At 41.8% G+C, this 72,089-nt stretch overlaps 1 pseudogene across 1 annotated transcript; it reads right to left on the reverse strand.

Moving 5' to 3' along the window:
* Positions 1-20,420: 20,420 nt before the first annotated feature.
* LOC311624806 (phosphorylated adapter RNA export protein-like) lies at positions 20,421-21,707 on the reverse strand (annotated as a pseudogene). The gene is made up of 4 exons: positions 21,549-21,707; positions 21,204-21,363; positions 20,864-21,135; positions 20,421-20,790 (listed from the first exon to the last, which is right to left on the reverse strand). The product of its transcript is annotated as a phosphorylated adapter RNA export protein-like (transcript).
* Positions 21,708-72,089: the final 50,382 nt, after the last annotated feature.

A 72,089-nucleotide genomic window follows, 5' to 3' on the forward strand; every position in this document is an offset into this window, starting at 1 on the left:
TGAAGAGGTAAGTGACCAGCACACAGTCCTGGGGAGGTTAGAGCACAGTCAAGAACAGAACAGAGATCTAAATTTCCCTCCCTGTTTCCTGCCATACTACACCTTTCTGGACATTTTTTTTATTTTTTTATGAGGAGTCAGATTTTATTTTAAGCCCTTGACTAGCATCTTGTTTTAATTATGCCGCTTGCTTACTGAATTTATTGTGGTTGCAATGAGGCAATTTGACCACTTAAGTAGCTCTGGAGGAAAACTCTGAAATTGGGCTTTTAATTGGATTGGCTAAAGTTAAATTGAGCATAACCACAAGTGAATTTTTAAAATGTTTCTATTGGGCAGTTAGAGCGCACTTTTACCCTGGCCAGTTATAGTTACTCATCGTCTCCTATTCCTGGTATCTTTTTTCATTCTTCCCTTTTCCTTTTGTTTGCCTGCTCCACCGGAAGGTCAATACTTTGTGAAGTGGAAACTTGGATTCTGGCGTTGATCTTATCATGCGAAAATGCTGGATTTACTTTATGTAGCACACATGAGCAGAGGATTTGCTCCTTTGCATCCTCCACTTTCCTATCCCCTGCCTACAGAGCCAAACTGGGACACAAGGTAAAGCTTTAGAGGGTCTGGCTTAAGAGCTGCATGGGTAGCCCAGCCCTGGCCCAGATGGGAGGATGAGAAAAAACCTCCAATGTTGAGTCCAAACTCTGAAATGTCCACAACTCTATGGAACACTTGGACTGAGGGAGACTACAAAGTCCCTCTCTTAATGAGATTATTATCAAACTAGAGTCCTGATGCATAAAGATTCATGCAAGAATGGGCCTTCCTTTCCCTTGCTGCTGGTACTGCCTTTTTGCTGTGGCCCAGAGCTGCCTTTCCGCCTTCCCATGCTGCCCAGAGGCCCAGAACAGCTGGGGTGGTGTGGAACGCCTGCATTATCACCATGGCAATGAGGCAAGTGTCCTGCCCCACCCCCGTCCACTTGGGGTCTGCATATGCAAATTAACACAACATCTTTATTGAGTTAATTTGCATACTCACTCCTGATTGGCTGGTGGGCATCTCAAAAGTATGGTCAATTTGCATTTTACTCTTTTATTAGTGTAGATGACCATTGCCAATTTGATCATGTTCTGCTGGTTATAAGTCTCCCCAAGATAATGTCAAGTGGAGGGAACTAACTGCTAGACCTGAGTCCTAGAGATGGATAGGGCAGCTCAGGGCCAGGAAGACACATTCTTAGCCCTGGAATTTGCCACAGGAATCAGACTTTAATTAAACCAAGCTGAAATAGCCTGGGCATTGCTAATTGCAATATTGCCAGCAGGCTAGGTGTAGATTAGTCACCCTTCTGCAACTTTAATGTCTCTATTAACAACCAGCCTCATTGCCTCTGGGTAAACCAGTGGGGCCATTGACTATGATTTAACTATCTACAGCCTTTCTGATTTAAGCAGGAAAAATTCCAAGAGCCATAGGTAAACTTTTGATACCATTAAAAAGGAAAGTTCTATGCAAGTATGAGTCAGGCTATTTCTTTATTATACTAGAAAACTTGGTATTCAGAAAGTTCTCAAAAACTCAAATACCAAGAAATAGTCTGTCAAATCAGGGTAGAAGCTCAAATGGTTAAGCTGATATTATTTCTTTGGGTCTAATTTGCCCCAAAACCTTTAATGAAATTAGCAAACAAGCTCTTCACTCTTTAAGTCAACTCAGGAAATATTTCTTAGCAAGCTACTCTGTATAGAGCATGGCATTCTGTGAAAAGAATTTCAGCAAAACTCTGCAGTAGGTGATGTAGGGCAGAGGGAGCCCAAACACGGCATTGGTATCTTTCCATTTGTGGTAGCTCCTTTCAGCTTGCCAAATCAGGGAGAAGCTGGAATTTGACACTTAAAAATGAAAACATGTTGAAACCTACCGTGACTTTCTCTGCAGTGCCCATTTCCTAAAATGCTGCAGCCCTGGTGGAACAAATTACACTCCCATTTAGCTTCTCTTGGTTCCTACTTCTTGACTGCTAACCACATTTGGAAGATCCATTTATTTGTCCAGTAGCTTAAAATCAAGTGGCCCAAAAGACTTCATACTGGTGGCTACTGGAAATATTCAACAGGAACAAGCTTAAATATTATAGTAGAAGAATTAATATAGTGATGTTTTCATTCAGCAAATGGACATTGAATAGAGCAAGTGTTTATGATGGAAAGATAATCGATCTACTAGGTAATTTCAGCATTGTGGAAGCATATTTAGCATTTCTCAATAATGGCTTCCCCCAACTCCCCCTCCCCCCCTCAAAAAAATTTACAAAGTTGGTAAGGATTGCTTTTAGGGACCTCAGCCCTCACCTCCACTCCAACCCTTACTTCCAGGTGCTCTGCTTTTGGATTAACAGAACACCGCCCTTGAATACGTGTCTGTCAAAAAGCTGCTCTGTAATTTGATGTGCATCTTCTGTGACTCACTACAGCCTACTGCTCCAAGTCCGACCAGTGGCTGAATATTTCCTTTTTTTTTTTTTTTTTTAGCTTAATTCCCCATGTGCTGCGAGACTTAGAGAACATTTTCCTGAAGATACTAGTGCTTTGAATTTTTTTTGAAAATTCTTTGCATCCCAGTAGATTGTCAACTTGGACAAATATTCCATGTATATTTAAAAAATACATGCATTCTACAGTAGTTGAATGCAGTGCTATGTTAAAATCTTCACTATCATTATGGGCTAGTCTAGTTCTCCTTTAGATATTTCGAATCTGTGTTATTGAATGCATGGAAATTTAGAATTGCTTTATATTCCTGGTGGTTGATTATTTTATCATTATAAAATATTAGAGGCCAAGTGCATGATTTCATGCACTGGTAGAGTCTCTAGTGGCTGCCGGCCAGGGCCTCCCTCCCTTTCCCTAGTCGGCCTGCCTCCTGGTGGGACTCCTGGAAGAACTCTTGGTCAAGGGGACAATTTGCATACTATGCTTTTATCATATAAGATTCTTCTTTATCTCTAGTCATTCTCTTGTGTTGAAAATCTACCTTGCAGGGTAATTACATACCCACATCCTCTAGCTTTTATTTAAGATATACATTATTACATTTAACATGCTTTTGGCCTTAATTCATCTTTATACTTAAGGTGTGATTCATGTAAGCAATAAATAGCTTTGGGGTTTTTTAATCTAGTCTCATAATCTTTGTCTTTTAATTGGAATATTACCTATCAACATTAATAAAAGAGAAAAATGCTAATTGACCATACCTTAGCCACGCCCACAGCCAATCAGAGTGAGTATGCAAACTAACCCAACAAAGATGGCAGTTTATTTGCATACGCTGAGGGAGGGAGGAGTGAAGACTAAAGACAGCATAGAAGAAAGAGGAAGGGAAAGTGGAAAGCAAGGTGGCTGCTGAAGGGAAAGTGCGGCCAGCATGTGTGGCTGCAGAGGCAGGAGGGCGGGGCAGGGCGTGCAGAGGTGGTGGTGGCACACGAGGCTTCAGCTGTGGGTTGGGGCATGCAGTGGTGGCAGAGGTGGAGGAGGCGGGAGGGAAGCCCGCTGGAAGTCTTGCAGGAATCTTCCTGCAATGGGCCCCTAGTATATTTATATTTAACATTATACTTAAGTTTAAATGTGCTGGCCTACAATTTATTTTCTATTTAGCTCACCTCTATTTGTTCCTTTTTCTACCTTTCTTGCCATTCTCTGATGACATTGAATTATTATTATTTTATTATAATAGTATTTTATTCCATTTCTTCCCTCTCCTTATTAGTTATGCCATCTTTGAATACTTTTTCATTGTTAACCTCAAAGTCACACTATTTATTTTTGACTTAGAAAATGTACATTAAAATGTACACTAAAATCTATCTAATGTACATTAGTATCTTACCACTCCTTGGACAATTCAAGGACCTTAGAACACTTTTAGTCTACTGCCCCTTCAGTATTCTATTTTATTTACTTGGTTTTCAAAAATATTTATATATTTTTTCATTTTTATTATTAATCTTTTTAGGATAACACTTTCTTTTATGTGCTTATATTTACTTTATATTTCAATTATTTGACTTATAAAGTAATTTTTTTCAAGGATTTTCTGACTGGTATATTTTCTGAGCCTCTCAATGCATAAAATTAAGTGTCTCTTACCTTCCTACATAAACAACAATTTCTCTAAATATAAAATGTGGCATTTACAAAGTTAGATCCTTAATAATAATATGGTTTTGTTTTTAATCATGACATTTAAAAAGAGTTTTTCTTGACTGTAGTTTATATACACTGAGTGGCCAGATTATTATGATCTCTGAATGCATAATAATCTGGCCACTCAGTGTATACCCTATATAATAAAAGCCTAATATGCAAATTGTCCCCTTGACCAGGAGTTTGACCAGCAGGCAGCCAGCCAACTGCCCATGTCCCCTCACCCTGGCCAGGCTGGCCAGACCCCACCCATGCATGAATTCATGCAGCAGGCCTCTAATATATATCCTATATAATAAAAGACTAATATGCAAATTGACCATCACTCCAACACACAAGATGGCTACCCCCATGTGGACACAAGATGGCTGCCACAAGATGGCTGTCAGGGGAGGGCAGTTGGGAGGTACCAGGCCTGCAAGGGAGGCAGTTGGGGACACCAGACCTGCAGGGGAGGCAGTTGGTGGGGAGGGACCAGGCCTGCAGGGGAGGGTAGTTAGGGGTAACCAGGTTTGCAGGGAGGGCAGTTAGAGGTTCAAGGCCTGTACGGGAGGGAAGTTGTGGGAAATCAGGCCAACAGGAGAGAGCAGTTGGTAAGGATCAGGCCTACAGGGGAGGCAGTTGGGGGGAACCAGGCCTGCAGGGGAGGGCAGTTAGGGATGACCAGGCCTGCAGGGGAGGGCAGTTAGGGGTGACCAGGCTGGAAAGGGAGGGCAGTTAGGGGGAACCAGGCCTGCAGGGGAGGGCAGTTAGGTATGACCAGTCCAGCAGGGGAGGGCAGTTAGGGGCAATCAGGCTAGCAAGGGAGGGCAGTTAAGGGTGACTGGGCCATCAGGGGAGGGCAGTTGGGGGCTATCAGGCCTTCAAGGGAGGATAGTGGGGGCAATTGGGCTGGCAGGGTAGCAGTTAGGCATCAATCAGGCTGGCAGGGGAGTGATTAGGGGGTGATCAGGCTGGCAGGTAGAAGCAATTAGGGGCGATCAGGCAGGCAGGCAAGTGGTTGAGAGCCACCAGTTCTGGATTCTGAGAGGAGTGTCCTATTGCCCTTGAGGGGTCCCAGACTAAAGAAGGTGCAGGCTGAGCTAAGGGACCCCTGCCCCAGTGCATGAATTTTTGTGCACCAGGCCTCTAGTGTGTGTGTGTGTGTGTGTGTGTGTGTGTGTGTGTGTGTGTGTACACAATGAGTGGCCTGATTATTATGTGTTCAGAGATCATAATAATCTGGCCACTCAGTGTATATTTGCCAGTTTTTTGTCTAGGTGGAGGTTTCTTTTTATTTATTTTAGCTGTTACAGTTCTCTATTTATTTGTTTGTTTGTGCCTTCTAAGTGACAAGCTCTAAGCCAAGGATGTAACAGTGGAAGATAAAATTACTGCTTTCAAGGAGTGTAAAGTAGTATACTTGGGGAAGAAACAAAATATTTACAGCAATTTAGTGGGTTAAGGACCATGATATGGGAAGATAGGGAAGTGTGGAATCACAGAAGGACACAAACTCCAGATGGGATTTTCTAAACCATAATAGTTTATGGACATGATTGTTAGCATTATTATTATTACTTATTAGAGACCTGATGCATGACATTTATGCACTGAAGGGGTCCCTCAGCCCAACCTGTGCCCTCTCACAGCCTCAGACCCCTCAGGAGAAGTCCGACTGCAGTCTTAGGCAGGCCATTCTACCTAAGCCTGCAGTGGGACATCTCTTGAGAGTCTTTAGTGCTGCCTTGAAGGCAGGAGAGGCTCCCGCCACTGCCGCTGCACTCGCCAGCCATGAGCCCAGCTTCGGGCTGAGTGGTGCTCTCCCTGTGGGAGCACACTGACCACCTAGGGGCAGCTCATGCATTGAGCATCTGCCCTGTGTGGTCAGTGCACGTCATAGTGACTGGTTGTCCTGCGTTAGGTCAATTTGCATATTAGAGTTTTATTATATAGGATAAATCTAGCTTCTGCCTCTCTCACAGGAACCATGATCATAATTGTGACAAACACGCCTTTGTGTTCATGGCTGACATCCCCAACCAGTTAACCCGAGAGAGCCTGTCTTCTCAACCGTTAGCCCAGGAGGAGGATCTCCAAGTTTTACCTGCAGGAGGAGTTGCAATTTAATATGATTTGTGGCTATTAGTGGCTGGGAGATTATTTTATAGTCTCAGTACTACCAGACTACTTTAGTGTCAGGGATTTTGAGCCGTGGAGTATCCCTTCCATGCTCCAAAGATTTGCTGAAACACATTTCTGCAGCTTGATCAAGCACAGAGTGACAAATGACTTGTATAACATCTCCAAACACTCTTGGAACCATCCAAGCGTGGCTTCTTAGCTTGCACATTTCTCATCTCTCCCCCCACAGCCATTCTTGTTTACAAAGATTGATGAGGCCTAAACAAATCATATAAAAAATATTGTTTGTCTTAATTTGGATTTTCTCAGAAGACAAGGTTTCAAGTACAAATGATGAGTTTAGAAGGTGCAAAGAATACCGGCAGGGGAATGGGGCAGTGAGATAGAAAAGGATGGCAGCCAATAAATGGGAGTTTATTGAGACAGCTATCTGAGTGGGCAGCTGGAGCTTCACCCCAACGAGGAACTCTGATAGCAAGAGTGGGGTACATGCCTAAGTTCTCTCATCTGAGGAGCATGACATCTGGGGTATTTATACAGTCATAGTTGAGGGCTGCCTCCAAGAGGGGCTGCACTTGCAGCTGGCTGGCAATGGGGGTGAGCAGAGGAGCCCCCAAGGGACCTGGAGAAAACCCTCACACAGAGGGATGCAAATCCTGGCAGCTGGAAGTGGGTGGCCTGATGGATATGGATCAGGCCAGTATCACTTTTGGCTCTTTACACTTTGCCCTTATGTTGGGCAAAGTGTAAAGAGCCAAAAGTGATACTGGCCTGATCCATATCAGTCCCCACAGAATAAGTTCTTTAAAAAATAAACACAAAAAAATAAGTTCAGTCCCCACAGAATAAGTTCTTTAAAAAATAAACACAAAAAAACCCCACCCCACTTTTTGAACCCTTGAGTAAAAAACATGTTTGAATTGCTCAAGCTACGTCATCTCTGCCCTCTCCCTGAACTGTACGGCAACTCAAGAGTAATTCAAGATGGTCCCTGGGGCCATCTTTACTTAGCCAGTCTGCTCTGCCCCTAAGCTAACTAATCTTACTGTCTTTGGCATGGCCCGTTTCCAACCAAACAGTCTGGGGGAAAAATTCATTATTTTCATGGAGGAAAACTATTGAGCCACTCCTCTATGCCAGGCACCAAATATTGCTGCCAGTAGGGTAGTCCAACCCAACACAGTTACATCTCTGTGTTATTTCACCATTTATAAGTGGCCATCTTGCTCCTGCAGGCTCACATCGCAACAAATCCATGGCCATGGCACTCATGCCATTACTGTTATGCCTAACTGTGGGTTCTACCCCTGGACTTTCCAACAGCTATTCCTCAAACTGTTATATTTGCCCTTCTAAAATACGGCATATGGCACAAATGATAAAATGAACAAATGATAAAATATGACTATTTCCAACTTTGTACTATAAAATAATGTTTCATAAAATATATTGTATTTGCATTGTAAAATATACCTTCTTCTAAGTGACCACAGAGTTTTTTAAAAAGTTAAAAATCAAAAATAGCCACAAGAAAAAGAAAGTATAATTAAAAAAGATGAGTATATGTATTCCATGATCTCAAACAAAAGTATAACATAACTAGAAACTAATAACAAAAGATAAAATAAAATTTACTGGTATACACACTCTTTTAAATAATTATTGAATTATGGAGGAAAGGAAGACAGCCAATTGAAAGATAGTGAGAATCAGAATAGTTCATAATAAAATTATGGGATATACATAAAGTTTTCTAATATATAAAGGGATCAATCTAACAAGAGTATATAACTCTTATAAACATTTATACACCCAACATAGGAGCACCTAAATATATTAAAGCAAATATTGATGTGCATAAAGAAAGAGATCAATAGTAATAGACTCATAGCAGAAGACCTTAACACATTGTCATCAATGGATAGATATTTCAGAAAGAAAATCAATAATGGAACAGTGGCATTAAATGACAAGTTAGAACAGATGGATTTAACTGATATTTTTAGAGCATTCTACCCCAAAGCAGAAGAATGTACATTCTTTTCAAGTGCACATGAAACCAGCATTATTCACAATAGCCAAGACATGGAAAGAATTTAAGTGACCATCAGTGGACAATTGAATAAAGATGTGGTACATGTATACAGTGAACTATGAGTTGAGCCACAAAAAAAGAATGCAATCTTATCATTTGTGACAACATGGATGGACCTAGAGGACATTATGTTAAAGTAAGTCAGACAGAGAAAGACAAATACCATGTGATTTCACCAATATGTGAATCTAAAGAATAAAACAAATAGACAAAATAGAAACAGACTCAGAGATACAGAGAACACACTGATGGTTGTTATATGAGAGGGGGTTGAGGGAGGGGGTAAAAAAGTGAAGAAATTAAGAAGAAAAATTGGCAGTTACAAAATAGTCAAAGGGGTACCAAGTACAGCATAGGGAAAATAGTCAATAATTCTGTAATGACTATGTATGGTGCCAGGTGGTTAATAAACTTATCAGGGAAGCACTTCATAAATTATATAAAAATCTAACCACAATGTTGTGTACCTGAAACTAATATAAAATAATATTGAATATCAACTGTAATTGAAAAATGAAAAAAAATAAAAAGATTATAGCCTCAAGCCCACACAAGCTCACTATTTATTAAACCATTATAAAGCAATAGCAATTAAAACAATTTGGTTCAGGGGAAGGAATACACAGATTGTGCCAACTAGAATGCTTTGCCAGAAAATAACAAGAAAACCTGCTTAAATTAAATGGACTAAACCGTAGTTGGCAAACTGCGGCTCGCGAGCCACATGCAGCTCTTTGGCCCCTTGAGTGTGGCTCTTCCACAAAATACCACAGCCTGGGTGAGTCTATTTTGAAGAATTGGCGTTAGAAGAAGTTTAAGTTTAAAAAATTTGGCTCTCAAAAGAAATTTCAATCTTTGTACTGTTGATATTTGGCTCTGTTGACTAATGAGTTTGCCAACCACTGGACTAAAACATTAAGGAAATTCACTGCCTTATATAACCAGGAGGTGGCTCCAGGCACAGTATAGTCAGTGCCTCAGGTGTCAGCAAGGAATCCAATTCTTACCAGGTCTCCCATTGGCATCCTCGCTGTGATGGCTTTGCCATAGTGTGGTTGCAAAGCAATGTCAGCAGGTTCATGCATTTAGTCATGACAAGATCTGGAGAAAGGAAGAGACTGCATCTGTCCTCTTCTGGTCTCCTTTTAAGGGCGAGAAACTGTTGCCCATACCAACAGATATTGTCTGATATCACCATGGCCAGCATTGGGATCGCACACCAGCAAGAGAGTGCATTGACATCACAGACATTGGATAGTCAATTATTCAATCAAATAGACAGATTCTTAGAGAATTCATGTCTATGTTGCATGTTTAATGAGCATTTTAAACTTTTCCTCATGTGAGTTTTACCTATTTCTTGTTAAATTTATATTTAGATGTTTATAGTTTCTGTTTATACTATGAATCATGTCTGTCATTACCTTTTCTAATTCATTGCTGTTGTTATGTATGAAAGCTATAGATTTCTACATATTTATTTTTATAGCCTACTAGAGGCCTGGTGCATGGATTCATGCACTGATGGGGTTCCCCAGCCTGGCCTGAACCATCTTGCAATCCAGGACCTCTCAGGGGATGTCGGACTGCCAGTTTTGCCTATCCCTGCAGGCCAGGCTGAGAGACCCCAGAGGTGCACAAATATGTGCACCTGGCCTCTAGTACCCTGTTTCCCCGAAAATAAGACAGTGTCTTATATTAATTTTTGCTCCCAAAGATGCGCTAGGTCTTTCAGGGGATGTCTTATTTTTCCATGAAGAAGAATATGGTACACATTTATTATTAAATGAAAATAAAGGAAATTTATTACCTGTATACAGTATGGTAGTACGGTAGTTGTCAACACAAACCAGACAAACTGTGAATCCTACAGTATCAAGAATTTACTCATTTATTCAATGACAATCATGTCATCATCTTCTGGAACATCATCATAACAATCCAATTCCTGAATTTCCTGGTGAATTTCTTGTGACTCCATTTCTTTCAGAATCAGTGGACCAAATCTCTCATGTTTAGCCTAGAAGGGGCCTTATTTTCAGAGGATGCCTTATATTTCACTCAGAAGGAAACCTGTAAGTAGGTCTTATTTTCAGAGGATGTCTTATTTTCGGGGAAACATGGTATGCATATAATATCTTTGGTTAATTTCTTCCCACCCTTCCCTTTTCTCCCTTCCCTCTGAGATTCAGCAGTTTATTCCATGTTTCTATGCCTGTACATTGAACGTCTGCCCCCTAATGGTCAGTGTGTGTCATAGCTACCTGTCGAATGGTCAAATGGTTGAACGGTTGAACAGGTATATATATATATATTGACTACAGCTTCTTTTTGTTCAGAGAGGTTTTAGCAAATTCACCTTGATTTTCCAGGCTAAAGTCCTACCATCTACAAAGAATGATAATTTATCTTCCTGTGGGGACCCTATTCAGAGTACTCAGGATTCTCAAGGCCAATTAGGGTACAAAGGACCTATTCAGAGTATGCTGGATTTCCAAAGCTACTCTGAGCATGGGAATCTTAATCAGAATTCAAGGCTAAGATACTATATGCAGCAATCTGCACTGCACAAGCATGCCCTTCTATAACTTTTGTCTAAGAAGTATAAAGTTTACTGACCAGCCAGTATGGGCCTGTACTTTAGGGGGCTGCTCCTATGTAAGACAGGTGTCGCTGCTTGGTGAAGCTGCTCCTCTGTAAGGCAGGCTGCCGCATTATAGGGAAGATGTTACTGACCAGCAGGCTGCTAATGTTAGTCTGTGGCTGCTTAGAGAAGCTATAGCTCTAAAGATGGCTCTTGTATAGCTCCTATGTTGGAGGCTACTATGTAGGAAAGGTGCATTACTACCCAGCCAGTGTGCAGCTACCTCCTGTATGGGACTTTACTTTGAAGAATTGTTTTGTCTAGTGGCTCCTTGTTAGCAATGGCTACATGTCACTGACTTCTACAAAAAAGATTTTCTTTCTCACCCACAACTTCTCATGGCTTCTCCGTCTACCACACAGTGTCCAAGAAGGCCCAGTCCCTGGCAGAGGGGCTCAGACTCGACAGTTGGTATAGTAGAGCAGAGGATAAAGGAGGACCTGAGTTCCCAACAATTAGTACAGTGAGCAGGTTTTAAGGAAGAACTTTCCATTACAATTGATGCTATGAGCAGGATTCAGATGTACGTGCAGGTTCAAAGAGGAAGTACATCCCATAGTTGGAGTATTCCCTACACCTTCTCTCTTCTACTGTTTTTTACTGGAAGTATTTTTCTTTTGTCCAATAGACGTGACTAATGCCACCAATACAATATTAAATGAAAGTGGGCATCCTTTCTTTCTTCCTAATTTTAGTATTTATTAATTTCTTTTTTAAAGTATTTTAAATTTAAAAGTGAGTTAAATGCCTTTTTAGTATCAATATGTTAAATTTTTTTATTCTAAAATCTATTAATCTATGAAAGTATTAAACCATCCTTGCATTTCTGGAATGAATTCTTCTTGATTATGCTACTATTCTCTTGTTGAACTGCTTGGTTCTAATTGCTGTCATTGCATATAAAACTTTAATGTGTATATTTATAAGTGAGATTAATGTGTAATTTTTATGTTCTTGTACAATTTATTCTATGTTTTGGTATCAGTGTTACATTCATTTTATAAAAATAATTTGAAATTTCTTTAACTCTTATGTCCTGGATAGGTTCAAACAGCATTATAATGATCAATCTCTGTAGGGTGAGTAGAATGTTTATATGAAACTATCCAGGCTGGTGTGTATGTTCTATGAGTTGATGGAGGCTTATTCTTCAAATTTTTTCTCTATTTCTTTAACAAAAATGATCTATTTGGTCCTTATGGTCTTTGTGTTTCTTGAGATGGGTTTTAGTGAATTTTTCCCCCCACAAATACTATTTATTTTATCCAGGTTTCACAATTTTTATTTGCATATTTGAATCTACTTGCATAGAATCATGCAAATAGTCTGGTTTTGAAAAAATGTATTCAGTTGCTGCGGTTATTATTTTTGTCCTTTCTTACTTTGTGTTTGTGTTTCCTCCCTTTTTGCTTGATTAACTTATCTACTTGTCAGTCTATTTTACTGTTTTTTTTCTTTTAAGAAAAACTGACTTTCATTTGTTAATTCTACTATTTTTCTAACTTATTAATTTCTGCTTTTACCAATATTAAGTTTTCTTTTACTTTGTTTTGTATTTTTCCCTAATTTTTTTGTCAAATATTTAATGCATTGATTTTTTTTCTTTGTTTGTTTGTTTTACTTAATACAAATATTTAAGGCTAAATTTTTTTCTGTTCTGCCCTGTTTTTGACCCATAGTTCTAGTGTTTATTTTAATTATCATTATTTTCTGGAAATTATGAGTGTCTTAGCTCAAGCTGCTATAACAAAATATCATAAACTGAGTGGCTTATCAACTACAGAACTATATTTCTCACAGTTTTGGAGTGTGGAAATTCGAGGCAAGGTTTGCAGATGGCTGGCCTCTCCTTGTATCCTTACATGGCAGAAAGAGGGTGGGCCAGCTCTCTGGCTTTGTCTTCTAAGGCACTAATCCCATTCATAAGGGGTCCACCTTCCTGGCCTAATTACCTCCCAAAGGCCTCACTTTCAAAAAACATTACATTGGGGATTAGATTTTAACATATGAATTCTGAGAGACCACAAACATTCAGTCCATAGCAACAAATAAACATGAATACCATTGCAACTCCTCTGGATATTTTGCCAAATGCAGACTCTGTCTTAGTAGATTAGGTGCATCTGAGATTCAGCATTTCTAACCAGCCCAAAGGGATGCAGATGCTTTTGTCTGCAGACTACCATTTTCTGCAGGAATCTGTGATTGTTTGATTAGTATGATACCTGAGTAGAGACAACCTTGCTCTGCTGATAAATCTCTTCCCGGTCTTCCCAGTGCTCCCGCAGGCAGGCTGCCAGCCTTATTCTCTTTGGAAGCTACCAAGAAGTATGGATGTTTTTAATCAGTTGACACTGAAATTCCACACTCCCTTCCCAAGCAACGTTCTTGGGCAATTATTTAGACGTTTATCTGAACTTCTCAGAAATTGTCCCCAGATTTAAAAGAAGCTGAGTCATTATCCTTAAAGAGTTGATTTATTCCTTAAAGCCAAGGTGGATTTTAACTAAGGGCCCCCAGTAAGAAAGTGTCAACGTGAGTGAAATGAAGAAAGTGACAGGACATGGCGAACCATACTACCAGCGTGGAATACAAGATGAAAATAACAAGAGGGCGTGGAACGCCCATAAAATATCAAGGAGTTGCTTAACAAGCCAAAGTTAGAGGCACTTTGCAATAAATACTGTTAAAATAAAGTGTGAGCTGGTCCTGCCCTCTGAAGTGCCCATGGAATGTGGAGTGGCTTGACCCCGCTAAAAGAATTCATGTACAGGCATTTGGAATGTGACCCACAATCACTCACTGGAGGATCAGGGGTGAAAGGCCATAGTTCTTCCCCTTCAAGAATGAAGAAACTAGAAGGAAAAACAGACAAGTTAGCACAGAAGACTGAATGAAACCAGTGCTATAAGAAAGGCGATCAGGGCAGACTTCACAGCAGAGGTGGCGCCTGAATTGAAAGATTAAGAATTAGTGAGATATGTACACATATAACACCTTAATAAAAAAATTAAAAATTAAAAAAATAAAATAAATAAAATCTATGGAGAAATATCAAAAATAAAATAAAATAAAATTGGATTGAAAAAAAAAAAGAATTAGTGAGAAAATGGAGCAAGAGGCATTCATAACTGAAGAAAACATTAGTCCAGCCCTAACCAGTTTGGCTGAGTGGATAGAGCATCAGCCTGCGGATTGAAGGGTCCCAGGTTCCATTCCGGTCAAGTAACTTCTTGTCATAGCTATTAAATATGAACAACTTAGCTGCGTAAAAAATTCCTGGGCCACAACTTTCAACCTCTGTGAGCTCCTTTGGTGTTGGTGGGCAGTAGGAAGGCAGCCTGGCATTTGCTTATTTGTGAGTAATCTGATATTTAGGCCTGGAAGTTACAGAATTTTTTTCTCTGAGAGTTAAAAGTGTTTGCCAATAAGTCTTTAATCTGGGTTATTTTCCATTCATATTCCTTAGAGCTCAAGTGAGCCCTTTCCATCTTCAATAATTGGATCTGTCTAAGTTGAGGAAATTTTTTCCCATTAACATATTTCTTTGATTCTAAGTTGATGTCAATTGAAAGGGTATATCGCTGACTAGTTTGGAGGGGTGTGAAATCGCAGGCAAATTATAAAATATAAGATGCATCTTAATTTCAGAAAAATTGCAATAGGGGGAAGAATGAACAACTGATTTTAGCTCTATCTGGTTTGGCCTTTCCTTTAGGATTTCCCTTGCTTGGCATTTCCCTTCACCATCCTTTGTTTCCATTTTTTCCTCTTCTGTTATTTTCACCTCACTGTCTCTTTTCTGTTTTCTAAGATTTTCACACTGTATCACTTAGTCATGTGTATCGTTAAGTAAGCTTTTACTACTTTTAAACATCATCTAAATTCGGCATTTGTAGACTTGTTTAATGAATTTAAATCCTTCTCAATCTTAAACATTTCCACTATTTCCTCCAGGTGTCTTTGCATAATTGTCTATCATCTCTTCATTATTTTTATTCCAATACTCAAAAGCCCGTCTTTATGCAGCTTAGAGAACACCACATAGTTTCCGGCATGTTCTTTAGGATACTGCCAGTGATCATTTTCAGAACTAGGCTTGTCCTCTGCCTCTTCTGGGTATGCTGTTCCTTTTACTCAGTTCTGCTCTACTTCTTTTCTCTATAGGCCTTTCTTTCCCGTTTTCCTGACTGCTTGATTCCATCTTTATTCACAGGCTATTTATTTATTTGCTAGTTCAGTCCTTTCTCAGAATCACAGCTGGGGCAAGATTGATATGTGGGCTCATGGTCAAATTCTCGGTTTTCAGTAGCTTTCTCTCCCACCCCCTGCAGGGCTCCCGCCCCCACAGCGTCTCACCCTCCTACTTCCATCATCTGGTCTCTGGACCTCTGAGGCGATATCTACAAACAATTTACATGCCTCAGAATGCACTGTGCTGGGGCACTTCCTCATTTTGTCAGAAGGGCTCCTACCAATGGACTCAAAGTGATTCCCCAGGAAGTAAAAAATGGCCCCAACAGCTGGCAGCGAGCAGCTAACAGCAAGGCTGAAGCAAAGTGTTCCCAAATGAACATAAACAACATTCAGAGAATATAAACAGAAATCAGGCAAGGCCACTCTGAGACCGTGCCTGAAGTAAGACAGAGACAAGGCTATACCACAACCACAGAAAGAAATATCTTTTTGTGTTTTTTTTCCCTTGCTGTTAGGATCATTGCTGTTTCTTTACCAGTGACAACTCTAACACTGTTTCAATCCTCACACCTATTAAATAAAAATCATCCACACGCCCAAGCATCAAATTGCCTGCACTTTTGGACGGGACTGGCTCCAGGCCTGCTCTCCTCCTCCTGAGATGCCCAATCCAAACGTGGCTCCCAACTTCCTTCGGCCTTCCTAAGAATCACTCAGTACAAATCCTAAAACTATAATAAGGCCTATTCACAAGACGTCCCATGGATCCCACTGTGTGCTCTCTCCCTCGTATCACAGCTAAATAAACCTCCCTCTGTTTGACCACAGGTGTGTTCCCAGTGGTCTTTGGCTGGCGAGCTCCAACAGCCTGAAAGAGAGTCACTTCTTCAGTTGTTAAAAGCAAGCTGGTGTGAGATTTTGAATATTTTGGGTTAATAAGGGCTAATTGCCAGTAATCAACCTCTCCGTAGTTTGGTGTGTTAGGAGAGTATGCCAAGGGTTCGCACATGGTGTTCTCCTCTGAGATGTGGCTCACACATTGGTCATTGCAGAGCTCTGCCCTGTGTGCTGAGAAGCACTCTTTGCTGTCTGTACAGCATCAGGATTGGGAGTGACTAAGAGCAAGGTGGCTCTGCTTTGGAGTCAGCTGGGTTGCCCCTTGGCTGGGGTGCCTCAGCGCTTCTGCTCCTCCTCCTCCCTCCGGTAGACTAGCCAGGCTTGTTCTCACGCCCTCTCTATTCTATTGGCCAAGCGAGTCACAAGACCAGCCCAGTATTCCAAATGGGCGGAGAAGACAATGTTACAGGCAAAAGCCGGGAACACAGGGCAGCCATTAATGGAGGTCATCAGTGCTGTTGTTTGATCTCAAAGTCTCTTCTCTGAAAAATAGAGAAAATAATACCCGCTTCAGAGTTTTGTGATGAGTTAATAGATACAAAATGTTAGGACTAGTGCCTGTAATGGGGGAATAAGGACACAGATGTAACACTGTAATCAAAAAAGAAATAATAATAATAAAAATTAAAAAAAGACTAGTGCCTGGAACCTAGAGGCACTTTACAAATGTTTGATGATTATTATTGTCTTGAATTGGTGGCAGTTTCCTATTAAGAGATTTCTAGCTTTATAGTCATGTATTTCCTTGGTTTTATTTCATTATCTATCTATTTTTGTGGTTGCTTGGTTAACCCAACAGTAGAGAGTGATGCATATTTTTATCAATAATGTTTTGGCCAACTATTTTTCTTAGAGCTTAAGATTAATACACATTTGGACTCATATAAAATCATCCATTTTCTCATTGATAAAAACAAATGTATGTGTAATTTCCCTTGAATTTTCTTGCTCAGTGTCACTGTGTTAGATGTGTTTCCCCTGAACTTGTATTATTTGAGTATCTTCTAACAAAATCTCAGATATGTGTAATAGAATTATTGGATTAAGTGCCTAAAACATACTTCCTATATAATAAAACCCTAATATGCAAATTGACCAAACTAAAGAACAACCAGTCACTATGATGCACACTGACCACCAGGGGGCAGATGCTCAATGCAGGAGCTGCCCTCTGGTGGTCAGTGTGCTCCCACAGGGGGAGTGCTGCTCAGCCAGAAGCTGGGCTCATGGCTGGTGAACGTAGCAGTAGTGGCAGGAGCCTCTCCCACCTCCACTGTAGGCAGGCTATAAGGAGCTAAGGGTCCCAGACTGCAAGGGCCCCAGACTGTGAGAGGGATGTCAGACATCCCCCAAGGGGTCCCAGACTGTAAGAGGGCACAGGTCAGGCTGAGGTGCACCCTCACACAAGTGCACAAATTTTGTGCACTGGGCCTCCAATAGTTTTATAATGTAAAATCTGATGTAAACATAAATGGCAACTCTGGATTTTTTCCTTCCTCTCTAATGCTTCGTGTTCTCTTCTCCACTGGCAAGTGGAATTGGGAGGAATAGATTGTCCAAGGGGTCTGTGAAAGACACCCCTTAAAATTGAACATTGCAAAACCGATGTGAGTATACAATAGCTCTGGGCCCATTAGTTGGTATAAATAAGTTTTGGTCAAAAAACATGAAAGCCCTGCATTAAGAGCAACCTCAAATGTAATGCTCACTGTGCCACACTGCCCATTTACTTGCTGTTTTTCATAATGTGCGGCAAATGCTGCTAGCACAGACTTTCATACAGAGTGCAAGCCAGCAATCATACAGAGACCCAAACACCTTTGAGATCTTTCGTCTGTCTCTGTGACTTGCTTGCATTTCACAGAGCTTTGTCAGCTCCTGCCTGCTTTTCCATACGCACCTCCTGTGATGCTCATCAGGGATGGCAGAGCTATCAACAGACACACCAGACAGAACGCCATGGCCAAGGTCAGGCAGTAGTACATTTTAGTACTCCAACTCAGACCCAGCCTCTAACTCCAGGCCTGCACAATGCCCATACATTCTATTCTCTCTTTTTTGAAAACTTAGAAAAGGAAGAAAAAGAAAAACAAGCAGAGCACGGACATCAACAGCAGACCGTTTTTAACGATAAAAACCACTATTTGAGGACTGTTGAGATGCAAATATTAAACCTCTTAAAACAAGCCACTTAGAATGACTATGTGGGAAGTAAAAAAAAAAAAAACTTTTAAATTGGGTTTCAAATAGAGTGTTTTTCTCCATCCTTATATAACTGCAAAAATGACTGGACACTTTGGACATTTTTTCAATCTTTCTCAAATGAAATCACCTTTGGTAGAGAACCAAGCATGGAAATTTTCAGCTCCAAAGAATGACTCTGTAAAAATCATGGAGGGATTTAGAAAAAGTGATGGGAAGAAAATATGCATGTAGCCAGAGGTAGCAGCACTGGTTGGTCTGAGGTGATTGGGGAAAGGGCTGTTTTAAACCAATACACTTCTATATTATGAAGCATAGTGCATTATTGTTTTGCCTGGAAATTCATCAACATTTTTATTGTTAACTTTTAAATAATGCAGTGCAAGTATGTTTAGGAGAATAGTTCAATTAATTTGAGAACCAACCACAATTTCATGTTTAATATTTTTGTCATTCAATGGAAAAGAAATATGAGTGGTAGAATTCCAGAGATCTGGCATTGTTTAAGAAATATTTTTAATATATCTGATAGAAATATTCAGGTCTACTTTATATTTCCTAAAATGATTAGCCGAGTTCTAAAAATTGAGTTTCTTTTAAAAAATTAAAAAATAGTGATAAAAATAGGAAATAAAAACTGCATATGGCCAACCACCAGAAATAACCAGTGTTACTATTTGCTTTTATCCTTAGTATCTGTGAGTGTGTGTGTGTGTTCAAATGTAAGTTTATTCTTACAAAAATGGAATTTACTTCACAAATTGCTTTATAACTTTCTTTTCACTTAATAATATGTTGCCTGTTTTAAGATTTTGGGTTCCAAATAAACCCAAGTCCCAACACTATGTAGTTTTCCCCACAACCATGGATGTCAACTTTTATACTCTTTGATGAACTCAATTGATCATGTTATTTGGCTACACTGATCTCTCTGTCTATCATTCCACCAGGAGCAAAGTACTTGAATTACTGAATTTTTAGGTTTATCTTAATTTTTAGAAAAAATAAAATCTTCATAAATCTTACTGTTTCTTGGCTATTCTTTTCTGATATTTTTCTAACAAACTTTTAGATCATTTTATTGAGGTCAAAAGAAAGTTTTTTTTTTTTATTGGAGAGATGTTAAATACAAGGGGATTTGGGGGAGAACTGGCATCTTTACAACATTATCCTCTCAGTCCCACATTACATAGCCCTTCATTTATTAAATGCTTCTTTTTTATCCCTTGGTAGTTTTCAGTATTTATATATATATATTTGGACATATTTAATCTGGATTATTTAGCATTCTGCTTCTTGTTAAAATGAAATGTTTTTATTATATTTTCTTTGATGTTTAAGTAACATATGTGTGTATTTTTAGAAGAATATAAGAAAACTTGGGCAGTGGAGGGAAAAGGGGAAACAAGAGGACATCTGTAATACTCTCAATAATAAAGATTTTTAAAAGAAAGATACTTTTACAACATAGGCTATTTTATTTTTATTTTTAATGTTATGAATGAATACACCTTAGAAAAACTTCTGCTATATATTTACTCCTGGGCAAACAAATAAGAGCAAAGAGCCATTAATATAAACCTCTTTGAATTTTAATCACTATCCTTCAAATAGCCTGAGTTCTGAGAACACAAACTAAACTTGGGTGCATCTGTAAAAAAATAAGACTACTTATGTGTCTTATTAGGATCTTCTAATGGAATGTTTTGAAACCGGTCATAATTCACTGCAAACATAAATCAGAAAAAAGAAAACAAACTTTTGAATAGCATGTTATAATGACCTGGGCAAATCTGATTATCAACTACTTGCAACAGATTGAGAAATTAAATCCTCTGCTATATACTTTTAAGTGTCTTGTCAGTGTTGAGAAAATTCTAAACGTTTCTATTAGTGGCATTAATCTCTCCACATACGTGTTCAATTTTATTTAAAACAAGAAAACAGGTCTTTCTCTCCAGATTTTCATGTTTATCAGTGCAACGTAAAATGAAGCAACTCAGCAGAAATGATTTATTACAATATTATTTTAGAAAGGTTTATTCCTCCAAATGAACTAGAAAATGCCCAAATCATGAGAATGACCAACCTCAATGGCCTCCTCTCCATCCAGCTCTGTGTCTCCATGTGCTTCCTGGGATTCATCAAGAGGGGCCAAGGGGTCATTTGCAAGTGTTTCTCATAATGTATCATCATCTTCTTGAAAATTTAGACTTTTAACAGCTTATTTCAACTTTCCCCCCAAAGGCTATGTTTTCTTCCTAGCAGTTTTTTAATTTTCATATTCCTTTCAATTTTCAATGTTAAAAATGGCCTTTCTTAATTTGTTCCTCACTCATACCAGGAGTGCTTTTCGGGAGATTCAGGAGAACTCCACCTGCTGTTCTTCTTCCACTGCCATTCTGGAGAGCTGAGAGAAATGAGATCTGCAGAGCCATTCTGTGGGATCTGGCCCTGCCAGAGGCAGGCTCTTGCTGCCATTCATTATAAAAAGGCCACCGGTTGTTCAACTTCAGCAGTTTCCATCAGAAGTTGCCTTTTTGTTCCCGATTATACTCACTACTTGGGCTATCAGATCTTCCTTTGGTTCCTGCAACCTGAAAGTAATTTCATCAGCCACTTTCTCCTGAGAATCCTCCTCTGGGATCTCACAGCAACCTTCATAGTTCTTTTCTAATCTGTCCCCTACTCTGTCTTTGCCAGGTTCTTTCCATGTGAGATGACCTTGTTCATTTTCCTCTTCCTTTTTAGCCTGTTTTTTTTGTTTGTTTGTTTGTTTGATTGTTTTTTGTGTTTGTTTGTTTGATTGATTGTTTGTTTGTTTGTTTTGCCATTTCACATATATTCATCTAGCTCTTTGTCCAATTCTTTTGTATGTTCTTAAGACACCCACTTAAATTTCTGAGCAAATAATTGTAGGTCTCAGATTGTCTGCTTTTGTCAATAGTGCCTTCCATTTCCAGGATACCAAGTTCAGAGGCCACTTCATTTTGATTCTGCTATGATCTTGCCTCCAGCGACAGGTGACAGGTAGTTTCTGGCTTCTCTGGCCAAACTGAAAAGGCTCTGGTTTGGGTAGGGGGTTAAAATATTTTTGTTGCCTGCATTTCCAGAGCGTCATCATCATCTGAATTAAAAACAAAACAACAACAACAAAAAAAACCTCTCTTCACTTGATCCATACCTTTAACAGGCATGGAATGTGATACTGGCGCACAGGCTGCTCTCCACCTAGTGCTTTCGGCACCTGCAGAGCCTGTGGCTGGGTACCACCATCACTTGGGAATCCACGTCCGAATGCTGTCCATCTTCCACATAGTCTGCCTCCTGCCTCCTGCATCATGTTTCTGCGAGCAGCAAGTTGGGCTGGACAATTTTAAATATTTTGAAATATAGTGTTTTGTTTCTCCCATTCCAGTTGTTATACTTTTAATTTACGTTTCTTGAGTTAGTTCAAGGGCTAAGACTTCCAGTACAATATTGAATACCAGGGAAGAGATATGACATTCTTGTTTTGCCATTTTATAGATGCTTTTTTAAAATCAGGTTAGGCAAGTGCCTAGTTTGCTTAGCGTTTTTAATAACGAATAGATTTGTAATTTTATCAAATGCTTTTCTTGCATCTATTGAGATGATCACATGGTGTTTATCGTTTAATTTGCTAAGGGATTTTCTAATGTTAAATCTTCTTGTATTCTTGGGGTAACACCAAGTTGGTCATAATATTGCTTTGAATTTGGCTTGACGAGTTTTTGTTTAGGATTTTGCAAATAAGTTCATTTGAAATTAGTCAATAATGCTCCTTTTTAACAGTGTTTGCCTGGTTTTGGTGTCAAAGTTATAGTCACATCATAAAATTAATTTGGAAGTGTTCCCTACTTTTATATTATCTGAAAGAGTTTGGAAGAAGATTGGAACTATCTATTACTTGAATGCTTACTAAAACTCAACTTTAAAAGCATCAGTCTGGTATATTCTTTTGTTTGTTTATTTGTTTGTTTGTTAATTCTCATCCAAAGATATTTTTCCTTTTTTTTTTTTAAGAGGGTGGAAGAGAGAGGGAAAGAGAGAAACATCAATGTGAGAGAAACATATTGATTAGTTGCCTCCTGCACACGCCCCAACCAGGGAAGGAGTCTGCAACCAAGGTTTGTGCCCTTGACCAGAATCGAACCCAGGACCCTTTGGTCTGCAGGCTAATGTCCTAGCCACAGAGTACAAACCAGCTAGGGCAGAGTATAGTATATTCTTGAAGGAAAATTTTAAACTGCTAATTTGGTTTTTTTCAAGAGTTAGTTATAGAATGCTTTCTATTTCCTCTATAGTCCATTTTATTAAGTGGTATTTTAAAAGGAATTTATCTGTTTCATATCTGTTTTTAAATTTATTATTTAAAGAATTACTCCTAACAAACTGTTTCTATATTTTAAATTTTTCCTATATCTGTAGTTTTCCCTTTTATTTCTATTATTTAATTTGTTCTTTGCCACAAGTTTGACTATTAATATTTTCAAAGAACCAACTTTTAGTTTTGTTAATGTTCTCTCTTGTATATTTTTTAGATAATGAATTTCTATTTTTATACCAATTGTTTCCTTCCTTCTGCTTCTTTGGATTTATTTTGCTGTTCTTTCTAATTCTTACATTGCATGCTAAGTTAATGAAGTTCTAGCTTTTTTCATTGTCTAATATAAGCATTTAAAATATTGACTTTCATTAAGTTGTAACTACAAATTTTAATGTGTGATTTTTTTTTTGTTTTAGTTTAATTTTTAAAAAATCTTTTCTAATTACTGTTATGGTTTCTTCTTTGTTCTATACATTGTTTGCATATTTCATTTAGAGACACTTAAAACTATGTAAACACCAGAGGATGAAAGAGGAGGCACACACTGAGTTCTAAACACAGAACCGGATGCTTTGTCAGGACAACAGACCCAGGGCTTGATACCCAGTGAGTGAGACCAAGGGACATAGTGACGCCGAGAGGGAGGAAGGGCAGAAACAGAAGATTGATGTCTAAAATACGATGATTAAGTTGTATGCCAATCCTGTCCCCTTACTTATAAAGAAAAATAATAATAACAACAGCCAAGTGTTTTTCATATGGATCCTTTAGCAGTGGGAATCCTTACTCTGTTTTTACAGGTGAGGAAAAACCATGCTTTAAAACATCGTGTGATTATTATTGTGTAGTAAAAAAATGTAACACTGATCGGAGAGACGTTCAGACGTTCGGACTTGGCTCTACATTAGAGCGAAAATAGTTTTTTCACCAAATGGGGGTAGAACAACTTGGCATCTACATGCAGGAAAATAAATAACTAAATCTAGACACAGACCTTACACCCTTCACAAAATTAACTCAAAATGATCACAGACCTAACTGTAAAATGTAAAATTATAAAATTCCTAGAAAATAACAAAGGATAAAATCTAGATGATTTTGGCAAGAATGTTTTCAAGGCACTGTCCATGAAAGAAACAACTGATAAGCTGGATTTCATTAAAATTAAATTTTTGTGCTCTGCAAAGCATACTGTCATGAGAATAAGGAGATAAGCCACAGGCTAGGGGGAAATATTTGCAAATGACATATCTGATAACGTACTGTTACCCAAAATATACAAAGAACTTTTAAAACTCAACAATTTAAAAACAAACAACTCAAAAAAAAATGGCCAACATTAACAGGCATCTCACCAAAGAAGATATACAGATGGCAAATAAGCATATGAAACGATGCTCCACATTATATGCCATCAGGGAAATGCAAGTACCAACAACCATGAGGTATCACTGTACACCTAAGAGAATGGCCAAAGTCTACAGCACCAGCACCCAGCGCCGGGGAGGCGGTGACGCAGCAGGCGCTCTCAGTCACGCTGGAGGGGACGCAGGATCGTACAGCCACATTGGAGGACAGTTTGGCAGTTTCCTACACAACAAAACGTTCTTCCCATAGGATCCAGCAGTCATGCTCCTTGGTGTTTACCCAGAGAAGATGAAAAATTAAGCCCACACCAAAAAACTTCCCGCAGATGTGTATACAGCTTTATTCATAACCATCCGAACGTGGCAGCAACCGAGATGCCCTTCAGTGGGTGAATGGACGAACTGCGGCACATCCAGACAAGGGAATATCATTGGAGCTGAAAAGAAATGAGCGATCCGGCCATGAAAAGACATGGGAGGAACTTAAATGTATATTACTGAGTGACAGGAGCTTATCTGAAAAGGCCATGTACTGTCTGGTTACAATGGATGTTCTGGGAAAAACAGAACTATGGAGACAGTAAAAAGATCAGTGGTTGCCAGCGATTATAGAGAAGGATGAATAAGCAGAACATGGAGAATTGTTAAGGCAGTAAAACTACTTTAGGACACCATAATGATGGACACGTGTGATGACACATTTGTCAAAACCATAGAATGTACAACACCAAGAGTGGAACCTAAGGTAAACTAAGGACCCTGAGTGACAATAATGTGTCACTGTATGTTCATCATTAATGTAGGAAATACACAAGCACTTATCTGGTACAGGATTTTGATAGTTGGGGAGACTGTGAGTATGTGGGGGCAGAAGTTATATGGGAAGTCTCTGTATCTTCCACTCAATTGTGCTGTGCTGTGAACCTAAAACAGCTCTAAAAAATAAAGTCTATTAAACACACACACACACACACACACACACCACACACACACACACACACACACACACACACACACACACGACAGACCTCCTTTTAAGATCTGTCTCTCCGAGGCCTGTCCCTCCTGAGACCCCAAAAGAAGCAACCTTTAAACTTAAATGAAGAAGTCAATTGTCTCTGGATGGATCTCCCCGAACAACAACACCAAAAAGCCTTTCTTGGCCTCTTTTATGGTCCTGAAAACCTTGCATGTGAGCTTCCGCACGCTACACAACATCTGACGGGATGCAAAGGCCCCAGGAAGGGAGCCTCAGGGTCATGAGATTGTCTGTCTCTTCTGAGAGCACGAAGGAGGGAGAGACACAGATCTAAAAGGGGGCCTCAGACCCAGGATTCACAACACTCAGCACGGAAAACCTTTGACTCGCCAAGGCTAATTCTCTAGGACTCGGCTTGCCACTGCTCCCAGATACGGCCCTGATCTCCAGGGCTCAGATCTGCACATTTACATTGGCTTTCTGTGGAAATGCTGCATTCTTATGGGGCGGCTGTAGGCAGCACGCCATCCTGTGCAGGGTCAAGTTTGGAAAATGCACAATGTTTTTGTGATTTTTAAAGCCACCCTCCATAAGGGCTGTCTACTCTGCTCACGTGAATCTAGTTCCAAACAGGAATCCTCCCCACCCAACTCCTCTGCACTGTGAGGCCGCGGGCTGTCATTCTCAGTGAGAAGGCTGGGAAAAGTTACGAAAGTCACTGGCGGGCAGAGGGGTCATTGGTGAGGGAGAAAAAGACAAATTAGAGAGGAAATGGGTCTTTTTTGCTGTAAATCCCATTGGAAGGGATTTGAGGACCAAATCCAGAACCCCGTGGAGCTCATTCCTTGTGCACTGTGGTGGGACCAGCTGCCACCCCCAGCCTTCCACTTGAGTTGGCCCACAGACTTGTTTGTTCTGGCTCAGAACCTCCAGTCCATTTTGTCAGCCGCCCCCAAGTCTGAACTGGCAGAGTGTGGGCACGAGTTCTATCTTTGGAAGTTCTTCCCCTCTCTCTCTCTCTCTCTCACCGCTAAAAATAAACCATCCCAGCTATCCAATGTGTTTGCAACAGACCCTCCCAGTGACCCCACTCCTACAACCAAGGAATATAAAGATGAACTATTGAGTGGGACATGGCTCTCCGGCCACTGACTCATTCTCTCCCACAACTCTCTGCTCTCTGTTTAAGACTTCTTGGAGACATTTGATTTCAGGGAAAAGTTATGAGGTTATTAAGCCATGTGCGGTGTGAAATGACAAAGATGGCCCTTAGTTGCCACCTAGAATTTGGGGTTCAAAAATATGAGTAACTGGGGAGGAATAAAAGCCAGAATTAGAGGGGGAAAGCAGGGCAGTCTTTTCCCTAGAAACGGGGGACCGGGGGCATTATAAAAGGGACGGAAATAAAGGAAATCAATTCACTGTGACCTTGACTCATGCTCATGAGTGATGACTTCTTCCTGTGGTCAACTGTCCTAAGAATTACTGGAGTGGATGTGATTCATTTCTGCAAACTTGTCTAACCTGAGGTTTTAATTTTAGACCAGGGATCCAAGTTAAATATTTCATGTGAACAGACCAAAAATAGAAGATGAAGAAAAATGAAGAAGAAGAAAAAATAAAAGAAAACCCTTTATTAGACAAATTACAATGCATATTCAACCAACATTCATGGGATGCCAAAGGTAAACCATGCTCCAGAGAGTGCCACGTCCACCAATAGCCCCCACCCACCATGCCATTCAAACTCATGCCATCTTGGGTTCCTTATGCTCTGCAAGGAGACTACTGGTTCACTTACTAGTATACATACAACGTTTCCAGAATGGGATTACCTTTCGTAAAAGGTCTTTGGCCTAATTCCAAAGGAAGGAATTTGTCAAGGTGATATAGCCCAGGTGGGTTGGGTAAGAGAGATAGCCTGCATGTGCTTATCTGTAAGTCCTACCTGGAAAGTGCTGTGGAGCCTGTTTTAGCCCATCTCTCTGGGAGAGCTTGCTCAAGATCCTGTCTTCTATGACGTGATAGTATTCTCCTCTGTTGTCCTGCCCACTTCCCACAAGGAGGTAGTTGGGCTCTTGGGTTCTAAAACCATCGTCTTTCCTCCTCCTACTCCTGACTCCAAGAGCAGCTCACAGTGTGGTTTGGGAAGCTCTGGCACCCCATGGGGTAAGGATGGACCCACCTTTGCCTTTCTCCAAACCCTCTGTTTCCATGCTCACACTGGGGCATCCCTGGAGGAATGACAACTCCCCATAGTCTCTTCATAATGGGGAGAGAATGAGATCTGGAGTCTGGCCTGCCAGAGCCTCCTTACAGTTCCAGAGGATCTAGTCCTAACTGCTAGGACTTGATGAACAAGCTTTATTTATTTTTTTCTTTTCTAAAATTCTATGTTGTAACCTTAGGACTTGATGCTAAGTCCAGCCTAATTTGATCTTGCTGAGCTTTCCGTTGGGGGCATTGTGATGGGCCATAGCCTCCAGGAGAGAGCAACCCCTCACTTCTCCTTGCCAGCCCAGGGACAAGAAAGCCCAAATGCTGGGAAGTGCCATTTCCACCCTGGTACCAGGTTACTTCCTGAGCCTAAAAGGCTCCATTGGAAGCAGCTGCTGCTCAGCCCCCAGAGCAAAATGCAGCAAGGTTCCTGCAAACTGAATAATGTTATGGGCCAGACAGGTTTCTCAGCGACTATTTTTACCCACTCACTCACTTGGGGTTTTAGACAAATTTCAAGGTCAAGCCAATTCTCTTGTAGCCTATAAAACCCACTGAAATTCAGGTCCTACTTATAGTGTGGCTCAAGCCGATAAAGCACAATTGTTTATTAAACCCACATGAATGTCCCCATACCTGAGGGAGGCCAGTGAGCAGGAAACACAAAGGGCAGAGATAGTTTGGTTGAAAGTCAATTGGAGGTTCTATTACATTCATTCAACAAATAAGAAACACAAGAATTATCTCTGAGCCCTTAATATTTTCAATTCTCCACATCTATTCTCTGACTCCACTCTACTGATTTAACTTCCTAAAATTCATTCTAATAAGTAGTACATGGAGATGTTTAAACATTTATTGGATTTTCAAATATAGCACAGTTACCTCATCATAAACTAAAAAAAAAAAAACACCTCATATCCCCAACCAGAAAAGGTACAAAATAACATTTTCAAGATGATATTATGTCATTTCTTTCTAAATGTAAAGAAGAGATCAAACCTACAAAAAGAAACATTCAAAGTTGCATCCTAAATACAAAAACAAAATCACACAATTACCAAGAAGATAATAAAACCAGATACAAAGTTATTCATAAATATGATGCTCATAAAGGGAGTAAAATGAGGCTTTCCTAAGTGTCATCTTGGGTATCACTTTGGTTTATAATGCAAGAGGTGTATTTCTCTCACCTGTGTGTGTGCCACCAGCTGACATTTGTTTTTATGTTGGGATCAAAGTAACTGGGCACACACAGAGCATAAATATGCTCCAGTGTTTTTTAAAAATATGTTTTTATTGATTTCAGAGAGCTGAAGGGAAAAGAGGGAAAAGTAGAGAGAATCCTCTATTGGCTGGCTTCTTAGCACACATCCTATGCATGAGGCCTGACCAGGACCTCCTGGTTCATGGTAGATGCTCAACTACTGAGCAACACTGGCCAAGCTAAACCTACTTCTTGAAAGCACATTAAATAATATTTCACTTATTTTATCCTTGAAAACACAGGCGATGAGATAAAAGATTTTCCATATAGTAAATGATTATTTTGCAAGCCACGATATTAACTAGAATCAATCAACTGTGTAGCAAGACAAGGCATGGCCACACAAAGAATGGCCTTGAATGGTTGGCCTGACTGAGTGGTGAGTTAGGACCTCCTTGTATGTACTCCCATGAGTCCCAAGCATATCTCTATCATTGCGCTAATCACACGAAATTAGAATTCTGTGTGTCTGTTCCTTTATTAGAAGTTGAGCTTTTAGAGGTTGGTTCATTGCATGCCACATAGTAGGTGCTCAATAATAATTGCTGAATGAATGAACAAGGGCATCAATCAATCAGGGCACAGGGAATTAAAAGCAATATTTGCTTATTTCCTCAGAAGCTGAAAACTGGAGGCATTTTTCACACTTCCCTAGGTAACATGTCTCATGTCATTCCCTATCTCCCAAAGAGAATTTAAATCACAACACGTTGCGGGAAAGCTGATGATCAAAGTGAGCAGCCTCTTGTCTGGACACAAATAATTCACAAGAAACGGAGCTGTGGCAGGCAGCTCCCATCCTGAATAAGGCGCCTGTGAAAAGGGTAGGCAGATCCTGGGGGGACGCTTCCCTCTCAGCCCCTAAACCTGCTTCTGAGCAGAGTTCTAGATCAAAAGAAGGAGGGATGCAGTCTGAGTTCAATGTTATTACCAGCATTACACCTGCCAGTTCTATCCACACCTCAGAAGCCACCTCTTCAGGAGGTGGTTTCCCTTATCTCTCTAGTTACCCTTCCTTCCCATTCACATTCATGTTATGTGCTGGCACCATGGAAAGCATTCAATACTATAAATGGGGTATAATTGGGCCATAATATTTTTACCACTTGCTACTGTCTAAGAAATATTTTTTTTTAATTGCTTTGTGTGGGGTCAGTCCCATTGAAAGAATGGGTTTTTCTTTTCCTCCCCACTGTGCCTGGCATGGGGCAGGTATCTTGGGTTGGGTTCTCCAGAAGTGTTTCCCTGAGATGGTGGTACGTGAGCCAGCATCTTACTAAGGAAGCAGCCCCAGTACCCCTTCTTTTGTGTTCATCTGTGGCCGCATGATTGGCTAGGCCTACAGTCTCTCAAAAACCTCAGTCTCAGACTAGATTTGGGCCATATGTTTCTAGATCTTGAGCATTTTGCCTGGGAGTCATCACTTCCCTCCATCATTTAATAGACACAAAACATTTATAGCCAGAAAGAGCCCAGGACACCGCATAATGGACCAGCCCCTCATTTTATGAGTGATGGACATTCGGTAAAGCCACATCTACTCTGAGGCATTTTGATGTGGTTCAAAGAATGGACTATTACACTTTCATATTAAGAAAACTTTTCCCAATAACACAGTCCACTATAGATGCCCTCCTGATGGCCTGGGGCACATCCGGGACAATAGGAACAAGCAGGCATGGCTCAGGGAGGTCTGCAGTGAACAAAGTTCCATGTGCTGTTGGGACATTTTCCTGAAGAAGCTTTATGGTTTTAGTTTTTACATTTTAGGTCTATAATTAATCTGGAATTAATTTTTGCATAAGGTCTGAGGTAGAATTTGATGTCTTTTTCCATATACCTGTCCAGTTGTTCAAGGACTGTTTATTGAAAAGACTTTCCATTTACCATTGAATTGATTTCCTGTCTTTGTTGAAAATTAAATCTATACTAATAAAAGGATAATATGCTAATTAGACCTGGAGACCTTCCGGACATCCTTCTGGACAAAGCATGGTGGTAGGGCCAAGGCAGAGGCTATTAGGGGCCATCAGGCCAGGAGGGGAGGGAAGTTGGGGGTGATTAGGCCAGCGGGGGAGGGGTGGCATTTGGGGGAGAGCAGGCTGGCAGTAGGAGGCAGTTGGGGACAAGCAGGCCAGGAGGCAGAGTGGTTAGGGGCAATCAGGTAAGCAGGCAGGTGAGCAGTTAGGAGCCAGCAGTCCAAATTTTAAGAGGGATGTCCAACATCCCCCAAGGGGTCCAGATTGGAGAGGGTGCAGGCTGGGCTGAAGGACACCCCTCCATGCATGAATTTTGTGCACCGGGCCACTAGTAACTACATAAGCAAGAGTCTATTTCTGAGCTCTTTCTTCCATTCCATAGATCACTTTGTCAATCCTTTTGTCAGTAGCACCCAGTCTTGATTATTATAGCTTCATAGTTAGTCATGAAGTTGTGTAGGGTAAGTTCTTCCCTTTGTTTCTCTCTTTCAAGATTGCTTTGATGTTCTAGGCCCTTTAAATTTCCATTTCCATTTTAAAATCAGCTTGAAAGAAAAAATAACCCTACTGGGATTATAACTGAATGATGCACCATTTCTGTAAGCATGTCAAGCTCCTACTCTTAATTTTCAGCCACACATTTAGTTAATGGTGAACTTGAGACCTAAAGGAAGTCATGTGACTTGCCTGGGGACACCAGTTACGTCTGGATAGCAGTGGTTCCATGTATCCCAACCCCCAACCTTTTTACTTGATTCCTCCTAGCACTTTGTCCAACAAATACACAGCATTGTCTAACATGTGGACCAACACCCGTGGGGATAAAAAAACTGTACCTGACAAAAGCCTCAGTCAGATCCACCTTTTCTACTCACTGAATTGCTTTCCTATTGGGAAAAAACTATCATTAGTTTTCAAAATGACAATGTCTTATCTTGTCTCCATGGTAACCCATCTTCCGAAGGCATCTTGACTAGCCTTTTTCTTGAAATAGCTTTTCTTTCAAACTTTCCAGGACTGAAAAGCAGAGCCTGGCTGCTCATTCTGAAGTCCACTGGAAGATGTCAGCACACGAGAGAACAAGGGGTTATATCCTAGGATTTCACTTACAAGGGGACCTGTTTGGGAGAGGAGAGTATCTTGGACACTCCAAGGAGGCTGGGGACAGCTAGGGTTAACCTCTCGGAATTTTGAATGTAGGCTGAATGCTGATGTGCATTTGTTTAAACTCTTAATTCTTGCCCTCAAGGACCATTCGGTCTACTTAAATAATTAGGACAAAAAAGCAAGCAAGCCAAATTGTCATATGGAGACATGTTCCTTCCTGCAGGAAATCCCAGAGCCTTTGATAGGTAGATCTATCTGCCTTGTGGCTCCCAATAAAGAACATGGCATGTAGAATTTCCCAAACTTAACTGACCATAGAACTGATTTAATAGAATGTTATTGCTTGTATTATTCTTTTTCAGGAACCTTGACATCCCTGAGTGACAGAGAGTCATCTCTTTTAATAAATTCCATAGGCTGAAATTTATATTTCATTATAAATTGTTTATATTCATTAAATAATCTTTATTAATACGTTGGAACAACTCACAATATTACCTCCACTCAGTTCTACCCCAAAGGCCCACAGTGACCCTTAATTGGTGTGTATTTTGATAATATTGTCCTACAGGCCTGTGTCCCTTAACATCAAACATTTAGTTGAAGACATATAATAATAGTATATCAAACATGTCCTAGATGTTTAGACAACTGCCTTATATCCTAGCTAGAAGTAATGTAGGCTAGTGCAGAAATTAGATCATGAAGGATGAGAGAGGCCCTTTCCAAAGGTCCCAGGGGCAGTGTGTTTGGGAGATCATACGGGTATCTACTGAGGAAGACCTAAGAGACCTCAAGGTTGAGCCCAAGAGGACATATATCCATTTTACATGATCTAGAAGCTAGAAGAAGAGAACTTTTCTTTTTGGTGTTGATTTTATAAGTTCTTTATAAAGTTTGGATATTAACCTCTTACCAGATGTATCATTGGTGAATATCTTCTCCCATTCAGTGGATTGCATATTCATTTTATTGATGCTTTCCTTTGCTGTGCAAAAGCATTTTAGTTTGATGTAGTCTCATTTGCTTATTTTTTCTTTTGTTTCCCTTGCCTGAGGCGATATATAAAAAGACTCAAACAAAACAAAACATTACTACTAGAAATGCCTGAGATTTTACTGCCTATGCATTCTTCTAGAATTTTTATGGTTTCAAGTCTAATATTTAAATCTTTAATCCATTTTGAATTTATTCTTGTGTATGGTATAAGAAGGTGGTCTAGTTTCTTTCCTTTTTATTTTATTTTATGTGTCTATCCAATTTTCCCAACACCATTTATTGGATAGACTATCTTTACCACATTGTATATTCTTGCCTCCTTTGTCAAATATTAATTGACTGTAAAGGCATGAATTTATTTCTTGGCTCTCTATACTGTTCCATTTATCTCAATGTCTGTTTTTATGCTAGTACCATGCTGCCTTTATTACTATGACCTTGTAATATAGTTTGATATTAGGTAGCATGATTCCTGAAACTTTGTTCTTCTTTCTCAAGAATGCTGTAGCTACTTGGGGTCTTTTATGATTCCACATAAATTTTGGGGGTACTTACTCTATTCTGTGATACACCATTGGTATTTTGATAGGAATTGAATCTATAGATTGCTTTGGGTAAACATTTTAATGATGTTAATTCTTCCCATCCATGACCAAGGTATATGTTTCCACTTATTTGTATCTTCTTCAATTTATTTTTTCAGTATCTTATAATTTTTCAAGTACAGGTGTCTTACATCCTTGGTTAATTTTTTTCCTAGGCATTTTTAAATACAATTGTAAATGGGATTGTTTTCTTAGTTTCCCTTTCTGATAAATCATTATTGGTGTATAAAGATGCAACTGATTTCTGGATATGTATTTTATATCCTGCTACTTCACTGAATTCATGTATCAGTTCTAGTAGTTTTTGTGTGGGGAGGGGTTGACATAATTTTTAGGGTTGTCTATATACAGTATCATGTCATCTTCCCTAAATTTGTTTTGAAGCCTGCATACCCCCACCATTGAACTTTTAAGAAAATTCAGTTGAAACCCCTGTCAAGTAAGTGGTAAAAAACAAAACAAAACAAAACAAAACTTTATATAGCAAGAATAACTGATCCTCAAATTTTATTTGATGCCTAAAAGGAAAATTAAACTTGCTAAGTTAGAAATATCCTCAGAGGCAGTGGAACTCTCTGGAGTCCCCATCTGTTCACCCCAGCAGCTTTGTTTGAAACTGCCCACAGCTCTACTGCACTGGCTGGGCCCTGGCCCCTGGGCTTTCCCTCTGGTGCCAGGACGCTCCCCATTGGTGTTCGTTCCAGTGGGGAACAAGTGGGAAACCCAAGTCTCTAATTCCACTTGACAATTTATCAGTATATTGAGGCCTTTCTTTGGGAACTACTCCTGGTCTACAAAAATGGTGTCCAAATCTATTAATTCTCTGTAGACCAGAACATGCTGTCTGGGTTCTCTACCATGGGAAGAAGCTTGAATTATACACTTAGCACTTGCAATGGAGCTGCGCCTCCTAAATTCCTCCAGCCAATCTGATTTCCATCCAAAGAGGATTAGTTTGGGGTGTCTGAGCAGCTAGCCCAGAGCCTGAGAACTCCCTTTGCTAAGGCGTCCCTTCCAGAGAGCCCTCCCTGATTATCCCAGCTCCAGTGTTCCCTTGTCAGAACCCTTGTAAACTGTACTGGGTCCAGTTGTGTCTTAGGCATCAACCTTTGTCCCAACTCTTCATCTTTAGTGTGGACATGTGAGGAGGAGAATCAATTCACTCTAGAGCAATATATATATATATATATATATATATATATATATATATATATATATATATATAGTATTATTACCCCAACTCACCGCAACTTGCCTGTGGCAAACAATATAAATCAAGCACTTGCTCTTTTCTACTGAGCTCAGATATGACCTCAAAAATCCTTCTGCTCAGTAATTGATAGGAGCTGGATTCTAAGATGAAGTACATTTTTCATTCCTGTTCTAGAGATTAAAATGTGCTTTAAGAATGTACTACAAAAGCGATACAGGTAATTTTGATGAGGGACAGATTGTTTTAATCATTTACTTAATTCATCAGATATGCATTGAGCATTTTCTCTATACCAGTCACTGTGCTCTTCAGAGGAATGTAGAAACACCCCATGAGCATAGAACAGGGGCTCAAATAAGATTGGGGGAAAGGCTCTGGCCAGTTTGGTCCTGTGTTTGGAGTGCTGGCCATGGACCAAAGGGTTACCGGTTCAATACCCATTCAAGAGCGCATACCTGGGGTTTCAGGTCCTTCCCTGGATGTGTCTCTCTCACATCAATGTCTCTCTCTCTCTCTCTCTCTCTCTCTCTCTCTCTCTCTCTCTCTCTCTCTCTCTCTCCCTCCCTCCCTCCCTCCTTTCCTCCTCCCTCCCTTTCATTCTCTCTGAAAATCAATGGAAAAAATATCCTCGGGTGAGGATTAAAAAAAGAAAAAGATTGGGGGAAGGGGCCAGAGGAGGCTTCCTTGGACAATTTTTTAAGGAAGAAAAGAAACTAGATAAATTTGGAAGCAGGGTCGGGGAGAGCATAGCAGACAGTAGGAACAATTTATTGTACAGGCACAGATGTACAACAGCTACCCAAGAGTTTTGATGACTAAAGTAAAGAACATCAGATAAAAACAACAGGAAATGAGTTTTTTATGTGTATTTCTCAGAACACTCATGTCAGAAATATAATGGGGGAGTGTTTAAGAAGATTCACGATACTGTGTCTGTGGAAGGGCTGTGCAGATGGCGGCAGGCTGTAAAAGAGAGCTATGAGGAGTGTGGTCCATGGACCAGCAGCAGCAGCAGCTGGGAGCTGGTGAGAAATGCACATCCTCAGGCCCCAGCTCAGACCCACTCAGAAATTCTGAGGAGGAGCTTACGGACCCGGGGTTTAGCATGCCTTGTAGGAAGAATTGCTCCACAGCAACAGTGGATGCTGTTATCAGGACATTCTGCCCCAAACTGGATGCAGCATTTTCCCCGCTGCACTCAGCCTCAGCTCCTCCTGATTGATCTGACTCTGTCCATCCCACACCACCCAGGATTTCAGACTCCATGTTTGACTCCCCCACACACACTGTATGACACATCCCATCTACCCTCATGCCCTGAGAGCCTGCTAGTCTGACTAATAACCTGAAACCAGTAGACACAAATAAGAAGTCAAGCGATGGTGGGCAGAGTGAAAAAGGTCATGTCAACCCATTCAGTCAGATGGACCTTTTCCCTCCGTCCCACTCTGGGCAAGGATGGAGGGCCCAGGCTCTAGACTGGCCTGCCTGGGTTAATCCCTGGCTTCTCCTCTTTCTTACTGTGTGACTTGGGGTGAGTTATTTAAGATTTCTGTGCCTCAGTTTCTTCAGCTCTAAAACAGATATTACAATGCTATTCGTTTCATAGGTTGGTGTAGGGATGAATGAGTTAATGTGGATAAAGTACTTCAAATGCAGCCTGGCTTATACTACTACTACCACTACCTCTACTACTACTACTACTACTACTACTACTACTACTACTACTATCAGCATTATAGTATTCACCTATTGCAACAGTCCCCTGTCCTTCAGTTTCTCTGCACTGTTTTTGGCCCTGCAACCTGGCCCACCAGATATTATGAAGTCTTATATTGAACACATCATTGCCCCCATCAAAAGTCTTCAGCCAAAACCGGTTTGGCTCAGTGGATAGAGCGTCAGCCTGCAGACTGAAAGGTCCCAAATTTGATTCCTGTCAAGGGCATGTACCTTGGTTGCGGGCACATCCCCAGTAGGGGGTGTGCAAGAGGCAGCTGATCGATATTTCTCTGTCATCAATGTTTCTAACTCTCTATCCCTCTCTTTTCCTCTCTGTAAAAAAAATCAATAAAATATATATATTAAAAAAAAAAAAAGTCTTTAGTGGACCCTAGCTGGTTTGACTCAGTGACTAGAGCATCAGCCTGTGGACTGAAGGGTCCCAGGTTCGATTCTGGTCAAGGGCACATGCCCAGGTTGCAGGCTCGATGCCCAGTGGGGGCTTGCAGGAGGCAGCCGATCAATGATTCCCTCTCATCATTGATTTTTTTTTCTTTCTCTCTCCCTCTCCCTTCCTCTCTGAAATTAATAAAAAGATATCCTTTTAAAAAGTCTTCAGTGGCACTTCTCCCTTATCATTATATTGACTAATAGCCCTGCACACAAATCCATGCACCAGTAGCTTACCAGTAGCTCGCTGCCACCCCCAGTAGCTCTCCACCCACTGCCCCACTCTCCTGTAGCTCACCCTGCCCCCCATAGCTAACTGCCTTACCTCCTCCTGTAGCTCTCCACTGCCTGCTAATAGTCAGTAGCTCGCTGCCACCCTCCTGTAGCTCCCCTCCCCGCCAATAGCTTGCTGCCCTGACCCCTCCTGTAGCTCTCCACCGCCCACTTGTAGCTCGCTGCCTCACCCTCCTGCTGATCTGTGATCCCGTTGTTACATGGTCGGTCATTACACTTCACAGCGTAACGACCATTTGCATATTATATCTTTATTATATAGGATTTTAACCCCCACCCCCTTTTAAAGTAATGGAACCCTTTGCTTCTAGTAGATTTACAGATAATAGTGGGTCTTTTTTGATTGAAGTTATGGATGGGAAGGCCCTTTCAGCACTCCGTTGCCCCCAGGAGATATCCACATGGAACTCTGGGATCTAAAGAATCCAGCACAGAAACATCTGGCCTGGGAAGTCCAAACAGCAGTCCAGTTGCCCAGTTGCTCCAAGATCACAGACTCCTCCCCTGGAAGGCAAATCACCATGTGCAACTGCACCTCACTTCTTTGCTTGAGCTGCTCACCTGGTCCAGCCATCGAGATGACCTCAGTCTGAACTTCCCACCTCAACTGTCAGACTTCGCTCTGCTGTGTGTCAGACTTCGCTCTGCTGGTCAGCCCAGCCCAGAGGGACCCTCCTTCCTCTTGACCCTGGTGTCTCTGTACTTTGTCAGACACCCTCCCGCAGGCAGGGAACAACAGACCCTGGGGAACCCTGAGAACAGAGGAACCCAGGAGGAGTTATTTGCAACTCAGAATGTTCTGGTCTGCTGCCCAGGCTTTGTTCCGGCTTCCGATGTTCTTTAGAATCTTCTCATTACATCACTAAAAGAAGCACAACTAAGCACTAATCTCTCCCTCTTTTTTTTTTTTTAATAACGTTTATTGTGTTTTCTGATTATAAAAGTAATATATTGGAACAAATATATAAAATACAAAAAAAATTATCAAAAAGAAAATAAGGATACACTGTAATGTTTCCACAGAGACAAGCATTGTTAATACTTTGGTATGTTTACTTGGAGTATTTCTGTACAAATACATTCACATTCATTCTTGCTATTTGGACCGTAATTATATAACTATAGGTTATATGTCATTTGTGTGTGTGTGTGTGTGTGTGTGTGTGTGTGTGTGTGTGCTTATTTTTATTTTATTTTTTATTTTTTTTCCCATTGGTTATATGCCATTGAAAAGTTTTTAAAAAGAAAGTTTTTAGCCGAAACCGGTTTGGCTCAAAGGATAGAGCGTCAGCTTGGGGACTGAAGGGACCCGGGTTCGATTCTGGTCAAGGGCATGTACCTTGGTTGCGGGCATATCCCCAGTAGGGGGTGTGCAAGAGGCAGCTGATCGATGATTCTCTCTCATCGATGTTTCTAACTCTATCCCTCTCTCTTCCTCTCTGTACAAAATCAATAAGATATATTTAAAAAAAGAAAGTTTTTAATGGCAAAATTGTATTCCTCCAATTGGATATACATTTACTCAATAAACAATAACTAGCATATTGTTGTTGTTTCTCTTCTCCTGATGATATTTTTTCCATTGAGTTTTAGAGAGAGTGGAAGGGAGGAAGAAAGAGAGAGGAGGGAAAAGAGAGGGAGAGAAACATTGATCTCACATCTATTTGTTGCCTTCTGCACACACCCCAGCTGGGTCCAGAAATCAAACCTGCAACCCAGGTATGTGCCGTTGACTGGAAATCGGATCTGAAAAACCCTCTGGTGTGCAGGCCAGTGCTTTATCCACTGAGCAACACCAGTCAGGTCTAAAAACATTTATTGAGTACTGCTAGGCATGTGTTTGGTGCTGATATATACAGTAATGAATACATAGGATTTGACCCAAGGAGCTCACAGACCATAGTGGGAGGTATATTTTTAACAAATGAACATGAATATAAAACTACAAATTACATGAGGCTTAATAAGGGAACAGAATAGTATGTTATGAGAAAGCTTAGTCCAGAGAGAAAGCATAACCAAGATTAGAAGTATAGGTGAAAGCTCTCTGAGGCAGTGACATGTCATTTGAGACCCAAAGATAAATAAAAGTTAGCAAAAAATAGTGGGAAGGAGAACAATTCTGTGTCAGGTTTTGCTGCATTCCAATCATAACAGAAATCTCAGTGGCTTAAAACATTTACTTTTCTTACTCACAAGTCTTGGATTTGGCCGGGGTCTGGATGATCTTGGCTGGGCCCAACTGGGCTTGGCTCCAGGCTCAGGCTGGTGACGGGACTGCTCCGAGAACCTCACACAGAGCCAAACAGCTCTGGAGACATGCTCTTCTCGCAGTGGATGATAGAAGTAGATGAGGACATGACAAACTTCTCAGCACATTTAAAGCCTTCGCTAGCATCAAGTCTGTTCGCATTTATCGGTCAAAGCTGGAAATGAGAGCTGGAAAGCATGCCCTCTCTCCTCCGTGGAGACATCCTACGAAGGACACGGGTGGACACTTCATTACAAGGCAGAGGGAAGGTTTGAGAACAACACCACAATTTACCTCATAGAACAAAAGAAAAAGCCTGGACAAAGAGTTGGGGTCAGGGGAAAAAAAAACTAGGAGAAAGGCCACTGTGGCTGAAACATCCAGAGGGAGAGGAGAGGAGTCATAAATAATGACATGAGAGAAGCAGTGAGATGCTTTGTAGGCTGTTTTAAAGTAAACTTAACTTTTATTATCACTGCATTAAAATGTCCAAACGAGAAAGTGATGAGGCAGATGATGTAGGTCGGCTCATGGAATACAATTTCTACTGAAATACTTAGCATCCAAGCGTCCCTTGCAGGTACAAATAATGATGTGATACACATCTGGTCAATGAGATAAAAGCTTATATGTGATTAGAAGAGTGTCTGGGAAATTTTTGGATTTCCTTGTAAAAAAGGAGTTGAATTTCGACAGATTTGGTACTTTTCTCTTTTCCAACTTCCATCCTGGAATACAAATATGATGCCTGGAAGCACAGCAGCTGTATTGTGACCGTGAGGACAAACAATAAATGTAAGAATAGCAGAAATGTCGACAGTAGCTGGGTCCTTCCTAACATTGTTCAACTTCTGCATCAGCTCTGAACTGCCTATGTTGGGACTTCTCATCTAAGAAAAAAAAATAAAAATAAAAATAAGCCTCTTTTTTTTTTCTTTTTTTTTTTCTTTTCCTTAAGCCACCATAATAGGATTTTCCTTTACTTATCCTGAATTTATTGAAATCTGAGTATTGTTTTGTAAGAATGAATTTTGTGAGGCAGGGAAGAGGAAAAGCCAGGAGATTAGTTAGAGAACTGTTGTAATAATTCAGGAGGAGATGAAGTTATCTTGGCCGCAGTAGAGCTAGAGATTAATGGATAGATTAGAGAAACATTTTTAATGGAAAATTAATGTGATGATGGATTAGCTGCAAGTCAGGGAGAGGAGGGATGATAGGCAGAATGATGAGACTGGGAATATGATGAGATACCATGGCCATGACTAGGACCAAAGGGTTTTGCAGACGTAATTGGGGTTTGTATCTGAAAAACCACCCCATGACAGAGGCGAGAGTATATAGGAATGGATTTTTCCCACAGGGATGGGGTTTAAGGTTGGAGTCTTCCAGAAGCAGAGCCTGCACCAAGGATTGTGGTGGAGGCAGTTTCCTGGGGAGATATTTCCAAGAAGAACCAGTAGGAAAGTGAGGAAGGAAGGAAAATGAGCAAATGGGTGCTACTATGAGCAACTGAAGCTCAGTCCTGTTGGGGACTCTCTGAGGAACAGAATGTGTCTCACTCAAGCAGCAAAGAAGCTGGGTTATTTATCCATCAGCTCTTCATGTCCGTCATTTCATTAAGGGCACTCCCTATTCCTGGGGGCTCAGATCACCAGCACTTCTGAGCACACCCCCTACACCCAGGGAATGCCCTCAGCTGGAGTCTTCAGGGCTTAAAGGGGAAGCCATCCACATGGTCATGGTGAGTGGTGGTGAGTGCCGAGAGAGCACCAACAGCATCTTCTACATTTGGAAACAAAGTGCTCTCGTTAGCCTTCTGATGGGAAGTCTCTCCTAGCTGAGTTTAGTTCTCATGAGACTGAGCCACTGGCATGGCCAAAGGAGCTGGAAACAAGAGTTTCTCCCTCTGCCCTCCCTCAGACACTGCTGAGTCAAAGCTACATTTCAGCAATGAAGATGCACATTTGATTAATGCAAATTTTTGCTTGAGATAACTGCACTTGGGACTTTTCCCTTGTATTTATGAGTCTCATGGGTGAGCAAACTATCAGTGCTGTGATAGTCTCATGTGTCCTCTTCAATCTCTTCTCTATCAAATGTGAGGCATGCTATAGCACTGGGGTTAGGCAACCCGCTACTGTAGAGCCTAAGACCATTGGAAAACACAGATATTTACATTACATTTCATTAACAGCAAAATTACAGTTATGAAGTAGCAACGGAAATAATTTTATGGTTGGGGGTAACCACAGCATGAGGAACTGCATTAGAGAGGTTGAGAACTACTGGTTTAGATGAATCAGCTTGGACATCCTAAAGGAACTGTACCCAGTCCAGCGAAAGACAGCAAATGGTGGCTGCAGGAAGACTGAGATTGTATCCAGGCACATGAGTGAGAGCCCACAGTTGAGGCCAAAGTTAACATTAACCAGGGTGATTTGGAATTTTAATTTTTGTGGGGTTCTTAATTTTTATTTTCAGTATCTTAGACTACATGTACAAACAGATGTTTAAGTATTTGATAAAGGAAGGTTGGATTGGACCCGATTATTCAAGTTTAGAACAGTTTCCTATCATCACCATCAAAATATTAGAGTTTTTAAATCGATCATTTGAGCTCATTACATGACTTCAGCTCAGCTATTTTGAACAACGAGGCCTACCTACTCTGAGATGGGAACACAGAAGGGAGTTGATTTAGTTAATGTGCAGTGCTGACGCATTTCAGAGCCTTTGGGGGAAAGAGCTAAATTGCCCACCTTAGTGTTTTATAAGATTTAAAGATTCTTTTTGATGTCAGGATACAACAATGACACGCGGAGAGATGAAAGGCAGAACTCTTGGTTACTCAGAGCTCCAAATGAAAAGCTTCCAGGCAGGGCCGCACGCAGGGGATTGCACCCCTGGCTAGGGTAATAGCAAGCTGGAGCTGCAGGGGGCAGCGTACCTATGAAAACCATTGTAGGTTTAGCTCAGTTCAGGTCTCTGTAAACGGGCTCATTGGAATAAGTTCTTGGGCTTTGGGCATTGGGACTGTCTCTACTTGTCTGGGAGCGGGCCCCAGGGCAGTTAGGGCTGCTACATAGTGACCTGGAGTATGAGAGCCCTGCTAAGAAAGTGACTGAGAGTGTGAACTTAATTAGTTGCCCCAAAAAAGCGCAACTAACCAACTTCTAGCTGGGACTTAAAAACCAGGTCAGGACACGGAAAACAAAGAAACAAACAACAGACAGACCTATATTTCTCCTTGGCCTCAGGACAATGAAAAAAATAATGGTTGGTATTGGGATGTGGCCACAGGACTGTGGCATTGAATGCTCCCTAAGAGACCGTTCATTTCCTTCCCTAAGGAGAAGGTCGCGGCCCTGGTTGACCGTAAGTTTAGACCCGGTGAAAGGGGACAAAAATTGGGATATGTTAGAGGGAGCCATCTGCTCCCTGCTTTTCATCTTCATCCCAAGATGAGTTCTCAAGCTTGTGCAAGCACATTCTTGGGCAGAAGACTCCTGCCCTCTTCTCTTCCCCAACTCATTTCTTCCCATGGGAGGGGGATGGATGAACTGTGAGTCTAGGACGCAATGGGATGCAAATAGTTCACTCCTTTCCTCTGTCTTTAGTTTCTGCCCATTTGGTGAACTCTCCCAGGAAGTCTCTACCCCTAAAGGTAGGAAGTCCTGCAATTGTACATGTAAACAAATGGGTAAATCTGTCTAATTCAGGGGTAAAGCAAGAGGAAGCGCACTGTAGCTTAAACCAATTGAACTTTACCTCCAATAAAATGTATTCTGGCCCTAGCCAGTTTGGCTCAGTGGATAGAGCGTTGGCCTGTAGACTAAAGGGTCCTATGTTCGGTTCTGGTCAAGGGCACATACCTTGGTTGCAGGCTCTTCCCTAGCCTAAGCCCTAATCAGGGCTCATACAGCAGGCAATCAATCTATGTGTTTCTCTCACCATCGATCAATGTTTCTCTGTCTTTCCTTCTCTCTTCCACTCTGCCTAAAAAGCAATGGAAAAATATCCTCAAGTGAGAATTAACAAAACAGCAACAACAAAAACCTTATTCTGTATCTTCAACTCCATTTGTGTGACCCCTATAATACTTGTCCCTTGCTCAGAATTCTGATGTGCTAGTGAAGATAAGATTAATTATCTTTTGTGTAAGCATGTCCACCAACCATTTTTCCTTGTACATTTGTGCTACCCTTTCCTCTCTTCTTGAATCTGGACTGGTCTTGTGAGTTGCTTTGACATTATGCAGAAGTGAAAATTTGGGATTTCTGAACCCAACCCTGATGATGCCTTGTAATTTCTGTTTATGCGCAGAGTCCATGTGATCCTGTTAGAAAGAGAGGTCAAGTGCAGAGAGAGGTATTGGTGGGTGAGACTCCACATATAAAGATGGCCACATGGAGAACTAGACCTCCCTTAGTGCATGAGAGAGCCCACGAGAAGAGAGAGGTACAGCTACCCCAGCAAAGCCCCAGGTGAGGTCAGATATGTGAATAAGACCTCCCTTCCATCTCATTCACTATCTCTGCTACAGCCAAACTAACATTATATTTTTGATATTTTTTTTTTACCATCTTCTAGTTGTGAAATATAAATGGGATCTCTAATAAAGGGGTAGGAAGCAGAGAAAACATTGGACTGCAAATTTTGTAAAATTTAAATTTTTTAAATTTAGTTACCTTAACAAAAATTAGTTAAGAGGTATGTTTCAAACAATCCTAACAGACTAATTTTATAAGCCATTCACCTCTGTAAATATCTGTAGAAAAACAGGCAACTCATTTATCTCTCTGGTCTTTGTTCTTAATCTTCCAAATGAGCATGATAAATTACTGATTTCCAATGTTCCTTCCAGTTGGGTTAGTATGTGAATTCTATGCCATCCTATAATCTAGTCAGTGCTACTACAATCTTCCTATTTTTAGTATACTGGTTGGTTGCATGCTAGAGCAATAAATTAATCATAAGATTTATGTTAAAAAAAAAAAAAAGAAAAAGACAGCCCTCCCCGATCCCCAGTTGAGTTGCACCAGCTGATAGTATGTGGCACAAATACAAGCCATCCCTTACTGAGCACTGCCCACATTCCTGGGCAATAAAATGGCTGTTGTTTAAGCAATTAAATTTTGGAGTGGCATGTTACACAGATAACTGAAACTGCCTGTACTCCCAACAATGTGGTACTGGAGTTGCCTGGGTGCCCATAAGAATGTTACATTAGAAAGCGGGACTGAAGACACAGAACAGAAAGGATGTGGGATCCAAAGTACATGAAGAGGAGATGGCCTAAGATGAAGAAGGGTGAGGGAGGTTTGTAGATTTAGTGATGTGAAGATTGGGAAGTTTCATTCTCATGCGTTGGTTTTCTGTGATGTCTGAGATGAGATCATCAGCTGAGTGGGAGTTGGAGATGTAGTTTGAGGATTGAGGAAGACCTATAAAGTCATCTTGGATGATGGCAAGATAGCTCACTAGGAAGCATATTTGATCCCTGGGCAATGTTAAATGTCTATTTGTAGTAGTCAGTCATGAAATGGACATGAATCTAGTCTAATAAGCCAATGTTAATCTATTGGGATGTAGGGATGAGATGATGGAGAGGGGCTAGGAACTGATGGTTCTCCATTCTGGCTGAACACTGTGATCATCTGGACAATTTTTTAAATCCCCAAATGGCTCCTTTAAAAACAAAAGTGATGCTGGCATTTAATCCTTGGAATTCCTGATTTAATTAGTCTAGGACCATGGTCAGCAAACTGTGGCTCAAGAGCCACATGCGGCTTCTTGGCCCCTTGAGTGTGGCTCTTCCACAAACTACCAAGGCCTGGGCCAGTTTGTTTTGAAGAAGTGGCGTTAGAAGAAGTTTAAGTTTTAAAAATTTGGCTCTCAAAAGAAATTTCAATCGTTGTACGGTTGATATTTGGCTCTGTTGACTAATGAGTTTGCCAACCACTGGTGTAGGCTAAAGCCTGTGCATTAAATTTAGAGGTGTCTTCCTACTAGTCTCATGGCCAAATCCGACATTTCCAGCCATGTTGGCTGCACACTGCATAATTTCCGAAGCCTCCACGCATATAATCTACATTGGGAATCATCCCCCTGAATTTATGCTATGCACAACATTCAAAACTGTACATGGTGGCTGGTACATCCAGCCTTGTTCTGTTTGCACAGTCCTTTGTCTTTCTCAGCATCACTTTCCTCATTCCCCTCCTACTCCTTCTCATGTCTTTCAATTTACATATTCTCCCCGAGGAAATTAATCAGCTCCCAATCTTCTCCCTACCTCCCAGTCTCCTACCATATTCATGAGTCACCGCTCTAAAGCTCCTACATTTTGTTGCCCACACATCCCTCAGGCATCTCAAGCCCAAACTCATTGTCCCTCTTCCTCCCATATTCTCCCTCCCTATTCAGGGCACTGGTATCCACCCAGGTACTCAGCTTAGAAATGTCAATCTGCTTTGGCTCTATTCTCCCCCTCGCTCTGCTGCTGCCAGCCCCTCAGAACCTCATTGTTTCTGGCTTGGACACTTACAGTTGTCCCCAAACCATTCGCCCTCTCTTCTACATATCCTTACTTGTACTCTTCAAATTAAAAATCTTCAAATGTTTGCAGGATAAAGTGCAAAGACCTTCCTTTGGCACTTAAAGTCATAGAATACTGGACCCAAACCCATCCTCCTAGGACCACATGCTGCCCACTGATTCCCCATCCACCCTATGCCCTAACATACCGTCACATCCATACTCATGATTTTATGTCTTTTCCCGTGTGCTATGGACTGAATACTTTGATCCCTCCAAAATTATAATAGTTTGTTGAAATGTTATTCCCTAATGTGATAATATTTGGAGATAGAGCCTCTGGGAGGTAATTAGGTCACGAGGGTGAAGTCCTCATGATGGGAATAGTGTCCTTATAAGAAAAGACAGGGAAAAGAGCTCCTACATTTTGCTGCCCACGCATCCCTCAGGCATCTCAAACCCAAACTCATTGCCTCTCTTCCTCCCATATTCTCTTTCCCTGTTCAGGGCACTGTTATCTATCCAGGTACTCAGATTAAAAATGTCAATCTTCTGTGGCTCTATTCCCCACCTCATTCCTGTCCTCTCTCCTCTCCCCTACCCCCATGTAAAGGATATAACAAGAAGATGGCTATCTGCAAACCAAGAAGAGAGCTCTCATCTGACACTGGAACTGCCAGCACCACAATCATGAATTTTCCAACCTCCAGAACTCTGAGAAATAAATATCTGTGGTTTAAGCCACTCAATCTTGCCTGAAGTGACTGAGACGCCATTTTTATATACTCGTTAAAGCCCAATTCATGTCCAGGCCTCCCCATGCTCCCTTCTTGTAGCACTGAAAGCTATTTTCTCTGTGTGTTCTTACTCCTAACCACACTGCACATTTCTATCCATCTCTACACCTCAGAGATCTTTAAGGGGAGAATTCTTCTGGTATCTCTGGAGCCTGGCATAGCACATGATCCGTATCAGGTGGTCAATAAGTGAAGGACTAGAAACTCTGCCAACAAGAAGCAAAGGTAAACTTGACTCACCGGGTTGGAATAGGTGCCTTTACTTGGCATGCCCAGTGCAATTACAGGTCTTGGGTGATTTAAAGGCTGTTTCTGCAGGAGCCAATACATCTGTGATGAAGGCCTTGTCATCCAACATAATTGCCCAACTTGTCTTTGGCTGTTTAAATGCGTCACCTGAGAATCAGAATCCTACAGATTGCCTGCTCAGCAGGGAGTACTCAGGCATGAAGCAAGAGGGGACAAGGCCCTCTACAGAGCCTTCGGGGAGGTTCCCAGGGGAAAGGGGTTCACATGGACTGAGTCTGGCCTAGGAACTCAGGTGTTAGACAGAAAAGTTGGTTGTGGCAGCTTGCATTAATTGACTCAATTCTTACCCCTCCCTGTATCCATGTCATTTGCCATGTGACTTGGGAAAGAGAGTATCTTTTTCCACCTATAAGCTTTGTATTTGGTCACATGACTCTCCTTAGACAGTAGAAAGAAGAACAGTGACAGGTGACACTAGTCCTCCACAGGTCTTACCTGTTTCTGTTTGCTCTCTGGTACCTTCGCTATCAGTGAGAGAATGAGATTCCTGGGTAGGCCACTGACCCAGGAAGAGGATAAGAAAGATGCCTGAGCAATAAGCATTTGCTGTGGCATTCCATGAGGTTTTGTGATACTTGTTATGCAGTGTATCATGACTCTGGCCTGCATGATGGGCCATGACCCAGATCAACAGAAACACAGTGAGCACAAAGGGCAAAGGCAGAAGTTTATCAAAGATAATTGGCAGCCCTAGCTGGTTTGTCTCAGTGGATAGAGCATCATCCTGCAGGCTGAAGGGTCTCAGGTTCGATTCTATTCAAGGGCACATGCTCAGGTTGATCCCCAGTAGGGGACATGCAGGAGGCAGCCGAATAATGATTCTCTCTCATCATTAATGTTTCAATCTCTCTTTCCCTCCCCTTCCTCTCTAAAATCAATAAAAATATATTTAAAAAACGGATAATTGGCAAGTGCTATAATCAGAAAAGCAACATGCATTCTCAGGCCTGAGGACTGAGAGTGGAGATGCCAGGTGAGAAGGCTCATCCGTGGAGCACTCTCCAGGGTAGAAGGCAGGGGCACAGGTTGAAGAAATCTTCCCTTCATTGTCTCTGTGCTGTCTGTCTGTCTGTAGCTGGTTCTGATTGGTGCCTGTGTGTAAAAGTCTGGGCATCACTCCATCACACTCCTACCAGGTATTACATTCAAAGTTGGGGTGGCTGCTTGCTGGAAAACAGGAGAGCTGGGTCCTAGTTGCAGATTTTCTGCAAATTCTCTGGATGGCTGGAGGTAGGTCGCTGGTCATCTCTAAGCCTCAGTTCCCTCATTAATCAAGTAGGGCATTGCACAAATTCCTTTGTCATTCAGGATGGGCTAGTTTTTGCAGGAAACTGCAAACTCCAGTCGCTTGAAAAACAAAACAAACAAACTGTGTTTAAGGTTTATTGGTGTTGTCCGAGGGTGACAGAGTAGTCACTCTCTAATTTGTTACCAGTCACCGAGACAGAGGAGGAAGAGAGAGGGGGCCAGTCACACACTGGCTCTTACAGCTCCTGCCTGAAAGGGACGTGCTTTCACCCACTTTTCATAGGCCAAGGCATGACCGTGACCAAATTTAACTCCAGACAGGCATGGAATTGCAATTTTACCCTGTTCCTGGAAGGAGAAAAACATGGGATGTTTGCAAACAGCCTATGACGCACTATGCTCTGCATACAGCTTGACATTTTGAGTATTTTAAAATTGAAATGTCTCCTTCTTCCAGCTGCATCATCAATACTGTCCTTTCCTCTACCTCTCCTACGGTGTGGCTTCTCAACTCTGTTTATATAACCCAGATATTGACTAGGGTCACCCTGTCTGAGGTCTACATAGCAATGGCTCGAACCCTCATCTCTCTTCTGAGGAAAGTCCAGTGTTCTGCTACAAGCATTTTGTGAATCCCTGGGTCCCCCTCCCCCCAAACAAGTCTTGTCCTCACTTGCCTGTCACCTGCAATGGCTTTGTTCTCCTCCCTGCTCCATTCTGACGTGAAAGCAGTCCTCCTTTCCTTGATTTCCTCTAAATTTACTTCCACAAAGCATCTATGTGCAGAGCAGACTTTGCTGAAGAGTGGACAGGACAGAGACTTGCATCTCAGAAACACGTATAACTTAAAGATCCGTATCAGGCCTTCCAGTTCTCCGGAGTCCCTGAGACTGAAGACTTCTCTCCAAGCTTTGCTCTGGGGGCGGGGAACTCTGTGCCATGGGGTATCCCCACTTCTGCCAGCCCCTACACACTCTTGATTATGGACAGACAGTGACATAGCTCTTCACTCTCTACTTGGCCCCAGCCATATACCTTCACAGATAGGCATTCAAAGTGTCTGCTAAACAAAGCGCCATCCACTGCGGGTCTTGAGCGGCTCAGAAGACCTGGAAGAGTCTATAAAATTCCAGTTCCCACCCCCCGCCTGGACCCCTCCATGAGGAGAAAGGAGCAATATGGAGATTTATGTGTCCGCTGACAAAGGCACTGCTGCCTTCCCCTTGCCCAACCCTTAAAAGGGAGAAGTTGCTAGCATCAGTGGTGGTTTTAAATAACTTTCTCTCCGTTAAATACAGACAGTCTGGTTTTATGAGCGCTCTTGCATGAATGCCAGGCCCCAAACCCCACCACCAACTCACAGGGATGGTACTGTGTTTATCTTCATTCTACTGGTGAGGAAACTGAGACTGAAACTGAGAACAAATCCCCCCCTTTTTTTTTTCTCTGTCAAACTGCATCTCTCTGACCTCATGCCTTTTACAGGAAAGGCTTTCTGCTTAAAATAGTTCAAGAAAAGCTGAGGAAGATTACCTGAAGGGGTGTTTATTACTATCATTGGCTTTTATCATGATTTTGAAATTCATTTTTATGTTAACAAAGGGGGTAGATCTCGGCCTGTGCCAAGCTCTGTGTCCGCATAGAGAGGGAGAGAAGAGATGAGAACACTCTAGTACTTAAGCCCACGGACTGCAGTGCTAAAACAGGAGAAGCAGGACTCCCTGCCGCCAGTAGGCCCCTGTGGAGGTACCTCCCTAGTCCCCCTGAGAATGTTGGGGGAGAGATGAGTAAGGTGCTAAGGGTTGGGTGTAGAGAGAGTTGTTCAAAATTGCTTGAAGGAGAGTTTGCCAAGTTTTATCTGTCCATATGGGGGGGGGGGGGGGGGCTTATAAACATTCCCTTACACTTTTCCCTTTTTTCCCCAAAAATCTTCTGCCCCATCCTGCTCCAAAGCTTGGTGGTTTCTCAGTCCCGGCATGTTAAGGGCTATTCGCTGGCCTGATTGTGCAGAGATAATCCCTTCCATTGCACGTTACACACCTGCACGCATGCCCCATCCACTCTCAACAGAAATCGATATAAAAGGCCCCACTTTACAGATGGGAAAACTGAGTCTAGATCTCCCAACTTCATGCTAATGGGTGAAGCTGGTCTTCAAATCCATTTCGACTCAGTCCTAGAATGCTTCTGGATCCCAAGGCTGCCGCTTATAACCCTGATATTGACTAGGGTCACCTGTCTGAGGTCAGGATGTAGCAGCTGTCAGAAGCCCCACAACCCCCATAGGCATCACACTCAGAATCAGCTGCCACAAGTCCCCGTTCCTGGGTCTCATTAATGTGGGCAGGGTTTCTTCCCCTCCATGGGAATCTGGGACTGGCAGCAGTTTTACCACAAATAATGTTATTCCCTGTTTCTTTACTACTTACCATCGTTTCTGAGGAACTGCTTTGCCGAAGCAAGAAGATTGAGATTTATGATGACACAGGCATAGGCTGTGAGCCTCGGGTCCTGTGCATACAGGGAGCCAGAAAAATCATGGACTATCTATGAATGAGGACAAAAAATTTCTGCCTGTTGGTCCTCCTGAAGCCTTATAAGAAAACAGAAATGGAGTTGCCAATGAGTGATTGGAACATGAATGTGTGCCAAACTTGGGCTCAAGCCTGGATTCCCATGCCTCTGGCAGTACAGGGGAAAAGAAAAACAAACACTTCATGTTTACACATTGAGAGACACCATCCTAATGACTCACTGCTTAAAGAAAAAGCCAATGTGAACATTATACAAGTTTTAGGAGAGATGAATGTGAAAGAAGGCAAAACTTGTGGGATGTACCTGAAGAGGATGCATCACGTAGATGGGCAACTGTTAAGTGACTCTCTGTTATGGTGAACTGTTCTCTTTATGAAAGAGTAAGTAAAAAGATAGGTAGTTTTTCTCTCCATGTTGAAAATTTTCTTTAACATTAACTTCCAGCTCATCTATTATTTGCTGGGTTTTTGTTTTGTTTTGTTTTGTTTTTGGTTAACAAAACACTTTCATCAAGTGTGAAAATAGCCCAATCGGTGTGGCTCAATGGTTGAGCTTTGATCTATGAACCAATATGTTTTTGCCAATTACATATTTAATTCCTAAGTTCTTTCTTGTTCTCAGACTGTTTCATTTTATAAGAACTGATACTTTATGGATGCCTTGTCTTGTCAAATGAATGTGTTCATTGTAAGGGTGTTATAGAGTTCATTTTGTTCATGGAATTGTTTGTGTCCTCAGGAGTCTGTTATCAATGAAAATGTATTTCTCACTTTTCTACAATTTCCCAGGTATTGCTCCGGGCACTTCAGGGAATGAAACAGAGAATTGCTGCCCTATGGAGCTTATGTTCTAGTTAAAAGAGAAATAAAATAAAACCATAAACAAAAACATAAGATAATTTCAGGTATGGGTAACAGCTATGAAAACTGAGAAATAAGTGTAAAAACTAGTTCAGAAGCTCTGAGCCTAATAGAGCTTAGTGAACAACCATGGGGAATACTCACCCAGGAGTCAGAGAGATAAACAGGAGGAAACACAGCTGGACATAAACAGGATGGATTAAAAAGCTGCAACATGTGCTAAATAGGGATCTCAGTAGAAAAAAAAATAGAAGGAATAAAGGAGAGTCAAATTTGAAAGGCAGTAGTTAAAATGTCTAAAGAAATGAAATAAAACATTAAGCTTCAGATAGAAAAAACATACAAAGTTCAAAGTGGTGGGAAGGTAAACATAATTACAGTACAAGTACGATTGGTTACATCATACATAATTCTAGTACAGAGTCAAAACCAGAAAATGACATATTGGTGTAAAGAGTATGTGTAGGTCTGTGCCATTTTATCACATGTGTAGATTTGTTAATCACCACTGCATTCAAGATCTAAAACTATCCTATCACCAGAGAGATATCTCTCTATGTTCCACCCAGACATTTCATGGTATAACTGAAGAACATCAAAAGAAAATACTAAGGGCTACTAGAAATGAATAAGGTATATTACACACAAAGAAACTAACAGCTCACCATTAGCTACAGATGCCAGAAAAAAAGGAATAGTACATTCAAGATGCAGAGGGAAAAGGATGCTAAGCCTTGGTTCAAGAGTGAACCAATCAAATATATTTTCAGACACACAAAAGTTGGGGGTGGGGGGAGAGAAGTTAATAAATACATTCTTCGTCAAGTGTGAAAATAGCCCAACTGGTGTGGCTCAGTGGTTGAGCTTTGATCTATGATCCAGGAGGGCACGGTTTGATTCCAGGAGGGCTCGATCCCCAGAGTGGGGCATGCAAGAGGCAGCCAATAAATGATAACTCTCTTATCATTGATGTTTCTCTCTCTCCCTCTCCCTTCTTCTCTGAGAGCAATAAAAATATATTTTTTTTAAAGTGTGAAAATAAGCCCAAAGAGGAGTTTAAAACTTTGGTAAAAAATATGTTCATAAATCTAAAAAGAAAACTGACCCTATAATAATAACAACCATTTTTATGTTTAAAAGCAAAATGGAACCTAATTATGAGACAGAAATGCCACACAGGATGGAGAGAGTGGAGAAGCATTCAAAGATAACTGCCTTAGTAAGGGCCAGAGGAGAGATCCATTTGGCTTTAGATTGTGTAAGAAAAGTATAAAGTAACTACAGTTAATAAATTAGTAAAATTCAATCACCAGTGTTATCTGCCACCCAATATATTGCCACACACTGATCCACTTGCATTAAAGAAAGAATTATATTGAATGTAGTGTAAAATTTTTTTAAAATGTATAATTTTTTTCTGTTTTCAAATAATTAAAATACCTTTTAGATGGGAGTGTAGGTGCCAATTGTCATTCCTTAGGAAAAACTATCCTTCCCTCTGAGGTTAGACCCTTCCTAAGTTTTTGTTTATTTTATTAAATGATGACAACAGGAGATAATTAGCATTTTTATCACCTAATGTTAGTCCCAAATGTCTTTTAAAGTTTTGCAGGGAGGGTGAGCAACAAGAAGAGGATCTTGAAAGCCTAATAATTAGTTCCAAGTTTTGGATTTGAAACACCTGACTTAGCTGCATTGTTTCCAACAAGCGCAGTCACACCTTTCTGAGTGGCTTGTGCACTCCTTGGTTTAATAAACAACCCAACATTCTTCATCAGGAGCCCTTGAAACAGGACGCTTCTCCCTCCCCTGGTGGGCAGTAATTTTCTATTCAGTTTGTGCTATGTGGGGAGGAAGTCACACAATTCTAGAAAATTACCATTTTTGAGTGCCAGTGTCCTGCTGGGTGTTAATTGAGGCCCACTGGACACACTGGTGGGCCAGGCCAGGACCGCTGCCCTCAGAGTCCTGCTCACGGACCCCACCCTGCTGGGAACGGCAGGTCCAAGCAGCTTGGCACTGGGAGGCTGTGGGAATGGGTTCCCAACCTCCAGACCGGTTTTGTTTTGAAATCATTAGGCACACAAGGCTCTGGTGTGTTCCCAGCATGCTCCTAAAACACTTAGGGGAACCTGAGTACACGTTAGTGGCTTTCCTCCCACTTCTCAGAAGACACAATGAGCTTTTAAAAGCTAATTTCACTCCTATTTTTTAAAAAAATAGACTTCTTGTCCTGATCGTGTGCCTCAAGGTGGCTGGAGCATTGTCCTGTACACCTCTTAGAGCTCTTATGGGAAGCAACCAATCTATGTTTCTCTCACACGCCCATGTTTCTCTCTCTCTCTCTCTCTCTCTCTCTCTCTCTCTCTCTCTCTCTCTCTCTCTCCCCCCCCCCATTGTCTCTATCTAGTCAATGAAAACATATCCTTGGCTTAGGATTTTTTTTTTTAAGTCTTCTTCTTTAACATGGGATGCAGAGTCATAGACTTCAGTATCCTCAGGGTCTTTAGACAGATGCTAGGACATGTGGCAGAGTCAGGTGTAAGACAATGGCTCAGTCCCTAGGTATGTGAGCAATAAATTAAGGTCAGTTGTCACCTACAGCCAGTACCTTGGGATTTGAGCATCTTGGGTTTAAAATAGCCCCCTCCCATTATATCGATAGTTATCACACACCTCAGGTTCTGGAATCCCTGCCCTTTTCATTATACCTGAACTTTCTCTTAAAAAGCTTTTCCTTGTGGGAGGAGGTAGATGGTGTGTTCAGGGAGTTAGAATGGTGCGTTTTAACAGAGACAGAATGGCAAACACAGGTTTGTCCTTAATGGGGGGATTTTAGGCATAGGTAACAGATACCGTGGGAAGTAGATGACTTCTGCATGGAGAGTGTGGGAGTGTGTGTGTGTGTGTGTGTGGCGGGGGGAGGGCTGTGATGGAAGGGGGTCCTGTCCAGTGTGGGTCCCTGCATTGCACCCTGAGCTGCCAGGATAGGCTCTGGCCATCCATGACCCTGAATTGGAATAAGCTGGTTGGAAAGTAATTCTCTTGTTTTTATTAATCTTCCTTAAATGTATAGCTCTCGCTTATTTCAATGTTTAATACTAGAAATGTTTGGGGGTTCTTTATTTAGAAGTTTGGTGTGACTAGAAATATACTATAGGAATATAACTCAGCCTAGGGTAAAACTGGCTTTGCTATGTGGATGAAAAAAGTGCTACATGGCAGACCTGACAAATTCAGTGACAGAGGAGCCACACAGGATGGATGGCCTGATCATAGATTTCTAACTGGACAGACCATGGTGGGTAGTCACATCCCAGGCCTACAGCTTCCTCAGCAAAAGTCAGTCTTTTCCCTAAGCAAGTCTTGTTCTTTTTTCTTTTCTTTTCTTTTCTTTTCTTTCTTTTTTTTTTTTTTTTAACTCATCTTGTACTTACCTTTGAAATAGAGTAATTTTCTTTTTCCGACCCTTGGAGGCACAATCTCTGGCACCAGAGCAATGAAACTCCTCCTTGTTATTTTGTTGCCTGAATACCATCTCTATCTATCTATCTATCTATCTATCTATCTATCTATCATCTATCTATCTATCTATCTATCTATCTATCTATCTATCTATCTATCTAAAAGCCTAAGCAACCAAATGATCCAACTACCAGTCAACTGGTTGACTGGTTGCTATGATGCACACTGACTACCAGGGGACAGACGCTCAAATCAGGAGCTGCCCCCTGGTGGTCAGTGCACTCCCACAGCCAACCTCCCGCAATCCCACCCCCTGGCCAACTTCCCACGCAGTCCCTCCCCCTGGCCAACTTCCCATGTCCCCAATTGCCCTAATCACCAGTCAGGCCAAGGGATCCCACCCATGCACAAATTCATGCACCATGCCTCTAGTTTTCTATAAATGTTAAATGTTAGCTATCCTATACCCACCAATGTAAAAGAAGTATGTGTCTCCATTCTACTATTTATCCAATCTTAGAGATTTTCTCACTTTGCTTTCTCCCACCTCCTTAATAGACCACCAATGAATTTCATATAACCTTCTTTACATTTTCTCCTTTGATTCTAACATATAAAAAGAATTGTCAAACTGCCATTCTCCAGAGCATTTTCTTAGTTTGTTGAGATTTTTGCTTGGCCCTCAGATTTGGCTCAAATAAACTCTTAAAAATTTTCCTACAGGTTTGGACTTTCTTTCATTGACAGTTATATGTCATTTCACTTAAAGTCAAAGTTTCCAAGAACCTATTGAGCATGGAGGGAGGGAGGGCACACCACCACATTCCATTCTGGAATGCTGCAGCTCATTAGCAACTTTCACTGCAGGGAACACATGGCCCAGCTGAGGCTTGTCTACAAAACAAGTGAGGTCAGGGGTCACTTCTCTGTGGGAAGCTTGTTACCACCAGTGGCTTCATCCAGAAAGATTAGGCTTTTACTCAAAAATATTTTAAGCCTTTTTTTGAAAAACAAAACAAAACAAAACAAAACAACAACTGTTGGCAAGACGGAGAAAAGGCAGAATGTCTTCTTGTTTTGAAGAACTTACCACGTTCTCAAAGAGAGCTGGGAAAAAGGAAACATCCTAACAGGAAACCCCCTGCAAACAACAAAATTGGGAATTGAGTGAGGAGCTGTCATGTGGCAGCCCTGACCTGTGGGGAGACTGGCTCCTGCCCTGGAGAGAGAACACTCCCAGATAAAGAGTGGATAACTGGGACCTGAGCCTTAAGGAGGTGTTGGGATGTGTTAGCCAGACCCATCCTTCAAGGTCAGGGTACTCATTCCCTCAGCTGCCAGGAGTGTTGGCTGATGAGAGCTCACAGCTGAGCCCCTCCCTGAGAACTCCACTAGGTCCAAGGAGGAGGTTACAACCCTCTCTGTGAGCAGCCAAATCCAAGGACTGGCCAATACAGGCTTTCACAGGCTGGATCCCTATGATGGTGAATTTTATGTGTCAGACTGGCTAGGCCAGATGCCCAGATATTGGGTCAAATGTTTTCTGAATGTTTCTGTGAAGGTGTTTTGTTTTGTTTTCTTTTGTGATGTTAATATTTTAAGTTGGTAAAGCACATTGCTTTGCATAGTTTGGGTGGGCTTCATCCAATCCATTGAGGGCCTTAATAGAACAATGACTGACCTCCCCTGTGCAAGAAGGAATCCTGCCAGCAGACTGCCTTTGGGCTCAAACTTCGACAGTTCCCTGAGTCTCCAGTCCACCAGCCTACCCTATCAGATTCTGGACTTGCCAGTCTCCACAATCATGCACGATCTCCCCAAAAGTAAAGGCCCGACCCAGACACATGAGAGGGACTGGCTTGTTTCAGAGCAACAGTGTCATTATTTTGTTTTCTAATTAGCTGTAGAGTTTAGGGATTACCCAACATATCCCAGAGGCTCCAGACATTTGCTCTATCTCATAACTATGGGCATTTTAAGACTTCCAATGAAACAGCCTGGCCTTCGGTTTCCCTGGCTTACTAAGCTGCTCACATGCCCACAGTGGTCCATCAGGTGGTCAGAGGAAAATGGAGACGCAAAGGCTTCCTACCCTGAGCTCATCCTGGGGCATTTCTCCATTCTAGAACAATGAGGGCATTCCCATCACTACCTTTGTTTCCTCTGGTTTGAATTTTATTTTCTCCACTCTGTTTTATTAAGAAAAGCTGTGCAATGATATCAGGTAAATACCCAAAGAGCTAGAGCTCACTCATCCTACTGCACAGTGAAGCCTGAGGAATCACGGATGAAGTGTCGATCCTTGGCGAACCATACACCTTCATCTCTGGCCACAACCTGCTCTTCCAGTGAACTCTTTTTTTAATTTTAATTTTAATTTTAATTTTAATTATTTATTTATTTATTTTTATTGATTATGGTCTCACATAATTGTCCTTATTCCCCCATTCCCATCCCAAACCCCTCCCTAGATATGACCCTCCCCAATCCCCGTTGTCCATGACCACTGGCTAGACCCATATGTATGCACACAAGTCCTTTGGTTGATCTCTTCCCCTTACCCCCATCCTCCCTTACTTTCCCTCTGAGGTTTGAGAGTCTGATCACTGCTTCTCTTTCTCTGGGTCTGTTTATGTTGTTCATTATTTCCTCTAGATGTGTGAGAACATGTGATCCAAGAAATGCCCTTGTAAGAACCTAAACTGCAACAAGCCATAATGGTTATGCTGAGAGGCAAATGAATCAGTCTGTGGTGAGTTCCTTTCTGGGCCAACAGTTCTTTTGAGTCCCAATTTCAATGCCAGATAGTTCTTTATGTGTACATGCCAGCCATAGTATTTCAGATCTGGTTGGTGGACAAATGGTGGAAATGCAGGTCCGCCCTTCTCTGGTTTGGTCCTGGGCATCCTTCAGCAACCCGCAGCTGCTGCCTGCTGGTATGCTGAGGCGTCGTCAGCATCTTCCATCTCTGAATTGTGTCTCTTCTGTCTTCATGGCTGGAGCGCTTCTGTCTATTCCTCTCTGTTACAGGATTCCAGATGGTCTCGCAGTTGAACTCTTTAACTTCAAACAATGAAGGCAGGACTATGCATGCACCACTTGGTCTGGTTTCCAATCACATGATGGAAACCTAGATGGCAGGCATAGATACCATTACCTATAGATGGTGCCAGGCAGGGACAGGAGATTCATGCCCTGGTGACAAAATCAGAACCCCTAACAGAGGTATTCAAGGGGAGAATGGGAGCAGAAGGGTAGGGGGAGGCAGAACATTCTGTTTCTTAAAACTCACTGACCCACCTAGACCATTCAGGCTTGGAGGACAGGCCCCTAGCATAGAACTGTGCCTTGACCACTGTAGTGCATGCCCACCAACCCCAGCTGCCAGCTTCTGAGGCTCCTTGCCTGAGGGTTCTTCTGCCCACCAGGCCTGCTCTGCCCATTGGGCATGCTTAGGGGTGGAGGCATTTACATTCACCCCCTTCCTCCCCCGCCCCCAGAAGGAACACTCATCCAGGGCCAAAGAGGGTACATACACACCAGCTCCTTTGCCCCGGGGAGTTACCTGTGAGACCTGGTTCTACTTGGGGCCCACAGTTCCTAGTGGGTCTGAGCTTTGGTTGCCCACAGTGATAACTAGCCGATAATCTATCCTTATTTGATCCCTTTATTTCCCTGTCTCCTTTCCCCAATCTTCTACCAGGGATCACCTCACAGATAACTATTTGCACTGAAATATTTCTACCACTTGTAAATCTCTGGCATCTTCCTTTTGTACTTAGGATGAACTCCAAACCATTTCAGCTGGCACATAGGAACAGCTCCTGCTATTTCTTCAGTCTTACCCATCTGCCTCATCATTTGGTTTCTTGGTCTTCCCCCTCCACTCATCCTAAACTTTTAAAACTTTGAGGGTGCCAGGCTCACTGACACCCCTGGGCCTTCACAGGACTTGCTGAGTTGCCCCTGACCTTCTTCTTAGTCATGCAAATTCTTCATCTTCCTCATCTCAAGGAGAGCTCCAACTCCTAAATTAAGTTAAGGACTCCTTGCTATATCTGCCTTTCTCCATTCTCCCTTTTGAATAGTTTCAGAGGGAAAGGGGAAGTTCCCCTGCCATTCCCAGCTTCTCTCATAGCTTTGGGAGAAGGGGTTTGCTTTCATCCTCATTTGAGAATCATAGAAATAAACACTTGTAATCTCTTAGACTCTCCCTACTGAGATACAGCTCTGTACAAAAGGTAACATTCCACTTTTGCTACATAAGTGCCTCCATCCTTCTAAAGAATAAAAAACTTAATAGCTTAAAACAATCATTTATTATTGCTTCCAACTCCATGGGCCAGCTGGGTGGTTCTGTTGATCTGGGCTGGGCTCAGATGCCTATGCATCTGTCATCAGTTGTGTGCTGGGAGTGGCTTTCCTGATTTTGCCTGGGTTCTTTCAGCCCACTGGGGCCTGGTCCCCATCTTCTGTTCTCTCATCCTCCATCAGGCTGGCCTGGGCTTGTTCAAAGGGTAGTATCAGACTTCCAATAGTGAGAGTGCATGTGCACAAGGCTTCTGGAGGAACTGGCATGACATCACTTCCAATGCACTCTATTGCCCAAAGCAAGTCAGAAATCCAGCCCACATTCAAGGGAAGAGGAAAGAGACTGCATCTGTTGATGGATGAGCTGCTGAGTCATATTTCAAAGGGTGGTGGAGGAGAATTGGGGCCATTTCTGCAAACAACTTATGGAAGTGTAGGATGTTCAGGTGCTTAGAATGTTGCTGGAGACACATTTTGCTAGAGTGCAAAGTACTTGTAACAAAAGGCTACCCTGGCCTATCTCCTACCATATTTCTTTCTGTAATTAGCTAACAGGTCTGAGCTTGGCTAGGTGAGAAAAGCTGGCATTTTTTTTCTGCAGAGATAGGTCCCAAGGCCTCTATTTTGAGAGAGAGAAGAGGATCTACTTGCCTTCAAATCTCATGCAGTTTCTCCAGTTGACCTGATACCAAAGAGTCTGAATTTGATGGACTGTTGGGTATTCAACAATCATTGATAAGGCTTCAGTTTTCATTTGTATAATGACACACCAGCATCACACCCAGATGGGAGGTGGGGTGCTTCTTGGGCCCACACTTACCAATGTTATTAACTGTTTATCATTTGTCTTACTGCATTGGTAAAGGGGGGCCATGTCTGACTTGGCTACCACTAGACCCCCAGCATCTAGCACAGAGTTGGTGCTCAATAAATCTGTTAACTCATGGACACATTTGGCCAGAAATGCATCCACCAATTTTGTTTTTCCTTCTTAATGGTGACACGTTGACAAACATTGGAGGCAAAGTGTTCCAGCCTACTGGAAATAAATGCCATGCCTTGCTACTGCCAGAAATTCTTTGCAAAGCTTTGCTTGCCAGAGAACCCTGAGTAGGAGTTTTCTACAAAGCAATAAATAATAATTTACACCCACCCTCGACAAGCACATTTCATTTATTGGCTAAATATAAACAGGGAACAGCGGGCTTCTTCAGGAAGGCCCACGCTACCTCTCTCCACCTCCCCTGGAGGGGGTTGCGCCCCTAGTCTTTCTACCTCCTCCCTCTCCAAAAACAGCCCTAGTGTGACCAACCCTACAAGTCCTGGGGTTGAAAGAGGACTGGTGCAGTCAACTGCCAACATGCTGTTGATTTATCTCATCTAGCAGATAACATCATTCCTTAACCCAGAGAATGACTATATCTCACAGGATCCCTAGGGGATGACTCAAATTCCAAGTCCCCAGAAGTGAAGTAGAGCAGAAAATTAGCATTTCCCACTGGACAATATTGCTACACAGTGAAGGGAAAACTTCTAAGGCTTTTTTAAAAATGTATGTTTTTATTGATATCAGAGAGGAAGGGAGAGAAACATCAATGATGAAAGAGTATCATTGATTGGCTGCCCTCCTGCACACCCCACACTGGGGATCAAACAGGCAACTCAGGCACGTTTCTTGACCAGGAATTGAACCAGGAACAGCTTTTGATAGGTTGATGCTCAACCACTGAGCCATGCTGGCCAGGCTCCTAAGGCTTTGATGGCTGCTCCTCTCTTGTCACCTCCTGATAGCACCTCCTCTGTCTTTCAAGCTTCAGATTTTCAGATGTATCTTCAGGGAAGTTCCCCATCACCACTCCTTTCCCCATGTAGCAACCTGTGTTATCCTTGGCCCATGATCTTGGCACATGACCCTTGGAATTGGTGGAATGTGTATCCCTCCCACAAGACTTTGAGAACATAATGAGCAAAACCATGTTTTATTTTCTTTGAATTCTCAGAGCCTAACACATAGCAGGCCCTCCATAAACATGTTCTAAATGAGTGAATGAGTGAATAAATGAATACTCTCTCATGTTCTTTATATCCAAACTTGTTATTCGTAGACTATAACAAGTCTACAAATGGAAATGTTTATCCCCATTGTATTCTGTGATTAATTTTATATATAGATATATATTTTTGGTCATTCAGATAACTGAAATATATTTCTCATATATCTTTGGTCTACATCTATAGTTCTTGGTTCATGGGTCTCAAACCCCTTGTAATTTCCTAAGTGATAAGAGCTACAATGGTGTCTCTTGTTATGTTAATGAGGTGAATTTTGGATCTTACCCAAAGATGGGGTAGTTGCCAGTGAAGCCAACAATATGATTAGAGAATTGGAACTTTCAATCCCATCCCTGATTTCTGAGCCAATTACCAATAAGCAATGATTTGATCCATCATGACTATGTAATGAAGCCTCCACTAGAACTCAAAAGGACTGCTGGTTGGCCTTTCTCATTTCATTTGGGACCTTGCAAGCCCTATGTATCTCTCCATTAGGCTGCCGATTTGTATCCTTTAATATCTTTCAGAGTAAATTGGTAATCTAGTAAGTACACAGGTTTCCTGAATTCTGTGAGCTCTTCTAACAAATTAATCTAATCCTAAGAGGGGATTGTGGGGACCTCTGATTGCAACTGGCTTCTGACGTAGAAAGTGGTTTTGTGGGACTGAATCCTTTTCTTATTGAATCTGATTCTAGTAGGTGGTGTCAGGACATCTGCTGATGTCCAAGAATTGCCAGCGGGGAAAGTCTCCACCTCCACATACATACATTTGAAGTGGGTCTGGGAACCCTTTAATATCCCATTATATTAAAGGGAAAATTGGGATCAAAGACATTAAATGACTTGTGCACCCTCACTTCTTCTTCTTTTTTTAAAAAAATATATTTTATTGATTTTTTACAGAGAGGAAGGGAGAGAGATAGAGAGCTAGAAACGTCCACGAGAGAGAAACACGGACCAGCTGCCTCTTGCACACCCCCTACCGGGGATGTGCCCACAACCAACGTACATGCCCCTGACCGGAATCGAACTTGGGACCTTTCAGTCCGCAGACCGACGCTCTACCACTGAGCCAAACCGGTTTCGGCTGCACCCTCACTTCTTAGTCTACACCACTGCCACCTCCATTAAAAAAAAAATTTAACTTAAAATGAAATATTTTTTAAATCACATTCATTTTATTTCTCTTTTCTGCTTAGTTAATCTTTTTAAACATAAATTAATATTCTGGAAATTAAATTGCATTATTTTCAAATTGAAGTCTCAAGAGCATGAGCCAAAATTCCGAGGAATAACAAGAGCCAGTGTAGACAAAGCAAGTTCCTGACACTCTGCTGCTAGTTCTGCCTCTCACACCCATGGCAGGCATCTCTAACTGATTAGCATGAGACTTGGATGAGGCCTCAGGACCATTCTCAACACATTACTTTAGGTAGACTCTAATAAATCTGCCAGAATATCATACCAGAGAAGTCATCCTGCCGTTCTTGGCTGCGAAATACATGTTGACTTAGGAATTAGAGTGCCTGTGTCCTAGTCCCACCTTTTCTGTTTAATGGTTGTATGATTAGAAACAAGTAATTTACCCTTTGGTTCAATTCCCAGTTCAATTCCCAGTCAGGGCACATGCCTGGGTTTCGGGCTCCTTCCCCAGTAGGGAGTGTGCAGGAGGCAGCCAGTCAAGGATTCTCTTCATTGATATTTCTATCTCCTCTCCCTTCCTCTCTGTGAAATTTAAAAAAAAAAAAAAAAAAAAAAAAAAAAATGATTTAGGAAAATGGATTGCCCCAAACTGCAAGAATGAGAGAAAAATATATACAATGTTGAATGGGACTATAACAACCTGAAAATAAGACTGACATCACCAGATTAAAAACATTGACTAGAAAGTTGATAGTGTTAAATCTATGAAGGACAAAAAAAAAATTGTAAACAGCATCAACCAGAAACAGGCAGAGAAAAGAAAACTACAGAAGTAAAGTTTAAGGGAGCTCCAAGTGAGAATTAATAGACACAAGGAGTGAGTGAGGGTTCTCAAGCATTGGCCAGTGTGATTATTTGGGGGGAAAGGATATATTAGCTTCCTAAGCTGCCATAAGTACCACATATTGGACAACTTAGACAACACAAATTGTCCAAAATAAAATGGTAGAAAAGTGCAATTACACAAATAATAAAGTAAAAATAAAGGGAATATAAAGTAAAATTCTCTTATTTAAAAAAAAATTGAATTATTTCCCAATCTAACTACCTATTATTTATAATCAATACATAAGGCACAGAAATATTGGCAGGAAAGGGATAGAAATAAATGCCCCAGGCAAACAGCAACAAAAGAAAGTTAGTGTTGCTTTATTAATACAAAGGCCAATATAGTTCCAGGCTTAGTGTGTTTTGAAGCAAGGTTCATTTCACCAGGAAGACAAAACTACTCTAAATCCCTATGCCTCTATAACATAGCTTCCAAGTGGGCATAATTGTGCCCACATCACATCTTCTCACTCACCTTCCATCTCAGCCCTAGCTGTAGTGGACAGCTCTGTGCAAGCTCAGACTCATTGTCAGCATTCAACCTTGAGCCCACTCCCAGCCCTTCCACCTCCACTTTTATGCCTTGGAGCTTTGACAGAGCCTCAGGGTCTTCTCATCCTGTGGGCAAGTGCAGTCCAGATATTAGGGAGAGTCAAGGCTCCCAGGAATAATCTCTGATCAGCCGGAGTCAGGAAGTGAGGGATAAGTGTTCCCAACTCCTGCCCTTTGGACCGACAGATCTGGGAGATTTCTTAGTGTTTATTGGGGTCCTCGCAGGATGAAGCTCCATTACCAACAAGAGCAACCTTAAGAACATACCTTTCTATGGCTTTTTTTCCTTCCTTAATGCACCTCCTACATCCGCAAGTCCCCCTTCTTGGGATTGTCTCCAAAATACATCACCTGCAGGCTCTGCTTCCAGGGAACCCAGGCAGGCAGGGAGCAGAGATGGGTGTTTTAGGAAGTGTTTCTGAGGAGATAGGACACAGCGCAGGGTTTGGATGGGGCCTGGGAAGAGGAATGAAGACGGTTAGAGCACGCATCAGAGCTTCGACCCTGGGGAACAGGCCTCAAGCAGCTGGGGAAACAGAGAAAATCAAAGGATATATTGGGGAAAGGAAGGGAGGGGGGATGGGCCTAAGGGCCACAAAGATGCCCTGGAGTCCTCCCCTCCGGTCAAGTCTGGTTTCCCTGAGGCCCAGGCCTGGGGCAGAAATTCTCATCCACCCACTGTCTGGCTCCCACCCCATCTCGCATTCCAACAAAAGCTCAAGTTTGATGCAAAAATGCAACCTTCCCTCCCTTTTGGGCACAGGTGTTGCAAAATCAGAGGCCTTCTCTAAAAACCTCAAGTCGTGTTCTGATTAGTTGAAAAAGATAACTAGAGTTCCTGTGGACATAAACTAGCAGCAAGCTCTCCTGGGTGGAAAACCCAGTCCCAACCCCACCCCCACACCAGCCCTCTCTGTCTCTGCAGTTCTCAAGCAACTGCAAGCGACAGGCCTGAGGAGGCCTCCAGGCTTGGTGACCTCGGGATAGTCACTGACCCCTCGGGCACAGTCCCCCAGCTGTGTTGTGAGAATAAGACTATTCAGGCCCCTCCCTATCCCACATGGTCTAGGAGCTTGAAAGCAAAATGCTCTGTGGGGGACCTCAGCGTATAAACTGAGTGGGTGAGTTTTTCAATTCAAAAAACATTGGTTGGTGCCCACACGGTGTTCTGTTGTATGCTAGGCATTGTGGGAAATTCAAACTGCCAAAGAGACACAACCAAGAGTCTATCAACTTATGTCTTATTACCTAAACCCGTGCTCAGCAAACTGCGGTTCGCGAGCCCCATGGGGCTCTTTGGCCCCTTGAGTGTGGCTCTTCTACAAAATACCACAGCCTGGAAGAGTCTATTTTGAAGAAGTGGCGTTAGAAGAAGTTTAAGTTTAAAAAAATTTGGCTCTCAAAAGAAATTTCAATCATTGTACTATTGATATTTGGCTCTGTTGACTAATGAGTTTGCCGATCACTGACCTAAATCATTACCTGGAATCTCACCAACCTCCACTTTTTCATCCTTTTCCCAGGCTCTGAATTGCATCCTTGCCTGCATCCTGCCCCTCCCTTGGGAATCTCATTCTGCCTTCCTTCCCATCAGTGTCTCCCTTGGTGGCTCTAACCTCCTACCCTTCAATACTTTCGTGTCTTTCTCATTCTGGAGAAAAGTTCATCTTTATCTTTTCTTTGTTAAATCTCTCCCCAGCATTGTCATACAAGCCGTGCTTTCAGCTCTTGACTCAGTCCAGAGCAGGAGATGGCAAACTGCTCTACATGGTCAGTTAGTTAATACGTTATGCTTTTCAGGCGATGTGGTCTCTGTCACAACTGCTCAGCTCTAGCATTGTAGAGCAGAGGCAGCCATACATAATTCATAAACACATGTGCATATCTGTGTTCCAATAAAATTTTATTTGTGAATACAGGCTGGATTTGGCCCTGGGGCTGTATGGTTTACAGACCCCTGACCTAGACAGTGCTTCTTAAATATTAATGTGCACACAAATCACCTGGGAATCTTGTTAAAATGCAGTCTCTGATCAGTAGTAGTCAGCATTGGGAACACTCTCCCAGGAGATGTTGATGCTACTGGTCTCAGGAAGAAAGCTCTTCATGACTCCTGTGACAGGTACAGCTGACTCAACCACCATTCCATGTCTATATTGCCTTCTAATGTAGAGACTAAAGAAAGCCAAATAAGCCCTTTCTCATCCTCCTTTGTAGTCAGGGTGGCCCTGTGGATCATTTCTAGCCAATACAATAAAAGCAAAATGCTGGAGGTTTGAAGAGGATCATGAATTGCACCATTCTCTCCCTCCTGACTTCTCAGCAATTTGAGAATTAAGACAAAGGAGTGTCCTTGTTATAAAGGCTAAGTACTGGAGAGTACAGTTTATTATGAAACTAGAGGCCCAATGCATGAAATTCATGCAAGAGTAGGCCTTCCTTCCCCTAACTGCCGGCACCAGCTTCCCTCTGGCACCCGGGACCCAGTCTTCCCTCTCGGCCCTGGCTTTGTCCAGAAGGATGTCCGGTCTAATTAGCGTATTATGCTTTTATTATTATAGACCACAGGTGTCAAACACAAGGCCCGCGGGCCAAATCCAGCCAGCCAGGCCTTGCAATGTGGCCCGCACCTCGCTGTCATCACTGCACTCCGCTGTCAGTTTATGACATTGTCAGTTTATGACTGTTCAGTAAACCATTCGGCCCGCGATTTAGGCTGGATTTTAGATTTTGGCCCCTTCTCTGATTGAGTTCGACACCCCTATTATAGACGATGAGCCTGTTAGTGGAATTGTGTAAAAAGGCAGACTCATCTACCCCAGGTTGACTTGGACAGGTGTCTCCATCTGGGAAGAGAGATGAGGCTAAGACTTTTGGTCCAAAAGAGCAGAGGAGAACTGGTACCTGGAGGCAGACTCTTTCCCTCCAAGAAAACTGGAGCTACTGAGCTGAGCAAGTCCAGTTTATTCTTCCCAAATTTAGCAACTAACTACATCATTCTTCCTGCCCTGGGACAGAGTGAATAAAAGGGCAGAAAGATGCAGGAAGGAAACCATTTAAAGAGGGATAGCCACATCACCCCTGCTTCCTTTTTGTTCTCTCAACATACTGGGTCTAACTCAAATCTTTAGTCAAGAGAGGTGTGCAGTCTTGTAGGAAAGTCCCACACCCACCTTCATGAAACTGTAACAGTCATTTTTTTTTGCCTTTGGTATTTTTCTGGGAACACTACTGGGCACTTTCCACTTCCCCCCCATGAGGATATGAAATGTATCAGAAGAAGACAACAATTAGATTATTTTGGATATAGACCCAAAACTTCATCTTTTATTCTTTTTATTGCTCAAGCTATATTCAGCATGTTGTTCATATAACCAATCAGAGCTTGTGAATTCATGCAATAAATATTTAATGAGCATCTGCTTGGTTTCAGGCAGGTTCTAACTGCTGAAGCTGCAACAGTAAATTAGGATGAACATTCCTGCCCTAATTAATGCAGCTCATATTCCAGTGAGGGAGATGTACTGGAAGTGATCATCATAATATATTATACTAGAGGCCTGGTGCACAAAATTCGTGCATGGGTAGGGTCCCTAGGCCTGGCTGGTGATCAGGACCAATCGGGGCCTTCCTTCATTCTGTGCTGCCCATTGGGGGTCAGCACACATCATAGCAAGCAGTCAAACTCCTGGTCTGTCAAACTCCCAAGAGGACAATTTGCATATTAGCCTTTTATTATATAGGATTACATAGTTGAAGGTGGTAGGCATCATGGGAAAATGAAGTAAATTGGAGAGGGGGATTATGAGTGCTGGGAGGAAGGAGAGATTTTTGCAATGTAAAAGTGGTCAGGGTAGGGCTGGCTTTAGCTCAGCGGTTCCTTCGAGTAAAAGTGGTCAGGGTAGGTCTTTTTAGGACTATTACATTGAGCAGTTACTTGAATCAAGGAGTTAGCAATGTAAATAATTGGAGAAATTTACTCTGTAACAAAGGACACAGTCATTGCAAAGACCCTGGAGTACAAATGAGTTCAGTGAGAAACTGATTGGCTGGAATAGAGTAAACAACAGGATAGGGAGATCAAAGAGGTAATGCAGGGTCAGATCAGAAGGGGTCCTTGTTGAGAAATAACTTGATCTAATTTGTGCTTTAAAAAAAAAAAAATCAAGGGTGGGAGCAATCCCAATGAGGCTTTTGCAGATGAGAGAAAGTGGTGGCTTGGGCCAGGATGATAGCATTGGAGAAGGTGAGAAGAGGCTGAGTTCTGGATAAATTTTCAAGGTAGAACCAACAGGATATCTTGGCAGATAGGATATGAGAAAGACAAGACTCAGTGATTCCATGGTTGTGTTGAGATTAAATGATGATATTAAGATACTTAATCTTAGGAACTTAAAAAATGCCAGAGTGAGGAGCTTGGCAAACCCTTTCACAGAAAAACAATAATTTAAGTGGCAAAGATTATTTTTAAAAACATCATTTACAGTCTCTAGGACTTTCTAAGGCCGTACAGTGAGTGGAGAAACATTTTTTGGAGAAAATCCATGAAATCTCAATAAGAAAAAGAGTCTGTGGTGTTTGACATATGATCTTCTCCCTCCTTTTCCCCTTGTTCTGTGTTATGGAAATTCTAGTCCAGGTGAATATGGCCAAGAAGGCAGGGCTCCCATTTCCCTGGATTCCCAATTTCTTCAATTCCCAATTCCCCCAATTCCTGGGCTAGGGCTACAATTTCACTCTGGGAAGAATAAGATCCACCCAGTGTTTCTTATGTTCCTCTAGCACCATGTGGCAGAACCTCTACTCTAGGTAGATGTGGATGGAAGGACTGAGGAGCCCTTCCCCTATCCAGACCCTACTTGTGTAGTGGAAGCTCTACTCTATCTGTGAAAAGCTGGATATACTGCGGCCCCAATTATTTCTGCTGTAGCTCATTTATCAGGTGAAAGTTCCATGCTGAGAGAAGAAAACTAAGAGGACAAGAAGCTACCACCCCTTCTGATACCTGCTTGCTGAGCAAGAGTGTCACTCCAGGAGAAATAATCCACTGTCTACACTCCAGGTCCTTCGTAGTGGGGCACAGATTCTTCCCAGAGGAAGGTGCAGGCCATAAGATGAAGAGCTTCACGGCACTGTCTGAGGGGACTGACTTTATTTGGAAGAGAATGCGGAAAATTATATGCCTAAGGGTATTGTTAAAAACAAGGAGACCATGGTAAAGGTAATTGAGAAGGTGCTGGTAGCTCTGTGATACTGGTAGCAACAAGTAAAGTGGCAGGATGATTAGAAATTTAATAGGAAGGAACAAGGTAAAATACATCCAAGAAGAACACCCCTGGCGTCACAGTTAGCCCTGGGGGAGGGAGGGTCAGGAAGGCTATGACCACGTGGTAGTCTTTGTGTACTTGGGAGCAATCAAACCTGGGCATGAGTCAGACTCGTAAGCATTCCCCAAGCCACACACAGATTAATCAGCAAAGAGTAGAAGCCTCACAAGCACGAGGAGTTGAAGCACAACCTCTGATGAAACAATAAGCTACTCTGACCCAGGGGAACTCCTAGGAAGCCAGGATTAAAAACAAAACCATATACATCCCTAAAATCTTGACATATGCTTACAAGACAGGACTGTGCCCTTCCAGGAATAATAAAAACAGAAATTTTAAGCTGGTCTCTGGCTGAATGTGAGGCCAAAACATAAATTCCATGGACTGTGATAGTAATCTCCAAACTACACACATATACTAGGAGAAGGAGAAGAAACACATACACTGTACAAGAAGAGGAGGAAGAGGAGGAGGAGGAGGAGGAGGAGGAGGAGGAGGAGGAGGAGGAGGAGAAAAAGGAGGAGGAGGAGGAGGAGGAGGAGGAGGAGGAGGAGGAGGAGGAGAAAAAGGAGGAGGAGGAGGAGGAGGAGGAGGAGGAGGAGGAGAGAGGAGGAGGAAAGAAGAGGAGGAGGAGAAGGAAGAGGAGGAGAAGGAGAAGGAAGAGGAGGAGGAGGAGGAGGAGGAGGAGGAGGAGGAGGAGGAGGAGGAGGAGGAGGAGGAAATCTAACTGGCTAAAGAAGCCTAAGCACAACTTTTGACCACTAAGTAGCTTTTGTAGATTCAACGATGACCCCTAAGTAGCCAGAAAAACAAATCTGAGCAGGGACATTAGAGGCAAGGGGGACAGATTTCATAAGATTAGTTCAGCCAAGGCACTAAATAAATAAACAATCCATCAAACAAACAACAATAATATCAACCCCAGAGGAAGGGGGAAGTCAATATACAGAGTTGCTACAATATATTGTCTAAAACATAGACTTTAAAAAAAAATGCATTAGACATGCAAAGAAGCAGGAAAGTATGGCCACTACATAGGTGAAAAAGCAACTGGAAATAGAAATTATCTTTGAAAGGCCCCAGATGGTGGACATAGCAGACAAAGGCTCCAAAGTAGCAATTGTAAATATGTTCAAAGAACTAAAAGGATCCACATCTAACCAGGTCAGGAAGAGCACAGAAAGGTACTGAGGGAAGAAGAGACCCCAGGCCCAGTTTTGAACACCTTGGGTGTAGGTCTAGTGGCATTATCCACAACAGCCAAAAAGCAGAAATAGCCTAAATGTCCATCAACTGATTAGTGGTCACACAAAATAGGCTATACCCAAACAATGAAACATTATTCAGCAATAAAAAGGAATTCAGCATGATACATGCTACAAGATGGATGAACTGGGAAAACATGCTAAGTGAAAGAAGCCAGTCATAAAATACCATATGTTGTATGAATCTATATAAAATGCCCAGAATAGGCAAATCTATAGAGGCAGAAAGTAAAATGATGGTTGCCTTGGACGTGGAGGTTGTGTGGAAATGGGGAATGACTGCTAATGGGCACGGAGTTTCTTTCCGAGGGGATGAATATGATCTTACATTGTGCCGAAGATAGCACAACCTTGTGAATAAACTTAAAATTATTGAATTGTACACTTTAAATGGGTGAAATTTACGGCATGTGTATTATATCTCAGTAAAGATGTTTTTAAATATTTAGATGCTTCAATTATTAAATACATATACATTCTAGTAGTAAAATGCTAATGTATATTGATGCCACAGATTTGAAAATAAACATACTTACTATAAATGTTAACTCTATTTAGTCTTGTCCTCTTTTTTAATTCTAGCCCACATTTTCTACTGCCCCCTACCTGGATTTCCTCTGGATAGTCCTCCCCCCCCCCCGCCAAATACTGTCTTTATCTGACTCTGATGATCCCCTTCATATACTGTCTTTATCTGACTCTGATGATCCCCTTCATAAATACTTTAATTTAAAAACCATCTATTCTTACCTTTGAGTGTCACTAAACTTCTCCACTTCCCTGCCTTGCTCATGCTCTTCCCTTCCCTCTTACCCATCACTTCTCCTTGTCCATGAATTCCAGATCAGGCTCCTCCAAGAAGTCTCTCCCAAGCTGGTGGCAGCATCCCTCTATTTTAAACTCTTTTCACATTCTGTCGTACAGCAGTCATGCCATAGATATTGTCCGTTAGGTAGTATAACTTTCTATGTGCATTGTGCATGATATTGCTTCCTCTAACCTCATTCTTCACTCCATCTCATCTCTTTTTTCTATATTGCATCCAGTCTTGGCTATGGGACTCTTAAGGGTGTAATCGGTGCTTAACGTGTAATTCTCAGAGCCTCTAGCACCATGCCCGGCACTTAGTAGATACTCAATAAATGTTCATGGAAACAAAGGAGGGAGGAAAAACAGACGGCATGCTTCCTAGCTTTAAGAAATGTATGCTTTCAAGTGGAAGCTGGACAGAAATTATTCTGATGCATGACAGGGTGAGGAAAGTAGAGCAATAAACATGTCCCCAAGCGCTATGAAACACAAAGTTGACACTTAACACAACTGAAAGAAACTAGAAGAGGCTACTGACTGGGTTGGTATTTCAATAGATGAATTTGGGACGAAGAGCTTTCCAGGTTGAGGTAATAGCATCAACAGATACCCAAGTAGAAAGTGTCGAACACATTTGTGAGAGGTGACCTGTGGACTCTGCTGAGTTGGGTGCATGCTTAGAGGAAAGGGGGAAGAGTTTTGTATTTAAAACTTGAAAAGTTTTGTATTTAAAACTTGAAAACTATGTTGGAGACAGATCACAGAGAGTGTTGAATTCCAGACTAGAAAAGTTGGACTTTATTTTGTGGGCAGTGAGCAACCC

Source organism: Pipistrellus hanaki, assembly GCF_964339955.1.
Source record: "Pipistrellus hanaki genome assembly, chromosome: 6".
Taxonomy (NCBI): Eukaryota; Metazoa; Chordata; class Mammalia; order Chiroptera; family Vespertilionidae; genus Pipistrellus; species Pipistrellus hanaki.